The 68,739-nt window shown below is 37.8% G+C and overlaps 9 protein-coding genes and 2 long non-coding RNA genes across 18 annotated transcripts in view; 5 read left to right on the top strand and 6 right to left on the bottom strand.

The window, feature by feature from the left end:
• The window catches only part of PSY (PHYTOENE SYNTHASE), a 4,476-nt gene extending 1,085 nt beyond the window's left edge, over positions 1–3,391 (bottom strand). The window contains exons 1-5 of the mRNA XM_021968140.2: positions 3,178–3,391; positions 2,270–2,790; positions 2,104–2,154; positions 985–1,157; positions 293–528 (exon numbers count right to left, since the gene is read on the bottom strand). Coding sequence (XP_021823832.1) covers positions 293–528; positions 985–1,157; positions 2,104–2,154; positions 2,270–2,714 — 905 coding nt within the window. The 5' untranslated portion in view covers positions 2,715–2,790; positions 3,178–3,391. The remainder of the gene's footprint in view (positions 1–292; positions 529–984; positions 1,158–2,103; positions 2,155–2,269; positions 2,791–3,177) is intronic.
• A 4,848-nt stretch (positions 3,392–8,239) lies between these two features.
• Positions 8,240–19,195, bottom strand: LOC110765079 (helicase SEN1-like). The gene is made up of 9 exons (XM_021968131.2): positions 18,193–19,195; positions 17,542–18,108; positions 16,275–17,450; positions 15,854–16,178; positions 15,471–15,729; positions 15,150–15,366; positions 14,434–14,798; positions 14,165–14,299; positions 8,240–8,518 (listed from the first exon to the last, which is right to left on the bottom strand). The coding sequence occupies exons 1-9, from the start codon at positions 18,310–18,312 to the stop codon at positions 8,389–8,391; spliced, it is 3,294 nt and encodes a 1,097-aa protein (XP_021823823.1). The 5' UTR covers positions 18,313–19,195; the 3' UTR covers positions 8,240–8,388.
• A 1,046-nt stretch (positions 19,196–20,241) lies between these two features.
• On the bottom strand, positions 20,242–26,520 carry LOC110765096 (ARM repeat superfamily protein). Its single transcript, XM_021968149.2, has 8 exons — positions 25,337–26,520; positions 24,839–24,923; positions 23,645–23,741; positions 23,433–23,496; positions 23,293–23,349; positions 22,169–22,206; positions 22,000–22,081; positions 20,242–20,658 (listed from the first exon to the last, which is right to left on the bottom strand). Exons 1-8 carry the CDS (start codon positions 26,414–26,416, stop codon positions 20,569–20,571), a joined length of 1,593 nt encoding a protein of 530 aa, XP_021823841.1. The 5' UTR covers positions 26,417–26,520; the 3' UTR covers positions 20,242–20,568.
• Positions 26,521–28,911: 2,391 nt separating this feature from the next.
• LOC148295410 (uncharacterized) lies at positions 28,912–32,505 on the top strand. Of its 7 annotated transcripts, none has more exons than XR_015834699.1 (7): positions 28,912–29,414; positions 29,613–29,871; positions 30,072–30,228; positions 30,677–30,755; positions 30,868–30,922; positions 31,168–31,236; positions 32,189–32,505. XR_015834699.1 is itself a non-coding variant. In XM_088251131.1 (6 exons), the coding sequence occupies exons 1-5, from the start codon at positions 29,176–29,178 to the stop codon at positions 31,211–31,213; spliced, it is 780 nt and encodes a 259-aa protein (XP_088107257.1). In that variant the 5' UTR covers positions 28,912–29,175; the 3' UTR covers positions 31,214–31,236; positions 32,189–32,505. The 7 variants fall into 7 exon arrangements, 3 of the variants coding, with proteins under 3 accessions (XP_088107257.1, XP_088107256.1, XP_088107258.1); XR_015834697.1 differs by having other exon boundaries at positions 30,659–30,755; XR_015834700.1 differs by lacking the exon at positions 30,868–30,922 and having other exon boundaries at positions 30,677–30,759.
• Positions 32,506–33,878: 1,373 nt separating this feature from the next.
• Positions 33,879–36,474, bottom strand: LOC110765077 (uncharacterized). Its single transcript, XR_015834349.1, has 5 exons — positions 36,313–36,474; positions 35,431–35,492; positions 35,234–35,316; positions 35,018–35,115; positions 33,879–34,248 (listed from the first exon to the last, which is right to left on the bottom strand). It is a non-coding gene; the product is annotated as an uncharacterized LOC110765077 (long non-coding RNA).
• Positions 36,475–37,391: 917 nt separating this feature from the next.
• Positions 37,392–41,150, top strand: LOC110765119 (protein DJ-1 homolog D-like). Its single transcript, XM_021968177.2, has 4 exons — positions 37,392–37,707; positions 38,398–38,838; positions 39,833–40,195; positions 40,717–41,150. Exons 1-4 carry the CDS (start codon positions 37,522–37,524, stop codon positions 40,903–40,905), a joined length of 1,179 nt encoding a protein of 392 aa, XP_021823869.1. The 5' UTR covers positions 37,392–37,521; the 3' UTR covers positions 40,906–41,150.
• A 1,906-nt stretch (positions 41,151–43,056) lies between these two features.
• Positions 43,057–47,949, top strand: LOC148295409 (protein DJ-1 homolog D-like). The gene is made up of 4 exons (XM_088250122.1): positions 43,057–43,337; positions 44,141–44,581; positions 45,831–46,193; positions 47,548–47,949. The coding sequence occupies exons 1-4, from the start codon at positions 43,158–43,160 to the stop codon at positions 47,734–47,736; spliced, it is 1,173 nt and encodes a 390-aa protein (XP_088106248.1). The 5' UTR covers positions 43,057–43,157; the 3' UTR covers positions 47,737–47,949.
• Positions 47,950–48,589: 640 nt separating this feature from the next.
• LOC110765120 (protein DJ-1 homolog D) lies at positions 48,590–51,018 on the top strand. Its single transcript, XM_088250119.1, has 4 exons — positions 48,590–48,949; positions 49,116–49,556; positions 49,822–50,184; positions 50,563–51,018. The coding sequence occupies exons 1-4, from the start codon at positions 48,752–48,754 to the stop codon at positions 50,749–50,751; spliced, it is 1,191 nt and encodes a 396-aa protein (XP_088106245.1). The 5' UTR covers positions 48,590–48,751; the 3' UTR covers positions 50,752–51,018.
• A 113-nt stretch (positions 51,019–51,131) lies between these two features.
• On the top strand, positions 51,132–55,471 carry LOC110758115 (protein FAR1-RELATED SEQUENCE 5-like). 2 transcript variants are annotated; one of them, XM_088250121.1, is made up of 3 exons: positions 51,132–51,948; positions 52,495–54,674; positions 54,758–55,471. In XM_088250121.1, exons 2-3 carry the CDS (start codon positions 53,716–53,718, stop codon positions 54,849–54,851), a joined length of 1,053 nt encoding a protein of 350 aa, XP_088106247.1. In that variant the 5' UTR covers positions 51,132–51,948; positions 52,495–53,715; the 3' UTR covers positions 54,852–55,471. The 2 variants fall into 2 exon arrangements, with proteins under 2 accessions (XP_088106247.1, XP_088106246.1); XM_088250120.1 differs by lacking the exon at positions 54,758–55,471 and having other exon boundaries at positions 52,495–53,914.
• A 5,344-nt stretch (positions 55,472–60,815) lies between these two features.
• On the bottom strand, positions 60,816–61,541 carry LOC148295408 (uncharacterized). The gene has a single exon (XM_088250146.1). The coding sequence runs from the start codon at positions 61,539–61,541 to the stop codon at positions 60,816–60,818; it is 726 nt and encodes a 241-aa protein (XP_088106272.1).
• Positions 61,542–65,147: 3,606 nt separating this feature from the next.
• On the bottom strand, positions 65,148–65,605 carry LOC148295407 (uncharacterized). Its single transcript, XR_015834307.1, has 3 exons — positions 65,529–65,605; positions 65,362–65,457; positions 65,148–65,263 (listed from the first exon to the last, which is right to left on the bottom strand). It is a non-coding gene; the product is annotated as an uncharacterized LOC148295407 (long non-coding RNA).
• Between the last annotated feature and the right edge of the window lie 3,134 nt (positions 65,606–68,739).

The following is a 68,739-nucleotide window of genomic DNA, read 5'->3' as shown; positions in this document are numbered from 1 at the left end:
AAAAGATTTCATTAGCAACTTCATCTCTTCTGTTGCTTTTATTCAACTAGAGCTTAGAGAATTGTATCTTGGAGTCTTAAGTGACTTTCAAAAGCAAGAACTGAAAAATCAGACTCAGGGTCAGCTATAATTGGATAGCCTACCAGTGAGTTATAGGCCAGCTAAAATTGGATAGCCTACCATTGAATTATAAGCCAGCTTTACTCTATAGTTTTGGGCACTGCTGTTTCAATAACATTGCTAATATGATTGAAAAAATTCAGCATATAAATCATTAATGCTGTTTACTTACTCCTCCCCAACATCCCTGAGAATGTTTGTGAGCTGATTCGCAATCCCTAACGCCAAGGCAGCATTATATACATTCTCCGTTGTTGCTTGCGATTCAGGTGAAATGCCCATAACTGGAACACTCATTAATCCAACAGTCCCAGCAACATAATAGCAGTAGAGATATAGTTCATCAAAGTTTTGGTATATTGACTTCCTAAGGTCCATTCTCATTCCTTCTATCATATCTTTGAATGGCTACAAAAAGAGCAGAAGATAGGGTCAGAACTCAGAAGTTCATGGGCAAACAAAGCTTTAAAAGAAATACACAAGCTTAATCTTGGTTTTAATTGAATTATCAATCAAATTGCAAAGGGAACTGTCTGATGGATGAAACAGAGATAGTGCATTCTTCCATGTGATGTACCAAATAGTAACTTCAAAACAGAGATAGCTAGTAAAATCCATTTCAGTTAGACATCTATAGCTTGATGCTTGACACTTCTTGGCTGGAAGCATGTATACATCTACAAGCTTAGCTCTGTATTCCTTTTCACATTTCAAGATACAGTTCCCAAAGAAGAAAGATAAAAAGACAAAACTGGTATTATCTAAATAAGAAAGTAGATCTTTAGTCGAAACATGATGCAAAATAGAACATTTTAAAGAGTAGCCTTATTGGACTTCATACAAGACTTTGGCAGTAATTCTAACCTGAATGTCAACGGGAAATTTGTTGACTGTATCTGACAAAGCAGCATCGAGCATATCAAATGGACGACCTTGGAAAAGATCTTCCAACCTCGACTCCCACCTATCTAAAGCTGTTGGTGTTATGTGTGAGGCGTTAGGCCCATCAACAAGCTCATCTGTCCTCCTACACCACACTGTATGTGCAAGAGATCACCATAAGAACAAATGAGGAAATATGTTTTTGCACGTAGGTTGAAGTTAAGAACAAACATCCATAGCAATATATGTTTAACAGAAACATGTACTATAAGAGAAGAACATAAAGAACAAATCTCCTGTCCACCGCTGTCATAAACTACTCAAGCAAATGATCAGGACAGCATCTACAGATATGTCACATACAAGTGGTAATAGCATCTATTAGGATGAGAGATAATGCAGTACCATTTCTGCCACTTCCCATTTCTCCTCTCAATCTCTTTATTTCCCTCTCTATTCACAGAAAGGAACCACATTAACCTCTCTTCACATTGCATACAATTTGATGGTGCTGCGTGGCGTTTGAGAAGTTTGAGAAGAGATTTTCATAGCATTGCAGCAGTTCAAAACTCGCAAGAAAATAATTCGTTTTAAGGAGAAAAGATGAACATTGCCACTTTGCTTTGGATCTTTCAGATAGGACATGTGAAGGCGGATTCTCAATCTTTAGAGGAGGATGAATTTTCAAGACCACATGTCCTTAAATTGAACTTGAATTAGGACAAGTTGATAAGATAACCAAATGGTTCTTCCTAAACAAGATTCTGCCTACAAGTAGAAATTTCTTTCTTTAAAAAAAAAAAGGAAAGAAAGAAAAATATGTACTTCCAAAATGCTAGTGATAAAATGGAAGGAAGCACTTTGTAGATCATTTCTTTTGCACAGAAAATCAAATAATTTATTTGGGACTTATTGCTCTATATGACAAGGGAGCAAATATACTGAGTTGCTAATAGATAATACAGATTTAGTATGCACATCCCAAACTATAGGTAAGCTACCATATGATTTAAAATATATATTTTTTCTAACAAAAGCAAGAAGCCCTTTTCCTAGAATTAGGTCCACAGTTTAAAATGAATAATAGTCATAGTCACTCACCATATATTGCCCAGATGGCCCTTCTTCTTTCAGGGGTCATAAGCAGAGTTCCTGAAACGTGAAAAGCAAAATAGAATTAGGTGAGTGACTGAAAAAGATTACTAATGTTGCAAAGTTCAAGCCAAAATTACTTTGAATAGCAAAAATCATTTAAGAGAAGACCAACCCAGATAAAAAGTCTTGGCATACTCTGCACATACTTCTCCACATCGATCATAAGCATCACTCAACAAGCTCAGATTTCCCGGAAGAACAATATCAGGCTTCACATCAAGATCTCCATTAGACTTCAACTGCTTCTTAACCAAGGCTGCCTGCTTCAGCACCACATCATAAACCTTCTGTTCAGATGAGACAGCTATTTCTCCAACCGGGTTGGCCACCATGCTTGATAAAACCGGAAATTTGGTTTCACTGCCTAAGCCAGAGCTCCCTACAGATGAATACTTCACATCTGTAGTGAGAGAGCATGATTTCCATTTCTGTTTCCTACCCAACTTTGCTCTAATCGAACTTCGATTTCCTAAAGCAAACCTTGATGAATCTAAAATCCCAAAGAAGTTGAACACCTCTGTATTGGGGGAAACCACCCATAGTAATGCTACAGACATGATGTTTGAACTTGAAACCTCAGCCACCAAACTCTACCCAGGTATGCCTTGTCGTCTTACACTTCGCTTCTCAAACCTTAGTTCACACAAAACTCATTTCAGTTTTATCTCCTTTGAAGGAAGGTAGTTCAAACTGCCCAAGTAAAATGATTGGCAAAATTTGCACAAAATATAAAAGTATAGAAGCTTAACCAACTGCCTCCTCCAGTTACCCAAACAGAAAACAAAGGCATTAATAGCATTACCAAGAAGAAACTCACAAGTGGGATCTCAAACTCAAAAAACGAAACAAAACAAAAAAGAATATGTTCAACAACTTGACATGCAAATGTTCACAGAAATGACTGAAACAATTATTTCTAAGCAAAGTTAATTGTGCCCACTTTGTATCATGAAAAGCTCAAAAATCTGGCCAGAGAAATTGCAGGACATAGAATTATGGTGACAGAGAAGCACCACATACCTATTGGGTTGTTGTTGTTGCTGCTGCTTACACCCACTTTCAGCAGCTCCCAATTAATTAAAACCAAGTCCAAGGCATCAACATCATGACCAAAAAAAACTAACAACGGCACTATGACCTTCCCTCAAAACCTGACCCACCTCGACTCTCCACTCTTCCAGACTCTCTCTCTCTCTCTCTCTCTCTCTCTTACTACAATGCGTCTGGCTCTTGACTTCTTTCTTTATTCAGTTTCCTACAAAAATGTCTTCTTCTTTTTCCATTTTATAAATGTCTTTTTCTTCTTCTTCTTCTTTTTGTGTTTTATTTTTATTTTAATTATATATTTTATACTACCTTTGTTTGTCACTTACCTTTGGGATTGAGATTCACTGATTCAGTTGTTTCTTTCACTTCCTCAGTTCTCCCATTTTGGTTCAATAGCAAGTTGCAATTTTATGTCATAACATAAATGCTGCAAATGTTTCATCCATTTTTTATTTCAATTTCAACTCAACCCTTGTGTTAAAATTTTAAAAAAAAAAAATTCAATTCGACCCATGTACAATCTCGGGTTTGACTTGTGACCCGGATGAATGGTATTCTGGGTAGTTAAAACTCTTTGACTATCAATGCATTTCCAATATTAACAAAGCAATATGAATTTCGAAATTTTGAAACTTTCCTCTTAAAATTTACAGATTTGGGTAGTATTTGTCCCCCATAATTGGATTCTTCAATTAAAAATTTAGCATGTTAATTCAAGTAAATAGAAATACTAGAAATTTACGTCACTAGTGGAGTTCAAATCTGAAACTACTTTGAACATTGGAAAAAGAAATTAGACAAAAATATAGTTAAGTAACCTTCAAGAAATATGAATATGAATATTTTTAAGTGGTTCCATTATAAATAAACATGTTGGTTGTTTAACAAGTTTAATACTTTTGTAATCTTCATATTATATCCCTATTTGCATAGTTTATCAATGAAGAAAAGAACTTTGATTGGTATTCCACATAGGAAATAATATGTCAATCAGTTTCAATGCTATTGGTTTTGCTTCCCAATTAAATAATGTTGGTAAAGTCTGGGCCCGACCCGGATCCGAAAAGAAAAGAAATCCGATAGCAAAGTCAGCACTTTTTAGAAAGGGAGATCCAATAAGGATGACAACGCGGAAAAGCCGCCCAATCAGTGGAGGATAACGTTATCAAATGGCTAACAAGAAAGAGGGTAAGGAGGCAAAAGAGGGGGTGGATTTGTACACGAGGCAGATCCTGAGCAAGCCATTGAATTTCAATTTGGTTAGGAGAGAGAAAGAGCGATGATGATGGGTGGACTGTACTGTAGCACTGTGGTGTGTGAAGTGAGAGGTTATTTTTTTTGTTTTCTATTTACATAGGATAATATACGCAAGGATACTTTTACAACGGGCTAGTATATTCATAACAAAAACTGTATTTTATAACGGGCTAGCAACAGTTAGATATCCAACTCATCACAAATATATATAATTATCGTATATGAGATAAACTTGAAATCTGCTTCAATTGAATGAAGAAAAATACCACCAGACGAAAGGCTAGTTGATGCGTGTAAATGGAGTGAGATGGGTGTATTTGGCCAACTAAATAATGAGAGACAAAATGTGTGAGTGTGGGGGTGTGACTGTCGTTTGGCCTAATCTTTGTGCGTTTGCGTATTTGTCTTGGAGTGTAAAAGTGCGTGGGAAAAGACCACATTGGAAGGGAGGGAGGAGAGGGGGGCCTAGGCTTGTCTCCACACGTTTCGATGTAGGGTTTGAGGGTCGGCTATTTGACACGTAGCCCTTCTGCACTTTCTTTGGGCTTCTATTTGTTTTATTCGTTTCATGTCATTAGGTCATTCATCACCATCCATGCATATTTGGTATTCACGTTAATTACAAAGAGGAGGAGAGGATTTGAATTTTCAAGGCTTGGCTAGAAATAGTAATGTCAAAACAAGTCCATCCAAATTGTGTGTCATGTCATAATACCTCATGCTCCAAAATCCACGTCATGAATTTGATTGGAGATTGTCCACGTCATCGTCAACTTGTAGCTTCAAGGCCCCGTTTGGTTCACGGAATGGATTTGAGGGGAAATCAATTCCCATGTCATTTCCCAAGGAATGGGAATGAAAGATTCCTTTCCCACGTTTGGTAATGTTGGGAAAGGAATCAGGAGATTTCACTTTGTTTCCTTTCCCATGTTTGTTTTGAGTAGGAATGGAAAACAAAATTTGTATAATTTTCCAATTATACCCATATTAAATCAAATAAAAAAAGAATGCATTTAATGATACGTTGTAATTATAAATTGTTCATAGGGACAAAATAGTCATGAAAATTGTGCATTGAATGTTGGCACATTTTCCCAAACTTTCCCATGAGGAGGGAAAGCAAAACCCAAGTTAAGAGGGGGGCATCACTTTCCCCCCTACTTTCCCATGTGCCAGGAATCCATTTCCCATTCCCGGACTTACCAAACATGGGAAAGCAATTGAATTCCCATTCCTATGCCTCCTTTCCCATGAACCAAACGGCCCCCAAGAGTTCTCTATTCCGATATCAAATATGCGGTGTTAACATAGAGTATACGAATTAGCTCTTAGTTTAATGGTGTTTTTCTTTTCAATGTTAGAAGATGTTACAACTTCAAATTCATATTCTATATTAAATTTTAAAAAGAAAAACATTGGTAATCTAATCACAACCCCCATTAGTTTCGTGCTTTCATCTTGCATTAGAGAAACTCAGTGGCGGAGCCACCTAAGGACCAGTGTGGGCCCAGGCCCTCTCTCATATTTTTTATTTTATCATATTTTTACTTATATGTGTTGCTATATATGTTGGCTTCTTGGAGTAAAAACTGTAAAAATTCATGTTTTTTCTCCTTCTCTTCCTTTTTTGATTAACTTAAGCTTTGTGAATTCCCCTTTCCCCCATTTTACATGTCTAAGTAGGGCATCTTAATATTGGGATTTATGAACATTTTGTATATTTCTTATCTATGTTGAAGTATAAATTATTAAATTTTGAGTCTTTAATAGTGTAGATGATGAGATTAATATTCAACCATGTTAAAATATGAAATTCAGGACAATTATGATTGTAATAAATGGATAAATTACTAATCAGTATGAAATGATATTATTAACTTATTAACTCGGATAGCGCTTGAGGGCTCCTATTCGAATTATTTGAATTTTTTTTTTGAAGGGCCCCCTCTAATGGGAAATCTTGGCTCCGCCACTGGAGAAACTCCTATGTCGCTTATAAATACCAAGTCATACGAGAAGTAGAATTTATTAGGTTAATCAACAAGTTAATGTAATCGTCTTTCTAATGTTGAAGCATAGTCTTCTGAGAGAGTTAAACCAATTCAAGGAGTTTTGGAATGTGGATCATGCTAATTGGTTAGGATAATGTGTCTCCACCCTCCGGTTGAATTTTTCCTTCCTCCCTATTGATTAGAATAATTTAGAATATCATTTTGTTAAAAAACCACATAGCTTTGCCCCAAATTTACACAAAATATAACTGTGAACTATTTAAGTTGAACCATGGTTTTGCCTCTCTATTTTCAATAATAGAGACTTTGACTTCTTTTTTTTCAAAATTTTCTTTACCCCTAGTCCATATCTTTGGACACTCATTCTTTTTGAACACCCACTACACATTTTTCAACATTTTCTAGACAACAAAATCTTTTAGGACTACCCATTTATTTTACTTTGCACACCCGCAAGACTTGTGCAGCTATGTGGAACCGCATAACTTCAGTCAAACGCGACCCTTCTAGCTGCACAAATCCACAATGTGTGTCTTAAGTTATCGCAACTCTAATCAATTGCACGTACCACGAACCCATAAATTTTTCAAAGCCAAACATAAAATACAAATGTGAAAAGAAAATCATTAAAACAAATCGTACATTTTCTTCCTCATAGATAATCTCCTTTGTGCATTTTCCTCCTCATAAATGTATGTAGTTTTTTCAGGAGAAGGTGATAAAACCTTTAAGAAGAGAGAAACTTGTTTTTAATGGGCTATTTATCAATTTACCGCAAGTTTGCTTTGTGTGCAATTGGACTGCAAGCCCAAACTTAAAATACAAGAACTTCATAGTTTAAAAAGAGAAATCCAATGTTTTCTTTGCGTTTTACAATTCACCCTCTTACAAAATAAATTTGTAGCCAACATTTTCCATTAGCCAACAAACAATTCTGGATATTTAGCCTTGACATTAGACTCCAACTCCCAGGTTGCTTCCTCAATACTATGATACTGCCATATCACCTTCAATAATTGAATGTTCCTGCTACGAAGAACCTGTTCTTTTCGATCCACAATTCTAACTGGCTTCTCCTCGTAAGATTTTTTTTTTTGGTTCAATCACAGTTCATTCATGCCCCAAAGCTATGGGGAGGAAAAATAACAGAGATTACAAGTGCCGAAAAGGCCAATACAAAGGAAACAAAGAACAACAAGCATATGGGAGTTCAAACTAAAAACCATTACAGTCTAGCAAAATGAATCTTCCCCATCACAAAGTCAAAATAAAATACAAAACAAAAGCAAATAAAGCCACCGCCGCAAAGGGAACAGGGATCGCACCAACATAGCCACAAAAGAGGAGATACACTTCCCTCGTGCATATCAGCACAGCTGCACAAAGAGACCCACCAATTTGCCACAGAGAAACAAATTTCCCCAAAGCACAAAAGTACATCCACACAAGAACATCCATCCAAGACTCACAATCTCCGTGAAGGCCAAATCTGCCTTACAACAACCATTCAAACCATGGTATATTCCAAAAGACCAAAACCAAGAGAGTGGAAGGTGGTGGTGCAAACACCAGAGCAGGAGCCACAGTCATAGCAAGGGCTCTATACACTTTCCAGAAAATACGTGAAAATTCGCTTATAGAAGTGGTTGATGTAGCACAATGGAGAGGCTAGATCCAGAATGAGGAGAAGGCAAGAAGAGGAGGGGATGTAGAGGAGGAAGTAAATCTGTGTGTAGGGGGTGTTTCTTTTCGAATGCTCAAATCTTTCCAATCCAAAATATGTGAAAGATCTGGATGCTTCTTGTTCAATGCAGATATATGAAATACACAAACTAGTTCCAAAATCTCAAAAGGACCAATAAAACGTGGAGCAAGTTTTTTGCCTCTGTCAAACCTTTTGAGTCCACAACGAGGTCTAATCGTGAGGAATACATGGTCTCCAAACCTCTGGTTTGGATGATCTCCTTTGATTAGCACGGCTTTTGGAACGACTTTGGGGAGTCGAAAGGCATTGTGTGAGAGGCTTCACTGCTTTGGTGGTCTCCCTAACCAAATCAGAACCCAAAAGTGACAGGAAACTTCAGTAGCTCATACCACAAGAATTAACATGGCCTTAAATATAAAGGCTACCAAATGCAAAATGGTGAGGTTGTATTTCTTTCTCTAATAAGTGGGACGCAAAAATATGAAGATATACAAGTTGGAGTGATGCATCAAACAAAATGTATGTTTGCAAATATACATAATCCACCAGAATAACAAAATGCAGAGTATACAAGTTTGAATGGATTCATCAAGCTGAATGGTCTTTTATCCAAAAAAACTGAAAGTGCAGGATCTGTGTGATAGAAATAGTAACCTAAACTACGACAAGCAAATGTATACGATGCTTCTGGAAAATACCTCTAGCTTTCTGCACGATAGTGTGATTCAACTGTTGTTGACACCATAACTGACCAAGCAATTAGAAGACTAGAAGGAACTCTAAGCAAAGCAAGAGGAGTCCCACATCGGAAAACAACAAGAAGTGAAGGCTCCCTCTCACCTATAAAAGCATACCACTCTCCACTTAAGAGAGGATCCGAAACTGAGCTGGGTTCCCTCTTCAGGACTCTCCTATTAGTCTGGCCTCCGAGTCCTGGGTCTCCAGACCCGGGGACTTGACACCTGGGCTCCAGACTCCTAACTTTGTACCTTAGGCCCTAGGCCTTCTTCCAGTTATCTTTGGGTCTAATCCCCTTGTACAAATGTAAACAATATCATAATGAGAACATCTTCTCTGTGGACGTAGCCCATTCATTAAGGGTGAACCACATATATCTTGTCTTTTGTATACTCATAAATTGGCCAAGTCCTCACATACATGCTGAAGGTCCAAACCTTCACCCATCATTCATCACACCTCATCACTAAGTTGGACTCAATCTTGGCCCAACCATTTTGAGCATCAACAGTTTGGCGCCGTCTGTGGGAATTGACACAAAAGGCTTCTGTCGTTCTTCCCTTCTCCAGTGCTCTTCGGCACCCATACAATCAACATCACCTAGGCTGCCGTTAGGCAAGGCCTTACTGGAGCCACCTTGAATGCCAGGGCAACAAATTGCAGAAGACAATATTTTAAGAAAAAGCCAATCAGTGTGGCTATACTTTGCATGGCTTGCAGGGCCAACCCAACATCTCAGTTCAAAGTACCGACCGACACTTCTTTGAAGAGTAAAAATATGGGGACTTAAGCTTGTCCCACAAGCTCCATCATTCAGCGTGCGCTGCCTTCGGCACCCCACCATACCCTTGCCGAACGGCAAGAGCCGTGCAGAAGGAAAAATGGTCACGATACCCTTGCTTGGCTGACCCAGGTTCTTTACAACAGTACAAGAGACCCCAGCCTTAGCTCCGAAGGTCTATCAGTCGGAGCTTGTCGAACGAACTTGAGTCTTCTCCTCGCAAAAACCCTTGCAGCCATCTATCTATCTTTCAAAAGCTCTTGCCAAAGACACCCCAGCTCTTGCAAAAGCATTTGAAACCTCACGGCACCAATTGAAGCCAAGAGAAATCGCGAACGCCTTGAAGGACCAGCTAAAAACTTTGCCCACACTTCAGAAGGATCGAAAGGCTCCAATCACTTCCTTGCCGTCAGTCAAGGACCCAGACCCTAGACGGTCCTAGATTGGATGAACCCCCATCCACGAACAAATGCTGAACGGCACCACGGACCCAGCTCCAACTCGATGCAAAAACTAGGCACCTAGACCCACTCCTCGCCGAAGACAGATCAGCCCCTCACCAAAATACCTGCGAATATCTCTTGCCGATCGGCACCTCCTCCGAGCTGAACCACGGACCCAGCTCCGAGCTTCCACCAAAATAAATAAATAAATAAATATTTTAGAGCCTAGCTTCCTTGCCGAACGGCAAGGAGCATGCAGAAGGTGAAGGAGTGACTTACCAATTTTTGGATGACCCAGCCCCTCAAGCTAAAAGGTGACTGCAGGTCTTAAGCTAATAGGGGACTAGCACCTCCGCGCCACCTTGGCCTTTCTACTAAACGAACACTCGGACCCCCATGGACCCAGCTCGTAAAGTGCTCCCCAAGACACCCTCGCCAAATCTGGAAGCCCCCAGCCCCCGCTGAAGCCCAGCTCCACAGAGCACAAACCCCAGGCCTTCGCCAAACCCCAGCTCATGAGGCCCACCAACCAAGAACTTGGAAACTTGCGGGATCAAGCCCCTCATTCTTCTCGCCGAAGGACAAGCCCTTGCCGAAGCTTTGAAGGCCCAGCTCCAAGGACATGCCACAAGCTCAAATGTCCACAAGGTACCCAAATTCTTTAAATAATAATAAAAATTGTACATATGCATTCCTTCCCTTCGGCACCCTCGTGCCCAAGCCACATCGCCTTGCGACATGCAAGCTTGGCACCTTCGGCACCCCATGCCCTCTGGCATTATTGCGACATGCAAGTCTTATGCCTTCGGCATCCTCATGCCCAGCCACTTCCTCTTGCGACATGCAAGCTTGGCACCTTCGGCACCCCATGCCCTCTGGCATTATTGCGACATGCAAGTCTTATGCCTTCGGCATCCTCATGCCCAGCTACTTCCTCTTGCGACATGCAAGCTTAGCACCTTCGGCACCCCATGCCCTCCGGCATTATTGCGACAAGCAAGTCTTATGCCTTCGGCACCCTCGTGCCTAGCCACTTCCTCTTGCGACATGCAAGCTTGGCACCTTCGGCACCCCATGCCCTCCGGCATTTTATATTGCGACAAGCAAGTCTCATGCCTTCGGCACCCTCGTGCCTAGCCACTTCCTCTTGCGACATGCAAGCTTGGCACCTTCGGCACCCCATGCCCTTCGGCATTTTATATTGCGACATGCCTAGCTCTTCCCCTTGCCACATGCAAGCTTGTTTCGCCTTCGGCACCCCCGTGCCTAGGCCCACCTTTGGCACCTCCATGCTTTGCAACATCCAAGCTTTGGCATCCCTTTGCCTAAGCTCACCTTCGGCACCCCTTTGCCTAAGCCCACCTTTGGCACCCCTGTGCCTAAGCTCACCCTCGGCGCCCCCATGCCTAAGCTCACCTTCGGCACCCCTTTGCCTAAGCCCACCTTTGGCACCCCTGTGCCTAAGCTCACCCTCGGCGCCCCCATGCCTAAGCTCACCTTCGGCACCCCCGTGCCTAGGCACATTGCCTTGCCACATGCAAGCTTTGTGTCACCTTTGGCATCTCATTTGCCTTCGCCACCCTCGTGCCTAGCTTCACCTTCGGCACCCCTTTGCCTAAGCCCACCTTTGGCACCCCCGTGCCTAAGCCCACCTTTGGCACCCCCGTGCCTAAGCCCACCTTTGGCACCCCCGTGCCTAAGCCCACCTTCGGCACCCCCGTGCCTAAGCTCACCTTCGGCGCCCCCATGCCTAAGCTCACCTTCGGCACCCCCGTGCCTAGGCACAATGCCTTGTGACATGCGAGCTTGTGCGTTTGGCAAACCACTCTGCCTTCGGCACCCTTGTGCCTTTAGCATCCCCTTTGCCTTCGGCACCCCCGTGCCTAAACCCATCTCTTGCAACATGCCTTCAGCACCCCCCATGCCTAAGCCCACATTCGGCACCCCGAGCCTAGGAACATTACCTTGCAACATGCAAAGCTTTGTATCGCCTTCGCCATCCCAACTCCAAAATTATGTCAGTATCCAAGGGACCTAGCCCCCTTCCGAAGGCTCAGCTCCAAAACAAACTCCTAAGGCCAAGCTGAGTACTTAGGCCTAGCCCTTGCCTAGCCCTATCTTGAGCAAAACAGGCTCAATAAAAGCCATAGATGGCCCTTACTGATCGGCACCTTGGTCCCCCGCCTAGCCCAACACTCAGGCCTAGCCAAATCTGCAGCTTAGCTCCTTGCGAAGCCTAGCCTCCTTCCAAATTCCAAAACTCCCAGCCTCTGGACACTCATGCCAGCCCAAACTATAACTAGACTCCTTGCCAAAACCCTTGCGGCCCAGCCCTTGCTAAATGCCCAGGCTAAACCCACATGACCCGGCTCTTCCTAAAATGCCCGGCTCTCCTGTTGAAACATTAAGAGGCCAGCTCTTGATGTTGGCCCCAATTCCATGCCGAAGCCTCAAAAGCCAAGCCCGTGTGGGACTCTATTTTTCTCTCCACGCTCCCTACCGTTCGGCAAGGAAGCTAAACCCTCAAGCTTTGCTCCCTTACCGAAGCAAATGGCTGACCCAGCCACCAAAAAAAAAAAAAAAAAAAAAAAAAAAAAAAAATTGCACCTGCCGAACGGTAGGCAACATGCAGAAGGAATTTGGGAAGTGAAAATGCCCACTTGGCTAGCTACTTGGCTGACCTAGCCACAAAAAAAAAAAAAAAAAAAAAAAAAAAAAAAAAAAAAAAAATTTTGCACCTGCCGAACGGTAGGCAGCATGCAGAAGGAAATTGGGGGGAGGTGCCTACTTGGCTGACCTAGCCACAAAAAAAAAAAAAAAAAAAAAAAAAAAAAAAGAGAAATTTTTTTTTTTTTTGAGACTTGCAAACCACTTCAGTTTTTGTTGCAACTTCTCTCCCTCCAAAGTCCTTCTTACCCGGGGACTTGGGGGACTGGGGATAGTGCACTATACAACTTGGAAGACAAACTACGGTGTTGCTCGGCCAGTGCACTTAAAATTACAAATCCCCAAGCAAGAAGTATCTTCTTACTCGCGAACTTGGGGGACTACTGTTGACACCATAACTGACCAAGCAATTAGAAGACTAGAAGGAACTCTAAGCAAAGCAAGAGGAGTCCCACATCGGAAAACAACAAGAAGTGAAGGCTCCCTCTCACCTATAAAAGCATACCACTCTCCACTTAAGAGAGGATCCGAAACTGAGCTGGGTTCCCTCTTCAGGACTCTCCTATTAGTCTGGCCTCCGAGTCCTGGGTCTCCAGACCCGGGGACTTGACACCTGGGCTCCAGACTCCTAACTTTGTACCTTAGGCCCTAGGCCTTCTTCCAGTTATCTTTGGGTCTAATCCCCTTGTACAAATGTAAACAATATCATAATGAGAACATCTTCTCTGTGGACGTAGCCCATTCATTAAGGGTGAACCACATATATCTTGTCTTTTGTATACTCATAAATTGGCCAAGTCCTCACATACATGCTGAAGGTCCAAACCTTCACCCATCATTCATCACACCTCATCACTAAGTTGGACTCAATCTTGGCCCAACCATTTTGAGCATCAACAACTGTGATCTCGTGTTTTGAGACAGAGAGTAAAGTTGGATGACAACATTGTATCATCAAGTTTACAATAATAAATACATAATTGTTTGGAACTATATGGTCTCCAGAAAGATATGCAAGCTATACAATGGTTTGAATGGATGCATTCCGCAAGACATATAATTCTAGGTAACAGATCAAACACTAAATCAAAGACTACAAACTTCAACATCACTAAATAACTTGAACAAGTTATGCAGCAGAAGTTAATCACTTACAGCAAGACAAGCAAAATGACTCTCCAGACTCCACATAAATTACAGTTTATAGCATCCAGAATTGTCCTCCATATTTATCAAATAAGAGGTGTTTTTTCCGTTTGAAAAGTTAATTACACAGAGGACAATTGCCTTCCCAAATAAAAATTAGAATATAAAGCAATAACAATTCATCTATACGTTGAAGCGGATATACACTCACCCAGATTTTGAAGATGGTGTTTCTGGGATATCTGTTAGACTGAATGAAGATAATGGTTTTGAAAGGAACTCCACAGGATCAGCTTCAAGGCAATTACTCAAATCCTCTGGCCATCTCATGGGAACCAAAGTGCCCCTAGAGAAATTGAGAGATCATGGATGATTTAAGCCAAGTCCATAAATAATTTTCAGTCTTCAAAATTGGTTGGAATGAAAGTTGGAAAGGCACACATATATACACAAGAAATAACTTTGGAAAAGCACACGCACCCTTCTATGCATTTATGCTTGCAGCGATTCATCTTATCCACTGTATAACTCCCAATAATGATATCAAGACGCTTTGCTAGTTTAGGTATATCAGAAAGTGTCACAATATTCCAAACCTTCATAACCTGGACATATTCCGAATTCTGCTGGAGAATGTCTACAGTCCAAATGAGATTCAGCCGCCTGTTGACTTTATACTTCTCTAACAGTTGAGCACAAGTCCCATCATGCACTATAATTCCTTTATCCTTCTGAGCTCGACGCCATCCACTTGAAAGCTTTGTTAAAAGATTAAACACTTCCCGACATATAACAGTGTCTTTAATCATTGCTAAGGACTTCTGAAATTCACGAGTGAAGCAAACCTATATGGCAAAAGAAGACAGAATCATGCTGATAATGATATGCGAAGCAAAGATTGACAAACAATATTGTAACAACCAAACACCATCTTGAATTTTAATCTGTAAAATTAGAGTGAATTCTCTTTAGAGAGGTATGTTCCCATTGATTTCTACATGTTTAATTTACAAATGCTCTTCCTCTGTAGAAATTTACAGAAAATTGGATATTAAAATTCTACACTGAAGTAAGATCCGGCCATTCAATAGCCTTTGATAATGTTAGCTGTAACAAAAAACCTGTTTTAGACTTTGACATTGTTTAGTATAGAACAGAAATACATTAGAATTGAATGGACAAGTAGCAGCATCTACCTTCCATCTTGCATTTTTGAACAGAAAAGAGTCAATATTAAGTAAAGAATGAAGTTGGCCAAGCTCCAGGAGGGCAGCTACAATAGCCTGAGCCAAGTTATTGTCCTCATCAGCATTATGAAAGCATTCCCGTCTCTCGGCATCAAGGACTAGCTTTTTCCAAATAGAGTCACTGTTAACCAAAGTCGATCCATTCCCCAAAATCCAAAGACAATACCTACACAGACACAATCAAAACTACTAAATTCAGAACCACCAGTAACTCAGACATGTCCTAGCTGCATCATGTATAACCGTAATGTAATTATACAAAAGTACTACCTTGCACGTGTGAGCGCCACATTTGCTCTTTGACGGTTAGACAAGAAACCAATTGATCCATTCCCATTACATCTTACAGTGGAGATAATTATTACATCCTCTTCACCACCTTGGAAACCATCAACAGATCGCACACTTACAGAGAAGCCTGCATCAGAATACTTACTGTAATTTTTGACTCTCTCTTGAATCGCATGAACTTGAGCCTTGTATGGTGATATGACCCCAACACTGACCTTCTTCCTTTTGCCAATGAACTCTGTTGCCCAGAAAGAAAATTTCAGAAAACTTGGTTTGTGTTTGTAAATGTATCTAAACCTCCTAATATATTCTTAAAATAATTAGTGCATCGATGATCTTAGATATCAATAGAATAGAACTACCTTTGTAAAGTCTTGCAACTATCTCAGTGACCACAGCAACCTCCACCGTATTTTTTCTACTATGACCATGATCAAATTCATCTTTTCCATTGGCTACATTTATGAAGGAGTAGGATTGGAACATTTTTCCCTGAAGGAAGCACTTCTCATAGCTTCTTTCATTGACATTTGGACCATCTAATATCTGATTGTCGTAAAACTCCCTATTTGGAAATAAGCTGATGGATGGATGCATCCTATATTGGATATTTAGAAGATGCTTTGCGTGTCCCAACCCTGCCAGCCTTTCGAACAAACTTCTTCCAAATTCAGCCTTTGCGGAAACCTAATAATTTGATCCAATTCATTAAAACGTTACAACAATATAAACAGTTCTGGTAGTTTGAGAAAAAGTAAAGAACGCAGAGGATAAAACTAAAACCTTGCTTTTAACCATAGCAGGAAGTTGCCTCTCATCTCCTATGAGAATAGCATGGCGGATACCAGACAGTTGTAAGGGAATTGCTGATTCACATTCTTTAAGCTGAGCACCTTCATCAATGACTAACAATTCGAGTGGTCTCACTGCTGCTGCACCGTCCAATTTGGCAGAAGTTGATGCAGTACAAAATATTAAGCAAGCATTTTGCAGGCAGAATTGTTTTATTAAAAATTCATTAATGGAAAAGGAATCCAGACCAGAAAATTCCCGAGGAAGCAACTTCAGTTTACAAACACACTTTTTTCTCAACTGTGTAAACCAACCACCAATGCTTCCTGGACCTTTGAAATCGTTTAGGAGTAACTTCGAACCTTCATCAGGGACGCCAATGCTATGCAATGAAGATTTAAAAGACTTAAGTAAACGCAAAGCCGCAACCATATCCTTCACCACCTTAAGTGAAATGCAAGAAGTTGGTAAGTGAGTGTAAAAGTTTACCATACAAAACTTCATAGCATCACCAACTGAACCAAATTCTTCCCTCATGAACTCCTCAAATGTCAAAGGATCATCCTTGCTTACACTTTCTGCATTTCCATTAGTATACTTTTCATTTTCTTGACCATTCTCTCTATGCTTTTCCAAATATAAAGAGTACTGTTTATCTGGATCCTCGAGTAGACATATCATTGATTCTAACAAATGCTTCCATCCGGATAAAGGGACCAAACACTTGTACAGAGTTTCAGCGCGATAATCAAGAAATACATCGAGAAGGTCAGCATTACCATCGACCTTCATTCGCTTCTTGTTCCCAAAGAGAATTATATCTCCAAGTCCATACTTACCATACTCAAGTGAATGATTAACCAATCTCCGGAGCCGTGCTGCCACTTCTAAAACCGCAATATTGGTGGGAGCACATGTTAGTGTTCTGCACTTCAACTTAAACAGAGCAAAGAGTGATAGACTGACGGTCTTTGTTTTCCCAGTACCAGGAGGACCCCATATTAATTTGACAGCATTCTGGTGTTGGCATTTGCTCAAACTGATACAGTTTAAAATTGCAGCTTCTTGGGACTCATTTAGACTATGAGAGCTAATTGTGGGCCATATAGTAGAAAGGTCAGGAGAGCATTTTTCTTTGGGAAAACAAACTGTGCAAGAACTTCCATCCTGTAAGAAACAAACATAAAGTTTACTAAGAACTGTGAAATGTACAAACAAATGGACTGCTAAGGAAAAGAATATGAGTCCAGATACATACATCTGAATTGGGTTGCAGAACTTTCTCAATGACATTTGTGTTTCCCCCTTCTGAGTTCAAGGCATTCCATACACGAATGTTTGTTGTCATGTTCATCAGATAAACAGCAAAAAGTGTTTCTCTCTTGCTCTGTTGTGTGTCTTGCTCTCCAAAACCAATAGGCTTCGACGAGAGTATTTTGAATTCAAAATCATCAGGAAACTTCTCAAGATCAGTCACTCCATCAACATAAGCAATAAGATAGAACCTTTGGGGCCTATTCAGATCATCAATGCATTTTGGTTTGACATTAGTCAAGGCAATGAGATCTCCAACCTGTGGCTCATACATTGGCCCTTTGTGATTCTGATCAACTTCTGCATCTTTCTTATATGTTATATCATAAAACAAAGCTTTGGGAGGTTTATGATATTTAGAATAATCTACTGTCAGTATCTCACAAGTAGGTGCGTGCGACAGAGTCATCATGTTTGAGAGTAAATCAGCATAAGTTTCCTCAATGAGTGAAGGAATGAATGATTTCTTGTAGGTCGTCACAGTCGAGAATGTCTCGGGAATCTTGGGAACCTAATGCATGCCATGCCACCATCATCAAATATGTAACTTGTGCTGAAAAACCAATAGTATGTATAAGGGGGAAAAGAGACAAACCTGGTTTTTGTAAAGATGGTTGTTGAGAACATCCCTGAGAGACCAAGAGAATACCAGATCGATCAAGCTACTTCTATCTGTTACTTCTTTCTTGTTGGTGGTCGTGCTAGTCTTCTCCATTGCTTCCTTACTCTTGCTCAATTTCTTCAGTGTAGTAGTATATCATAAATTTCATGCTATATTCAATTACTTAGCACTGAAGGAAGCATCTGCGCTATTTCATTCCCTTTTGCTTTGCAAAACAGAGGGCGTTATAGTTAAAAAAGCATGTCTCTGTCTATTCAAATTCCTTTTCTGTTTTTTCAGAAAATAAATAAATAAATTCAGGGTTAATTGAGAGGACATAACAGGAAGATGAAGAGACCTAAAGTGAATTACTTTTGCGACCTCTCAATATATATTTTTTGTTTTGGTAAAAATAACCTTACTTCACAGTTGCATATTAAGGAGGAAAAAAAAAAGTGAGACAGCTTAGGGAAGAGCAACAGACACTCTGCCTCTCTATTTCAAGTGTTCGCTTTTTAATGGTTGCTAGACTTTTTAGCATTTTCAATTAGAAAAATCAATAAGTCGAAAATTTTGTGAATTTGGAAAGTTTTGAGACTTTCTTAGAACTTTTCGCGCCAATTAGAAGCTTGATTTCCACTACAACTTAAGGAAGGTATGAGATCTTTGATATGCATTTTTTTGGTTGGAAAATATATTTATTGAGAAATATCATAAGAGTTACATGTAGAATAGATAACCAGAGAATAGTCAATCTACAACCCAAACGTGACGATGAGAAACAAGAGTAGAATCTTTGTAGAAACATATGCAATACTAGCAAGCAACCTGCTTCTCAGACGTAGATCTGAGACAAAAAAAACAAAATAAATATAAGTACAGAAAAAAGAGGAAGAACAGAGGGCAATTGGGCTAAAGCCAACATCAAAGCTCATTACACAATTAACCAAATTAAACAAGACTAATAATGAAAAAGGGAGCTGATTTTCCCACTCCTCTTTTGTCTACTTATACTCCCTTTTATGTTATAATAAAAAGTATTAAAAAACAAAAGAGAGTGTAAGTGGACAAAAGGGGAGTGAAAAAATCAGCACCCATAAAAAAAAAAAAAAAAACGACAAGAACAAGAGAAACATAGAAAGAGGAAAGAGAGAAGGAAAAATGAGAGAATAAAAGAGAGGAAAAAAAAGTGGAGAGAAAAACAAAAGGAAAAAGGAAGAGAACAAAAGAGAGATTAAAAAAAAGACGGAAAAGGAAGAGAGATGACGGGAGAAACAGGAAGAAGAAGAGGAGATTTTAAAAATAAAAAAAAGAGAAGGAAAGGAGAGAGAAGAAAAGAGAAAAAGAGGAAGAAAGAGAGAAGTGACGTGAGAAAGAGGAAGAAGAAGAGGAGAGAAAAATAGAGGAAGGAGGGAAAATTGAAGACCACAGGTTGCTCTCATTTGAGGTCTCAAGTTTAGGTTCGACTCTCATGGCAGACTAGAGGTCTCAAGTTCGTACCCTCATGGCATTAGTTGTGTATGTAAGAAACCCTCACTATTGTAACCCTCATGGCATTAGTTGTGTATGTAAGAAACCCTCACTATTGTAGTTTAGACTATTGGTTGTACTCAACAAAAAAATTGAAGATTTTTTTATAATAGTTTCAATGCGTCTATCACCATAATTGTTTCCTCTCAAAACAGCCCTGAAATTTTGATTCCATCTGCTTCGGTCGCATGGTAGTTCTTGATAGATTTTTAGTAAAAATTTAAACGGGCATCTAGTAAAAACACTTCTAACAAAGGCGCTTATGAGCGAAATGGTTTCCTACCGAAGCAATTCCAAACAGGTATTTGGTTTTTGATTCCATCCATTGATTTGCAACGTAGCATAATAGTTCTTGATTATGTTTCTGATACTCCTGAAGTTAAGGATGCTTTTTTGAAGAACATCACCATTGAGTCAAAAAACACAGGAATTGCACCGTAGAAAAAATACCAATATCAGCCAATAAAGACCATGAACAAAAGAGGGCTCAGCCCTAGATGACCTGATAAAAGCTGCATGAACCAAAGTCTTGATTTCCATGTACTTGTAAACACCATATTACAGAATCCTATATGGTTCTTTGAAGGAGATAAAGCAAGTCCCACTTTACCTGAGAGAAATTAAAACAATATTGCCAGTTTTCAACGTACTCTGAGTTAGTCAGCAGATCTCAACTACATGTATGATTTTCTAATGGTTCTAAATTATCAGCACGATACCTTTCTCAAAATGTTGTATACTGCAATACATACAAGATCAGCAGTTCTCAACTACTTCTACATGGCACTCTTAACTTCCACAAAACATAGCTCAATAGGGCCCAACAAATCGTTTAAACAATCACAACGCCGAGATGAACCTTTGAATCTTTGCCTGCGATCGCTCCATTTCTTCAGGTCCATCCACATCACCAATATTGTCGTGATATTCCTGTGGTCCACAAAGAAAGAAAGAGTACTGTATTAGGGTACTTATAAAGTATTCAAATAATTAGCACAAGCTTAATCCACCAAGGGCTTAAAGTCATGCACCAAAAAGTGTAGATTTCACTTTATCAGTTAGAATTATTTCTAAATATAAGTACTTATATTCAGCATATTTAAAGACCTGTTAAGAAATAAGATCTTAGTAATCTGGTTGTAAGAACCCAATTAAGCCTTGTTCCACTTATATTAAACAATGCCTATCCTACATGCTGGCATTACCCTAGCGAAGGTCTAGGTAAGAGATATTAGAGAGCAGGGAAGAAAATAAGCCCATTTGAACTAAGAAACCATGAGGTGCAACAAATCTGAATTCCCAATTGCAGCACAGTGAAGTTAATGTTGAAAAGGTTTTATTTCCCCCTTTTCTATGTTTGGTAGACAGTGAGAAATTATGAATAATTCCAAATCCAACATGTACATGCCCTTGTAAGAATCAATCCTTTCAAAGTTTTATTTTTCTCCTTTTCTCTGTTTGGTAGAGCCCATCTTTGAAACATTGCACACAAAAATACAACACATCATTGGGCCAGGTAATCCAAATACAAAGAAACTTAACATTATAAGAACTAAACAGAAGACCAGGAGGAAAAAGTTGGACAAATGACCAAGTTTATTACACTTCTTCAAAATTTAATTAACACGGGGCTAAACAACCCAACAAGATTATGCACAATTCCAAGAAAACAGTAAACATAAGGAAAATGCACAGTAGCAGTCATGCATTTAAGCATAAGCAATTAAACTGGATATGACCACCAACCACTTTCCCCCAACTTATTGTCAAATGTAGTTTACTACCCTTTCAGACTCTAGATCTATATCTTTATCGATCAACCACAGCTGAAAGTTTCAGTGATGATCCTATCCATGTTGGAGCTTCTTATGGGATATCTAAAGCCAGCAAATTTCAAATTCTAGGCCTGAGCAAATCAATTTACTGAACGACTTTCAAACTATCAATTTGGTGTACTCAAAACACCCCTGATTCTGTTAAAATTCAATCTTTATACAAGGCTACTACCTGTTAATTGTTTCTCCAAAAAAATTACTTTACAAGCATTCCAAGAGACCCCTATTATGCTCAAAATCTTAAAGAAAGCACCAAAAGCTTGCAGAAAATGCTACTATCTAGGGCACCCACAATCAAATTTTAAAGTATTGTACCCTCTGATACTACACATCTGAGATACAGACGACTGAGAATAATTTTTTTAACATGTCAATTAACTGAACTACAATTTCTACTAGAAATTTTGAAGTTCTAGCAGACACCAAGCTTATGTACCTGAAGTATATCCTTAACATCCTTCTTAGTCAGTTTTTGCTGCTTGAGCAGTAGTTCAATTCTTGCTCTCATTTGAGGGTGCCTGCAAAAGAAATTACAGGCTCAAATATAATACAGCTCTTCTATGAAACTGTAAGCAAGAATATATAAATGTGATGTAGAAACTTACTCAGAACACCAAAGATGCCCCAGAATAACAGCAATCAACTGCAGCATGTGAATAAAGAGGTTAAGATCCAAAAGGATAATGAATTTTAAACTAATCAAGCTATGGTATATCTGACAACTACTCATGTAATGGGTGAAGATTGGAACTTGGAAACAATTATGGCAATGTTTAGCATGCAAGATACAGCTGACTGGATTAAAAAGGATTTAACTATTTTCATTTTGGTGCAGTGTAAGACATAAGCTCTACCTTAACTCTGTCTAAACGCATGGTGGAGTCAACATTGTGATCAGATTGGACAGAAATGAATTAAGTTTACATAATTATTCGCTAAAAAATATAAAATTGACAGCAGCCTTAGTAGTAGTGGCAATAGTAGCAGTGATGATGATTATGCTTGTGGTAGTTGTGATGGTTCCGTAATACTCATTAAAACCTTTGTGCCTCCTGGAGAACAGTTACCCTTTTTATATGATTGCAAGGACTAACCAAAAAATTGGGGTACTAACACCAATAAACGCCATTATTTTCCCTAATGCAAGACACTGGTTTATAATGCCTTTATATAAAACATCTGTTCTATTTATTTATGGGAAAAGTGCAAAAATTTGACTACATGTTTCTAAGAAAAATAGACGTGATTGTAACTAACATCTTAACAGTTACTAAATTTGAATCAAATTGCAAATAAAATTAATAGCTTCACCTCAAACAGATTCTATGAATAGAAATTGCTTAGTTTTTCAGCTCCAAAATAATTAAAAACTCAGATACAACTGGATGAACCAAACTGTTTTACAACCTTTTTCATTGCTTGGAGTTTTATAACCTTTGTTGTTATTCATGGTTCTCCTAATAGTTCTGTTTTACACCTTTACTGGATTTGTATCACCTGTTTAGACAACATTTTATTCAATTCCTCTAATTCCTTGGGGTTGAATGGGATAAACATCGGTAGCACTAATTCTATTCCATATCAAAACAAAAAGAAATTTGAATTAAATGATACGTTTTAACCCTTCTCCAAGCTAACATGATCCACCTCAGTCCTGTATAACTTTATAGCAAACCCACATAAAAAGCACACTAAAAATTGCATTATTCCATCCAAAATAAAACCAAACCTGAAGAGTATAAAGTCCAGATTCCAACTTCCGGTTGTACTTTTCCTCTTCATCCATCTGCAAAGTGTAAAACCCCCCTCAGTGAAAGTAATGTAATTTCAAGGATCTGCAGACTACTTAGAACCAAAGAAAGAACTGACCTCTAAATCATCAAGTTCAAGCTGATCCATCCGTTCAGTTTCGGCTTTAACTCTATCTGAATATCTGAAATATAAATAAAAAGAAAAGTTAAAAATATATCATAAATTGAGAAGAAAAGCTTGCCTTCAAATGATATTGACTTCCATGCTTCTGTCATTTTCTCTTTTCATATGTTTCCATAGAAATAAAGAAACAAATAAGCAAAACCCACCTCATATAAAGTTCCATAAGCCGGTCTATCTTTTCACACTCATTTTCGACAAACTTGCTTAACAATCTCTCCCTTCTAGAACCCCTCAGAATTCCACCTGAGATGGGAATTTTGGGTAGCTCAGTCGACAGTATCATTTTAATGAGTAAAAATCTGGGAGACAATCTAGTGAAATGATGTTTATGGATGAAACCCTTATAGATACACATATTTCAGTAGCGTAATGCATTGTAAAATATAAGATACTTGTCAGTGTTCTAGTGCACTCAACCGTGCCCAACAGAGCCTTTGCGGAGAAAATAAATAACTAGGATGAAACCATCAGGCAAGGATGGGCTTAAGCACAGATAACCACATTGCAAGAGCATACATGATTGGGCCACTAATTTAGGCTAACACAGTATCAGTATGCCAGCTACATCTTCTAGGGAACTCGCGTTGTTCCATCACTCATTTACAAGAAGCAAGATATTTACTGCTGATTGTATTTTCGTTCACCCACTTAGCTATTCACTTATCGTTAGATTTGATCCTTAAAGTGTATCTGTGATATATGCTTAGTTAAGGACTTACATTCAACTAAATCCTGTCCTCAACAACAACTTCCTATCCAGATTATGTTGGAGGTTCCAACAATTCCAGAATGGAAATTGTAAACAGGAAATGTTAAATAGAGAGAACTGTTCAAGAAGTTCAACATCAAAGCTCAGATTCAGAAGTATCCAAAACTGAGCATCCAGAGTTGCACTTTACAAAATGCACTACAATAACAAATTGATACTTAATTCAATAAACCATGAATCAATACATATGCACTATCTTTCTTAAAAGTTGCTTTTATACCCTTAAGGGGCAACGACTGTCCTAGACAACCAACAAGCTAACGCACTTACCAGTTATCGATTGTATTATTGTTTCATTACTAATGAGGGACCTAAAAAGTTTTATATGAGCAGCGAGCTAAACATAAAGATTGTACATCATCTTCTTTCCTTAACTATTGATAACAAGGGTCCAGAAGAAGTTAAAGGTAAGAAAAGAGGTACAAGAAATCACTCAAGTTGTAAAAAAAATACTATAAAAACAGATTAAATAGAGTAACCAATAATCTTAGGACTACAAAAGGTGAAAACAAAAAAATCATAAAAATACAAAACATTCACATAACCACTACAATTTCACTTGCCTGCTTACCAAATAAAGATGCAATTAGAGACACAATGCGCTCCTCCAACTCCTCGTGATAACGCTCCTTCTTGTTCTTCTTCTTAATGGGAATCTACACAAAATCAAATACAAATTATTACCCTCTTCTAATTAGACAAAACAAGTACTAAGTTAATCATTTTTATTTAATTGTAGCTCTTCCGCGTGAAATTCAATGCCAAGCAGAGTTTTATTTCTGTCTCTCTCTCTCTCTAGTATTCATCTATGGACACAGTGTAAATAAGTATACATGACATTTGCAAAATGAAAGTCAACTTCTTTCTTAAGCAAAATCAGAAGCCACATATAGTAGACAATATCCTTCTTCATCCCAAATAGCCATCAAAGTTCACAGTTATTAGAAGCATAACAAATGCTTCTTGGACACAATCTAACTACAGAAAGACATTAGTAGGGTTTTGCTATGGATAGTCTCAAGAAAAATAATAAATTACTTGGAAAAGAAAAAGGGAATGCAGCACTTGCCTTACCCATAAAAGCTGCAAAGGCCGTCTTCAACCCCAAAACATCAATGAAACGTTCGCAGGCTGGCGGGTACTTGGTCATGGCAAAGTCAAGCGCTCTAATGGCCGACCCATAAGCAGACTTCTTCTGCTTGATGATAATGATCATCAACTCCACCCCTTCAGCCTTCACAAACCTCTCCTTGTTCTCCAATGGCATCAACAAGCAGCACAAACAATCAAACAAATTCTCCAACATCTCGGCCTCATCGGAGCTCTTGGGGTCCTTAGACTTGTACATAGCCACCGCCTGAAGCAACACATCGACACCGTTCATCTGCCCCAACTTCTTCTGATTCGCTACGCTACTCTGCAACAGTATAGCCAATATTTCCGAAGCATATTGCTTGTTTCCATCGAACTCTCTCACCTTAATCTTCCCCATCAACCATTTGAAAAGCTTGGTCCTTTCGCACACCAATTCCGCCACCGCCGGCTTTACCTCGATCAAATTCTCGATCGTAGCTAGAGTCCCGTACACAGCGGCACTCTCGTCCGGGTCCGAATCGTTCAACCGCTGCAGATTCTGAACCAGCAGCTCGAGGACATTGTTGTCTACTAGGGCATCGACGAGAACCCCAACGGCCTCGTCGTTCTCATCGAAAACCTCGTCGTCCGTGAGTTCCTGGAGCAACTGAACCACGTCGATTGCAATGTCGGTGTTGTCGTGGCCAAGGAGGTTGAGAATGGAAGGGACGGTGTTGAGGGAGACGAGGTCCGGGTAGAGATCCGGAGCTCCGGCGAGGACCTTGAGCTTCTGGAGGTCTTCGTGGAGCTCGACTTCGGAGTCGGCGAAGCGGTCGGGTTGATCCGCGTACTTGAGTCGGGCTCCGATATTGTCCTTGAGACGACGCTCGAAGGAGAGCACTAGCTTCTTTAGGGTTCGGAGGTCGGGCGCTTCGACGGCGTTTTGGGATTTCTCTACTGCCTCCAAGAGGGACAAGTCGATGTCGTTGTTACTGTTACTGTTACTGTTGCCGTTCGGGACGACGTCGTCTCGTTTGCGTTTCGTGTTGGAGTTTCGACCGTCGACAACTTCCATAACGTTTCCGTCGGATTCGGCGGGTTTCTTCAAAAACCTACTGGGCGCTGCTCTGGTATACTCACTGAATCGGGGTCTTCAAAGTAAATATCCACTGCCTGTTGCAATTTGCCACTTAAACTGGTCAGAAAAAAATAAATAAATAAATAAATAATTTACCCTTCAAAATTGATCCCAAAAAAAAGTTTCCACTTGAAAAAATAAATAAATATCAAATGGGTTGGCAGTGGAAAAGTATACCAAATTCAGGAGCATTTTTGCTCACTACTTTAATTTAAGGTGTACTCTCTCAACATTTCACACCTGTTTATTGATATAACTATAGTTGCATAAATACAAAGTAAAAAGTTAATTATGGTTATATCAAGAGACAAGTATCAAGTATTGAGAAGGGTGGTGAGAATACACATTGGGTTAAAGTGGTGAGCAAAAATATACCCTACCAAATTCTCCCCTCTCCAAATGCACCCGGTTCGATTTAAAAGGTAATCTGGAGATAATTTAATATATTACTCCTTCCTAACCAATAATAAAAAATATATATATTATTAATTAATTAATTAAGTTTTAATCAAATCACCCCACTCACATGAGATGCGCATGTCTATTTCAACATCTATTTAACAGATAATCTTGTATTGGCTAACATATGTATGTAAAATCACTCTCATTGAATTAAATTTTGTTGTATTCTTCGTATTAGTCACGATTGATTTTGTTATTTTTTTCGTAAAGAAACATTACGTTACTTGCTTGTTGAAAAAAAGGTTTGTAACTCAAGTGGCTAAGAGCATTTTATCCCACCACTCAAGGTTTTAAGTTCAATTCTCTCCTCTCTCAATATCTCTTCAAGAGGTGGCCCAGGGCGACTAGGGCTACAGCCGAGGGCCCAAAATTGAGAGGGGCACACAAATTTTTTATAGCCCATATATGATATATGTGTATATTAAAAATTTTAAAAAAGAACCAAATCTTGAAGGAGCCGTTCCTGATATGGTGGCATGTCAGCACAAATTACTTTTTGATACTCTCAAGGAAACTTCCTTACTTGAAAAACAAAGTCAAATATATATTATATCTATATATATAAAGCAAAAGGCAGAGAATGGTGAAACATTCAAAATATCAGAAAATACCCTTAGTTAATGCAAACATTAAGAATTGAAATTATTAATTAAATGAGGATAATATGGTAAATTCACACTTTTTTCATATTTAAAAAATTAGAATTAAAAAAAAAATCAGATAATGGCCTATTTTTATGGAACATAACTACCATTATCTTTTTTAATTCTAAAATAAATTTTAATTTTTTTTTAAAAAGCCTCTAGCAAGCGCGGAAGCGCATGCGGAGAGGCTAGTATTATATAATATAACAAAAGAAAAACAAAACATAGGGAAATTAAATAAAGATAAACCAGTATGCCTTTTTTATATATATTTTTTATAATTATAATCAAAAAGCCAAAAGGCTCTCAAATGCAAGCAAATTTTTATTTTTATTTTTTGTGATTCTTCTCCAACACTGAGTTGGAAAACAATACTTCATAAGACCAGACCAGTGCCTTTCTTTCAAGGTTTTTATTTATTTATCAGATCTTTCAAGGTTCTTCCTTTTTTATAGATAGATATAGATGTATAAATTTTATGATACATTATACACATCTTTATTAACTTCTTTTTCTTTATTATTTGATTCAACAAAAAACTTGGCAAAGATTCTTGTTCTCTAAATTTGGGAGTTTCAAGTTAAAGAAAAGATGCTAAAAATCCAGGGTTTGTTGTTATTTGTTAATTAGTTATTTGTTATTGTGTTGTGTTTATTATAAAAATTAAAAAAATGCTTCCTAATAAACAACTTTATGGAAATCTCAAAAGACAAAAAAGAAAAAGAAGAAGAAATTTTTCCAAGTGTAAGAGGATCTTTGAATAAAATTTTTGTTAAAAAGATCAATGCTTCACTTGAAAATTTACCAAATGCATATGAGCAGTGTTTAATTTTGATAAATTTTTTAATTTTAGTGTTTAATTTGTCTAAAAGGGCACACTTTCAAAATTTTCCTAGGGCCTTAGAAAACCCTGGACCAGCTCTGATCTCTTGTAAAAAATATATATATATTGTGTAGTGCCATTGAAATAATTTTATGTGCGTGTAACTTTATAGAATATATTGCCTAGCTCGGATTGAAATAATTGCCCTTCTCATGTTTTCCCCGACTAGAAGGCCTACGTTATTACAGGGGGAGCCCATTATGTTGGAGTGTGTCGGTGGTGGTGGCTGGGTGGAGTACAAGCGATAGTCTAAACTATAGGACAGAAGGATTTCTAGTATGCAAATTAAGACCTTTTTTAACTGGGCTAGATTCCATTGGCAATAAAAAAAATTTAGGGAAATAGCGGTATATGCCACCAAAATTATAATCTTAAGTGAAAATACCACCCATTTTCAAAAATTGTAAAACTATCACCTATAAATATATATTTATTGTCCACTTATTGCACAGATATCACTGTTACAGAAATTTTGGTCTCTCAGCTCCATATTCACTCTCTCTGCGTTCGCTTGCTCTCTCTCTCTCAGCTCTCTCTCACAGTTCTCTCTTCCTCTCTCAGCGCTTTCTCTCTCCATCGACCACCACCACTCTCTTTCTCCCTTTGTCGCGAAAACCTAAACAGCACTCTCTCTTTCTCTCTCTGCAGTCAATGTTAGGTTTTGTTGAGGGGGTTCTTGAAGATGAAAGAGAGGGTTTCTTCGTTAAATGCTCTCTCCCTTCAACAATCTCTCAGTTCCCTATCTTTTCATGTCTTCAATCGACGTCTTTCTCTTCTCCTCTGCTCCTTCAGGGCCTCAAAAAACCCTAATTCTTGGTTTCGATTCTGACTTTTTTCACATACTTCCTCCTCATTCTCAATCCTCTCACAGACAAAATTCGTGCTTTTCTTTAGGTGTTTCTGGGATTTCCAATTTGGTTATGTGCGCAAAACGAGTGATTCTAAGGTAGGTTTTGTATTTGTTATTGACTAGTTTGTCTTTTTGTATGGTTTTCATTTGAGAAGGATAATTTCACTAACCTGTGACTGATTTTGTGAAGTTTAGTAATTACAGAGATTGGAAATTTATGTATTTGAACTGTGAATTACTTCATGCTTGGATGAAACTTCTATTGGTCTGATTGATTTTGCTTTATTGATGTAGCCTCTCCAATCAATTTCCAAGTCTGGAATTGCATAACAGAGAGCAGAATGGTCGGGTTGATGATTTATCAGCTTCTAAGGTAAAGGGGGAACTACATAAGTGTTTGAATGGGCCTGTTACAGTTGCTACGGTCTTGTTGCCTCGTGGTTTAATCAATTCAGGGAATCTGTGCTTTCTCAACGCAACGCTACAGGCTCTTCTATCCTGTTCTCCTTTTGTTCAGCTTCTGCAGGAATTGAGAACTCGCAAAGTGCCTAAGGTTTCTTTTGTTTATTCGATTACTTTGTATTTACGTGGTTTTAGTAGAATTGCTATTTGCAAAAAACAAAATTTATATAGATTGCTGATATCAGAAAATAGGAAGCTACCTTGCCTATGCTTGTTCTTTTTCTGGCTAATCACTTAACTAATATGTTGTCCATTTGAATTTGATTTTATATATATTGGGTGCATTTGCAGAGTTCGTCTCTGAATTTGACATGCCTAGTGGTTCAAGTTCAAAGAACAAAGATGCAGGTGTTCTTGAGACTGGTAGGCCTTTTAGCCCTGCCATGTTTGAAGGCGTTCTTTAAATTTTTACTCCAGATGTACGAACTAGGATCTTGGGCAGGCCAAGGTGTGTATCTGATCTGGGTGAATAATTTTCTGTTCTAGGTTTTGTCTTTTTGTATTTTTTTATTTCTATGTTGAGCCTTCTTATTGCAAATTTAATCCTTGATGGTATTGCTGGCTGAAATTGTAAGGCATGATCATTGCAAAAAGATTTAGACACATGCATCTATTTGTGGTCACAAAAGTTGTCCTTCCCTGCCACTTTTTTTCTTTTAAATCCCTTATGGATTCTTATTTTGCCATTAATTTCAGTTATTTCTATGAACCATATGATTTTCATTTTTGAGACCTTGAGTAGGACAGTTTCTGGTTTGGTTTGCCTTTGTATCTCTCACACTAGATGCTGATAAAGCCTCCTTCCAAGGAAAATTCCATTGAGATTTAGTTAGGATTTTATTACTTTTTATTTTTATTCTGATAACTCGGTACTCTAGTTTTTTCACTGGTTTTAGATAACAAGGATGATGAAGTGCGAGTCAGCAGAACAAGTGTGACCTTATTGTCAATCTTAAAACTTCAGCAAACCAAAAAGTAGGTAAACTTAGTTTTCATCCCTTTCAAGCTTGTTCTGGTGCTTTGGATTTTGGATTGCCATATACAATTTAATAAGTTAAGTTCTTTACTTTCCTTTTGGTCTTGGCAGTTGTTGTGGTGGGATAGTGTAAATTTTAAATCCAAAGCTTTTGACTTTGATGATGGTAATAAATTTGCTCATTTTATTAAAATAATCATGAATCATCATTTACAACATAGGTCAGATTACAAATGTTGGTACTACTATATCTGCTTGTTTTTGTAATTAGTGGGGCTAATGCTGATGGAAATCAGTTTGGTCCTGCATAAGTCCTTCATCCTGATGATGTCCTTTTTTTTCCTCATTATTGATACCTTAGAATGTATAATGCTTTTGTCTAATATATGTACGCATTAAATTTTTTTGCAGGTTACGAGTATCAGTCTTCGTAGAGAAGGTGCTGACATTCATGTAGATGTTGGTTTGTGTACCACTCAGGTATTGCTTAAATATTTTACTTCTTTGAAGTTCTTTATATGCTTTAATACGAGAAACTCTTGAAGATTGAGTATATGAGATGGAGAAATAGAATAATCTCTTTTAACTTTGGCAATATCTAATTGTTTTTAGGTCACCAACAAACTCAAGTGTAAGAACTCAAATGGGTTTCATTGGTTTTGTGTATTTGGATCATTTTTCTGATTGGATATTTTGGGCTCTGTTTTAGGTTGCTTGTTTGCAATTAATTTTGGCTATTTCTATGAACCCTATAATTTCGTACAAGAAATTCAAAAGGGAAAGAAGGTTTGACTAAATTTTCATATGGCCCTTGAAAGAATGCATGTCCTACTTGAACAAGAAAAGTATATGATCGTTTTTGAGTCTTTACACTCTTTGGCTGACCTTGTCCAAGCAAGTATTGGATGTTTTATAGGAACAACAAATTAGTGAAGTACTCATCCTAGCTTCAAATCCCATTGGGAGGTAAAAATGATAACTAGGATTTTAGTTTAATAGAAGAAGTCACTATTTTGTGCAGTGTATATATTGCTGGAATTTATCTGTGACGCACTATGTAAAGTAAAGTGGGTTTTATACCAATATTAGTCCTATCACGGTTCTTGAATATTCATGTTAATGACTTTTCTTGAGAAATCTTGTACTTGATAATGTCTAATTTTCTGTTTACATGTTAAAAGAAGATATTTTGTCTATTTATATATTCTTCCTTCTGGATGGTGCTTAGGACTTATAAGTTTTGGGAAGTACTCATAATTGTACTTTCGCCTGAGTAGGAATTTTTTTCCCAGTTTGCAAGAATTGTTCATCAAATTTATATAAGTTTGTAGATAGCACAAGCATGCACCTTTGAAGAAGCACATATGCGATTCTCATCCAACCAATTTCGTTGTAACAAATTATGTATCTTTGACTCTGTTTTTTCCCTCAGGCTGGATTAGCTCTTGGAGAGTTGCGAAAGGAAAATAATTCCTAAGAAGCCTTTGGCCAGTAACTAATCCACCTTCAAGTCAAGAACATCTTTTACATCCTCAACTTTTACAGAAGCCTCTCCGCCCATTCCTTGCTCGAGGGTATTTTGACGATGTAGGAGTGTAAAATGTGATTCCATTAAGGACGTCGTGTCCTTTTTGTAATATGTTGTAGATTATGAATATATAATGGGAATGTGGAGTTTTTGTATTGCCTTTGTATTGCTCCCCTATTGTATTTGTATTGTCATCGTATTGCCATTGTAGTGTTGTGTTATTGCCTGGTTATTGCACTTATATTTCTATCTTATCACCTGTTTTTCAAGTCTATCTTGTGAAGGAACTTATAAGGATATTTTGTAAAAGAAAACGCTTGATTGTATTAGTTTATTTTGTAAAGGAAAATGTTAGATCATTATTCTTTATCATATAAATAAGGTATAACAAGCACCGTAGATGTATCTCTTCAAAGTGATTGATTCGTGTTCAGCTATTGGTGTAAGAATGTGATTCCATTATTGCTTTTTTATTGATTATTTATTATTGTAAGAATGTGATTCCATTAAGGACGTCACGTCCTTTTTATAAATCAAACTCATAGTTGCTTTCCCTGCAACAAATTATGTTAATTAAGAAAATCAACCAAAAAACAAAAAATTCGTTAATAAAGCATTATAATTGGTTTTCTAGTTAAAATCGTTGTATAGAATCACAGGAAACAAAAACCTAAATGTAACAGCTTGGGAACGTATTAGACGACAGCTTTAAAGATAATAAAATGTAGTCTGAATTGTTAGGGTTCGGTGGCGATTTATTTTGCATGTCTAAATTGTAGTCTGTAATGGATGTGTGTGTATTGCATGTAGATTGACTTAATATTGCTGTCCTATTGCATGCGTATTGTACTAATATTGCCTTTGTATTGCGTACATATTGTATTCATATTGCCACACTATTGCATGTATATTGTGATGTTATTGCTGTTGTAGTGCCGTTATATTGCCCTAATATTGCCTCTCTAGTGTATGTATATTGGCCTAATATTGCTATTATATTGTATGTATATTGACTACGGCTCATCAATGGGTTTACGGTTTAGGCCCTACTTCATTAAAAAAGAAGACGACGACGAGAAAGAAACAACGTGCCTTTCAAAAACAGGCGTTCAGGTGCATTATAATTGCACCGTAAGACATTGTAAGAAATTATTTTAAAAAATAATAACAACTAAAAAATAATTTACAAAAAAAGGAAGGTATGAATAAATATGCAAATGCTTCGTGATGGGTTGAAGAAAAGGATGATTACATTTGGTGATTTGATTATGTTTGGTGATACGATATATTATTCGTCTTAATCTTCATATATGTAATTGTTGTATTAATACTTGACACAAATTCATCTCGTACTCATCCAATTATTAAAGCTAAGTAAATGAAATGAAACAAAAGAAGAAGCCCAAAATAAACAGAAACAACAATTTCTAGCACCCTTTTATCACTTCTGTATTGCCACTGTATCACCAACGTATCGCCAGCTTATTGCGTTGATCACCATTAGTTCAAACATTATGTGATCTAATAGGGATAACTAATTTTTGGAACAACTAATGAATCTTCAAAAAGATAAAGAACAACTAGTAAACTAATGTATGCAGTTTAATTTTGCACGGGTCATAGTGCTCATCAACATGATATATGGAGGTGTACGAAATAGTTCAACTTCAAAATGGAAACAGTTTATGTGCCATGTAAGGGAATGAACATATAACAAGGTAAGTCTTCAACAAATTAAAAGTGGGCAATTATTTTCAAACAATTTGACAGCTGCCCGAGAGAACTGAGGGAGTTAAGGCATGAGATGCAAACATGATAAACACCGTTAAGCACTCGGACGAACCCATGCTATAATACAAGCCAACAGACAACCACCACCAAATTGCTCTTCAATATGTTGGTCAAGGGTGCAAATCTGTTGATGCTTCTCCAACTTTTGTTACTAAGTGGTTGTTCTTCAGACCCTAATCATTAAGCACAACAATTTAAATTCATGCCATTGAAAAGGAACCACAAGAATCTAACTTCCTAATACAAGCGCAAAACCCATATGTATGCATAATCGGTACATCTATAAATTCCCACATGCCTAAATATTAGATATCAAATCATTAGATGACTAAACAGTAAATGCATAACCTATTGCTAATCTGTATGCAAAACTAGAAATAACTACAAGCATCAGCGTGAAACATGAAAAGAAAGTTAAAAGATGAAACATGCAGATGCAAGGTAACACTTCACATTCAACCTCATAAGGTTTGTCGGCTCAACGGAACTGAGGAAGTCTTCCAGAACAAGGAAGTATGCAGTCAATAAACCCTGTAACGAAATAGGGCGCCCCCCCCCCCCACCAACAACAAAAATGATGTAGGGAAGTCTGTCCAACGTTGTAAATAATCAGAATCATTTATAGAAAATGAAAGAAAACAAAATGAATCTCCCACAAGCCTAACAGGCTAATACCATTAACAAGGTCTGAAATTGACTCTATATCATGTATATATATAAACTCCATCTTTACATATTGGAACTACATCAATGTAAACCAACTAGATCGACCGTGCATCCTGAACCCCAAAAAAAAAAAAAAAATGACCGAGAAAAAAAAAACTACAACTGAAAAAAGGGAAATTAGATAAATTTTCTCCTTTTTTCCTCTTATATATTTTTGTTTTGCCTTCTATAGGGTAATTCCAATTCTTCTTTTGTAAAAAATTCAGGGCATAATACCTCCGAATTGAGGGTTCCAAGCCGCAGGGGCAGCTGCCTTTTCCATTTACGAACTTTCAAAAAAGTCACAATCTTCTGGGCACAAAACAACTCTACCTCTGCAACAAAGACCCAATTACAATTAGCAAAAGAAATCTAAAAAAAAGTAACCAAAAAAAAAACTTAGAATTTGTAGAAACAGAGAGAAAGAGAGACCTTAGAAGGAGAATCAGCAACCTTGTAAGCATCCGCAATAACACCCACCAACCACAACCCAGGAAAAGTAGTCTGTCAGCGACGGCAACAACAACATCACCTTCCTATCAAACAAATAACAAAAATGCCATCAAAGACAGTAAAGTTCATTGTGCATGTGTGTGTCCAAAAGTAAAGTTCATGACCAGAAAAGCTCCTCTGATCAACTATCTGTTTACAAGTTGCAAGACACGCTGTAGCCTTCATTTGAGTTCCTGATATCCTGCATAATCAATAAATCCTTCAAAAACAACAGAAAAGGAAACAAGAGAACAAAATGGCCATCATGCAAGAAAAATGTAAATATGCAGGCAGTAATTTCCCTGATAGTTTTTGACAAACCACACAATTAAAAACTTCCTCAGCCAGATTATTCTAATGTAAGTCAGAAATTTTACACCAAAGAACAGAAAGAGACAAACCACATAAACTTTGATTAGTAGTTTTTATTCAAGCTTTGTATTAAAATTTTGACATCACACTAAATGAAATTCAAAGTAAACAAGTATGAAAGCAAAATATCATCTAGTTTCCAATACTAGAAATTAGCATCTTTCAAGTGTTTCATATACCCTTCTAATTTTCGCTATCTAGGGGTGTGGTAAATGACCAATAGAGGTTGACGCAATATATTTTCATTTTAACAACTTCGGCAATACTTTAACATCACTAGATGAAAATGATACCTACGGCATTTGTGGTCTGATAAAGTTTTTTTTTTTCCTTCCTATTTTAGAGGGAGAAATGAGAGATGTTGGGGGGTGACTAGATAGCTAAAATTTAAAAACCAAAAAGCATATGATATTGATTTTAGTTTATATTTTAAAAACTATTTGATGTCCTCTCTCCCTCAGCAATTCCAAACCCTAGACTCTAGAGAAACCGCTAAACCAATTTCATACAAACCCATAAACCCTAAACCAATTTCAAAGCAACCTCTAAACCCTAAAACCCTAAACCAATTTGGAAGAAACCCCTAAACCAATTTCATACAAATCCATACACCATAAACCAAATTCACAAAAACCCCAAATTTCTAAGAAAAGGAACGTGAACAGTACCTCGTGGATGTGAACTGTGGAGTTAAGCTTGGATGGCTGAGGGAGGAAGATGACTGCGTCGGAGAGAGAGAGAGTTACACGACGGAGAGAGCTGAGAGAGAGAGAGAGACGGGCTGGAGAGAGACAGAGCCAAGAGAGAATAAAATTTCTGAACTTGTGAAAATTCAGCAATAAGTGGACAATAATTTTATATTTATAGGTGATAGTTGTACAAATATTGGGGATGAGGTGGTATTTTTAGTTAAGATTATAAAATTGAGGGTATATACCGCTATTTCCCAAAAATTTATTAACTTCTCTATAAATGATGCTTTTTTATTTAGTTAGAAATTAATAATGAAGTAAGAGTAATCCATGGAAATGATTACTAGGAGGAGAGTTCTGGGGATATCAATGATGGTAATTACAACCATTCTACTTATCTTATAAATATCAATGGTTGTGGAAGCTGATGATAACAATTTTCATTTCTCTATGCATCCCCCTGCAGTCACTTCCAACTCTTCTAGTGAAGACTCGAAAATTACATATATCCCTCCAAACAATCATGAAAGTCGGCAGTAAAATCCTTCATTGGATAAAGGAAAAAGGATGAACGACTAGGTTCCAATTCCAACCAAAAAAAGAAAGTTGGATTAGGTCATGAAGGTTCAATATGAACCGATATTTCTACCAAAGACGAAGGATCGTCTTCTACAAATATTTATGGTTCTGGAAAAGGAGAAAACAGAAAAATTATGAAGTTTCGTCATACCTACAGTCTCATCTATTTAATAATATCTTGGCAGAGCCTAATTTCTGGACAGAAGCTAATAATGCCGTGAAGAGAGGATATCTTAAGACAAATACTAGGAATTTGTAAGATTTCGATGATTAATGAGCGTAAGATTTTGGTGTATGATCAATGCGTTATTGTTTTCCAGGAATTTGTTCTCTCATCTTTGATTCAACTTTCAAAATATATGCGTTATTCTTTACACACAGACAACACAGAAATAACGAGTAGAGAGAAAGGAAGAGAGGGGGGGGGGGGGGGGGGGGGGGGAGTGGGAAGTTGGCAACCCGGCGGGGACGTAATTTTCCATGCGATGATATTCAGGCCAACAAGCGAATAAAAAGGCATGGGAGTTTAGTCTGCTCAGATTCAATTCATCACTCTCTCTCTCTCTCTCTCTCTCTCTCTCTCTGTGTGCAAAAGAAAAATAAGAAATGGCGAATCCAAAAGCTGAACGCAGAGTGTTGTTACTATGCGGAGACTACATGGAAGACTACGAAGCGATGGTTCCATTTCAAGCATTTCAGGCTTATGGAGTCTCTGTTGATGCCGTCTGTCCTGGCAAGAAATCTGGTGAGATCTGCCCCACCGCCATTCATCAATATTCTCCTGCTCACCAGGTGAACCTCTGCCTTTGCTAATGATTAAATTGATACATTAATTCAAAAGTTTGCTTTAGAAATTGTGCATATTTTGACCATTGTCAATTAGTGTGTGTGGTTGTATGGAGTATTTTAAAATGCCGAAGAATTATCAAAGTTATGGGATTTGTAAACTTGACTTATCAAAGTTGATGGAATTTAGTCTCTTCATTGTTTTCTTTCTTTTGGTAATCTAATATTGAATGTAAGGTAATCAATCTGGATTGAGCCCTTCATCCCTTATTATGAGCTTCCTAGATCTCACAAACAGAAGTTCTATACTTTGTAATTGACCACAATCAGTTAGAAGATAGTTATAACCGAAAAGATGGGATGCTAACTTGAATGGTTTTACTCCTAACAGGTAACAAGAAATTATTCCAAAAGTATGAATTGCTTACAATTCTCACATATGGGGTCATGTGGCCTTTTCTGAAATCTGTTCTCTGTTTCGGGGCTGGGAATCGCTAATCAACATTTAAGAGTACCCTCATTGACAATATTCTAATAATGGGCAAGCTAGGTTTGCTGAATCACGATTTGTGTTTCATTTGTACTGTATGCATTGTTACAAATCTTGAATGCTATATTTATGTTCTAATCTATAAGCTGTATTCATTTGTTTTAATCTGTGTTTTTCTTTTGGTATTTGTATATGCTTGGTTGCAGACTTATTCTGAATCACGTGGTCACAATTTTACGCTCAATGCAACATTTGATGACGTTGAGTTTGACAAATATGATGGACTAATAATACCAGGAGGACGGGCTCCTGAATATCTTGCCATGGATGCATCGGTTGTAGGGTTGGTGAGAAAATTTTCCGATTCTAGAAAGCCAATTGCTGCTATTTGCCATGGGCAGTTGGTCTTAGCAGCTGCTGGAGCTGTTAAAGGTCGAAAGTGTACCGCGTTCCCAACTCTGGGACCTGTACTCGCTGCTGCAGGCGCTTACTGGGTAGAACCTAAGACCATGTCGGGTTGTGCCGTTGATGATAATCTAGTTACTGGGGCTACATTTGAAGGTCATCCTGAGTTCATTGGGCTTTTTGTGAACGCACTGGGGGGTAACATAACTGGTTCAGATAAGAGGATCCTGTTTCTCTGTGGAGTAAGTTATATTTAAAGTGTTTCTCTTTGTCTATCTACATGCATGAATGGGCATAAAAATAAACTTAAAAGAACTGATGTTGACATATACTGTTGAAAGAGAGAGGGAGGAAAGCCTCAGTATGCTTTACCAGATTTGCCACAAATTGTGATGTGGTATTATTATTCATCCCTATGTATGTGTGCAATGTGTTGGCGGTATGCTTCATTGGTTTGCTTATTTGGGTTGTGTTTCACATTGGAATACTTGTTTTTCAGGTCATTTGTGTGAAATGTGAAGGTAAATCCAAACATTCATACTGCCCATTTTCAGGTCATTTGTGTGAATTCTGGATTTGGAACGATACATAGACAAGTAGCTCCCTTACGAATTTTAAAGGACCACTTTACATTTAGTATCATGATTCCAAGGGAAGCAGACTACTCAAGAATTTCAAATCTAAAGTTTTATGTTGAAATTGAATAAAGAACTAAAAATGCTTGCTTATTTCTTTACAGTTCAATTCTGCCCTTCCTTCCCCCAACTAAATCCCTAAAACCCTAAAGATTGCCCATATTACCAATTATTAGCTCTCCGAAGTCCAAACGCAGCCCCAAATCCATAACTTAGTTGCTTTCGGATTTCATGCAACCTATTTTCTTGAACCAGCCCTTTTTCCCCCTTTAAAATCTAATCCTTTGAATCCTACTGAAACTTGTCTCTCTACAATGCCAAAAGTTAAAAATACAATTTGAAAAACCTTAAAGCCCACCATATATGCAGTTGTAGGCTGATTATTTAAGCTGTCCTACATCAAAATATTCTTTTACTTGTTATTCTGGATCAAACTTGTACTTGTTCAACAGTGATAAGATTGTTAATAAATCAAGATTGGCTGCTTGTTTTAATTTAGTGTGATTCAAGTAACCCCTTAAAGGGGTTTGTCGTTTGTTAATGAACTAATTCTTATACAGTTACTGATCATCATTCACTTTCTCTCCCTCAATATTTGTAGGATTTCATGGAAGGTTATGAGATAACTGTGCCTTTTCAATCCCTTCAAGCTCTAGGATGCCATGTTGATGGAGTTTGCCCCAAGAAAAAAGCTGGTGATATCTGCGCGACTGCTGTCCATGATTTTGAAGGTGATCAAACCTACAGTGAGAAGCCAGGCCACAATTTCACTTTAACAGCTGATTTTGATACTATTGATGTCTCAAGTTACGATGCTCTTGTAATCCCTGGAGGTCGAGCTCCAGAATATTTGGCATTGGATGAGAAAGTTATTGAAATAGTGAAGCAAATCGTGGAAGCTGGGAAACCAATTGCATCCATCTGCCATGGGCAGCAGATTTTAGCTGCTGCTGGTGTTCTGCAGGTAAGGTTATCAACATAATCATTTAAGATTAGTTCCCCAATTAGTACTTTTTTTTTTTCGGCCAGACTACACATTTGTTTCCTGAAACTTGATGCAAAGTCCTTATCCTTTAAGTTTATCAATCAAGTCGAATTATAAAGTTTACTAATTCAATTCTGTGCTTTTGTCAACCACAATAATGATTTTGTTACGAATTTTACTGATTTTCTATCTGTTACCACAAAGACTAGGCTAAGATAGGGAATCACTTAGCAAGGTTAGGGTAAGCCAGGCAGTTTCAGTGTCTTATAATGTGTTAGGTGGAGTGTGGTGTATCGTCAGACTTGTTAGTTCTTAGTTGGACAGTAGCTATTTTCTATGTACCTAAAGTGATATCAGAGTGAAGATTTTATTGCAAAGTCCAAAAGCAACCACCTTGAAGTTCTGCTCTGTTTGTTTCTGATTCTTCTGATTGAAGGTGAATTTACTTATTATGAAGTTTTTAGCATGCCCTAATTGTTATCCACTGCCTACATTTATAGGGAAAGAAATGCACTGCATACCCAGCAGTGAAGCTTAATGTGGTTTTGTCGGGAGCAACCTGGCTGGAACCTGATCCAATAGATCGTTGCTTCACTGATGGAAATTTGGTTACTGGAGCAGCGTGGCCGGGCCACCCGGAGTTCATTTCGCAACTGATGGCATTGCTTGATGTTCGAGTATCATTCTAGTGGCTGTTTACCTGGTCAGCCGCTTGCATGTGATATACTTAATTCATGAAAGATTAAGACAAGGATGATATGCTGCCTTTTGTATCAATGAGGGACCAAGTAATAATCTGTTTTTGATCTGTATATGCCATGTTCCATGCAAGTAAGTTCTGTCTTGCATGCGAATCCCTATCCTGATCTGAGATTGCATGCTATTCCTAACATAGGCGACGAATATTGTGACTATTACTTGTGCTTTATATTGAAATTTGATTTATCACTCACCGAAGTGTCCTTTTCGTTTGTTGCTGCATCTAGAGTGTATTTTTCACATGATATTATATTTTCATTTCTGTGAATTAACAATTTATTTATTTTAAAAAAACATAGCAGTGAAGGGAAAAATAGAAGCAAGAAGGCCTATTCATCACATCACTCCTTATCTTCTCAAATGTTTGATCTTCAGAATTGAAGGCCTAACAATGCTATTTGATGTTCCTGTGACCAATTATATGTATATAAAAAGTCCAAAATTGTTCTGTCCAGCATAAGTAATGGTCCAAGTCTCAAGTGGTATATCACATTCTAGGTTTATCCTATGTTTTTTTTTTTGTGACAGGACCCTTGCATTGCAACTCAATCAGACTAGAGACTTACCTCTCAATGCATCGAATTTTGATCCAAATCTATTTCGAATATGAAAATAAATTATTTAACAAATTCAATTGATAATAATTTAGTTCTATTTAAAATAACATAAATTAATTTAGAGTAAATTGAGGTACATGACCCTGAACTAGGACCCCAATTGAACTAAAATCCCTGAACTAAAAAATTAGCTAATTTAACTACCGAATTAATTAAATGGTAAATTTGGCCCTTACTGTTAAGTTGTGTGAATTTCATCAAATTTTCTGTTAATTATAAGAGCATTCACAGTGGGGGGTGTATATGGGGGTGTATGTTAAATATACACCCCGAGTCACCGGAATCGTCTCCAATGGTGAGATGTAAATGGATGTAAATATACATCACCACCATGGGGATATAAAATAAAATGTATATTTACATCCCTTGCAGGCGGAACCCACCCGAGAAAAGAGAAGAAAAATGAAGAAAAGTCAACATAAAAGGCTGGAACCCACGGCTACACCCCCGAATTTACACCCCCCACTGTGGATGCTCTAAGGGTAAACTTATAATTTCGAGTAAAATAAATAATAAAGAAATCAAGCAAAGAGAAAATAAATAATAATTAATAAGAAAACTAGAATAACATTTAAAGAAATAAAAAAAGAAAAAACAGCCCCATCCAGCAAAAAGCCCGAAACAATCATCGTCAATGGAGGTGTGTCTCTGAGAGGGAGCTAGATTGAAGCTTTGTCTGTAACGTATACCTTGGCTGCCTTCCCACACCCTCCAAATGAAAATGAAAATGAACCAAAATATTCCACCCCTGTTATATTTTTTGCAGACCAGGTTTTTTCAATGAAATTTCAAAAGGTTTCGAACAAAAAACAAAATAATGATAGCTGGATTCTTGGTTTTGGTGGTGGTGGGCTTGATGGATCTGTGCATGAATGTTGGTTGGGAGTGGATTTTATTATATTATGGTATGCGTGTGTTTAGAAATTTAGAGAGAGAAGAAAAGAAAAGGGTGTGTAAGTGAAAGAAAAAAGCAAGAATGATCATCAATGGTGAAAAAGTTGAAACGCGGTGTATTGATAGGGAAAATAGGAGGGCTTTGTAGCACGCCACCGCCAATTTGGAGAATTGACGAGTTTTACTATCAGCAAAACAACAACAACAAACCGAGCTCTGAATTTCTCCCACAACTCTTCGGAATTTCATCCAGTTTTGGGATCAGACGATAATTCTTCGGAATTTTACGACGATGGTGACAATGAAGAAGAAGATGGTGATGGCGATGATGGATCTGGGTAGGGGGGTGTTGGCCGGGAGCGTGGTACGGTTTAAAATATTCTATTTATATAGTATAGCCGAGCGGCTATACTTTTAACATATTCTATTTGTAGGGTATAGCCGCTCGGCTATACATTTAGAATATTCTATTCATATACATTTAGAATATTCTATTTATATTGTATAGCCGCGCGGCTATACCGTTAACATGTTCTATTTAGGGTATAGCCGAAAGCCATGAGATTCTATTTCTTCATCCATCTCAGAGTTTAGTCCACCCAAATTCTCTCTCACCCCCTCCTCTCTCTCTCTCTCTCTCTCTGAAATTCCAAGAAATTAAACACAAGAAAATGGCGAAAGGTGAACGCAGGGTGTTGTTGGTATTGGGGGACTACGTGGAAGACTACGAGGCGATGGTTCCATTTCAAGCACTGCAGGCATATGGAGTTTCCGTTGATGCCGTCTGTCCTGGCAAGAAAGCTGGTTATATCTGCCGCACAGCCATTCATCAACTTTCTCCTGCTCACCAGGTCACCCACCTCTGCTTCTTTTGCCTTTTCCTTTGTTTATTTTTAATGAAAAACGTTTTCTTTAGCCTCATTACATCACTTGAGCACTGTCAATTGGTATTTTCCTTGTTCTGTAATCAAGCACACTCAATTATATTGAAGATTGAATGCTTACTTCACTTGAATTTGTAAACCCAAAACAAGAAATTTGTCTCAAAGATTGAAGTGCTTACAATTCTCACATATGGGATTATGTTGCCTCCTCTAAAATTTGGAATCTGTTGGGACTGGAAATTAGTTTGTCAAGTTTAAGAACGAACATCACGCTTTCAAGTATAGTTTTTTGCATCGGCCAATCGTTGGTAGCCTTAATTATAGACAAAATGAATAAGTTTTATTGTTGATTAGAGCCACTCTATTAGATTGACAAATAGCAATCCGTAGGTTATCGTTCTAGGTTGTGTGGACAGCGAGACTAAAGTAAGCTCAAACAAGAACACACGTTAGGAGTTTTGTTAGAGTGCTTGCAGCTTGCTCATTCATGAGCTAGAGAACCGACCTGTATTGAGCTTGAGTTCTGGGGACAAGACAAGACAGCGTGAACAAATTCTTGGCTCCAACGTCACTGCGTACACCATATTCAATAAACAAAATTGCATTCGTGCCCTCGTCTCTAAGTGAAAATAATCTGATAATGGGCTACCTAGGTTTGCTGAATCGTGATCTGTGTTTAATTTACAAATCTTCAAATGCTATACGTCTTTCTGGTCCCCCTTTGTTTTAATATGTTTTTTGGTTTTCTGTATTTTTTTCTTTGGTTGCAGACTTATTCTGAATCACGTGGTCACAATTTCGCACTCAATGCAACATTTGATGACATTGAATTTAACAAATATGATGGATTAATAATACCAGGAGGACGGGCACCTGAATATCTTGCTTTGGATGCGTCGGTTTTAGAATTGGTGAGAAAGTTTTCTGACTCCGGAAAGCCAATTGCTTCGATTTGCCATGGGCAACTTGTCCTAGCAGCTGCAGGCTTGGTTAAAGGTAGGAAGTGTACGGCCTTCCCAGCTGTCAGACCTGTACTTGTTGCTGCAGGTGCTTATTGGGTGGAACCCGAGACCATGTTGGAGTGTGTTGTTGATGGTAATATAATTACTGGGGCTACATATGAAGGCCATCCTGAGTTCATTAGGCTTTTTGTGAAGGCACTAGGAGGTAACATAACTGGTTCAGATAGGAGGATCCTGTTTCTCTGTGGGGTAAGTTTTATTTTCCTTCGTAGTGCAATGAGAAATATGAAATTGTGATGCCGATCAATTTTGAATATATATAGTATCGTGATTATCACTGTCCAGTATTTGTTTTTTAATGTGCATTGTTCATGGCAAAATATTCTGCTGAAGTTAAAATCTTTAATATTATGATTCAAATTGCAGTAACCCAGAATAAACAAAAATGAATGAATAAGGTGAAAATGGTGTATATGCTCTTGAACCTGTCTTCATGAAGCGTATACATTTGACACACAATACATGCCATATGTCAAAAACTTCTTCGTATAATATATACATGCATGAATGGGCATAAAGATAAACTGAAAAGAAGAGAATTGATGGAGATTTGCCCTTTTACAGATACTTCTGAAAGATAGTGAAAATAACCTGAATAGGCTTTACCAGATTTGCCACATTTCTGGTGTGATAGGGTTCCATCATTCATTCCTATGTGTTTTTTCAATGTTTTGGTGGTATGCTTCATTGGCCTGCCTACCTGGGTCCGTTGCCCATTGGAATTCTTGTTTGTCAGGTCATTTGTGTGAGTTGTGAACTTTTGAAAGTAAATCCAAACATGCATACTGGTCATTTTTCAAGTTGTTTGAATTATTGATTCTAAACATGATACATAGACAACTACATCCTTTATGAATTTTAAAAGACTCCTTTACTTTAATTTTCCGGAAAGTTAACTACTGAAGAATTTCAATTCCCCCCTTCCCCAAAACTGAATACCTCCAATACCCAAGCCAATTAGGTCTCCAAATTCGAAATGCTACTACTGCCCTAGACCCATAAATTAGTTGCTGTCAGATTTCATAAGAACCTATTTTCATGAAACCAGTTGTTTGTTTTCCCTTTAAAACCAAATCCTTTGAAGCATACCTAAACTTCTCTACCTACAATGCCAAAAGTTATACAGCTTGACAAGCCTTAAAGCCCACCACGTTTTGTAAGCTGGTTATTTAACAGTGATAAGATGGTCCATAAATCAAGATTGGCTACTTGACAAACCTTAAAGCCCCGTCAATAACAACAGTGATAATGGTCCATAAATGAAGTTTGGCTATGTGTCACTGTAAATCTAGTAAACCCCTTGACAAGAACGTTAAAGCTGCATGTCGTTTGTTTATGAACTAATTGTTATCTATGTATTATTCTAGTCAATGATCAAAATTTTATATTTCTCACAGTTACTAAGCATCATTCACTTTCTCTCCCTCAACACTTGTAGGACTTCATGGAAGATTATGAAGTAATTGTGCCTTTTCAGTCTCTTCAAGCTCTAGGATGCCATGTTGATGCAGTGTGCCCCAAGAAGAAAGCTGGTGAAATCTGTGCAACTGCTGTCCATGATTTTGAAGGTGACCAAACCTACAGTGAGAAGCCTGGCCATAATTTCACTTTAACAGCTGACTTTGAAGCTCTAGATGTCTCAAGTTATGATGCTCTTGTAATCCCTGGAGGTCGAGCCCCAGAATATTTGGCATTGGATGAGAAAGTTATTGCATTAGTGAAGCAAATTGTGGAAGCCAGGAAACCAATTGCATCCATCTGCCACGGGCAGCAGATTTTAGCTGCTGCTGGTGTTCTACAGGTAAGGTTACTTCATTTCAGCCAGGCTACGCCTTTGTTTCCATAAATTTGATCCGAATTTCAATTTGGTCTATATTCTTTAAGTTTCTCAATCAAATCCGACTATTTCCATATCGTTTCAATTCGGTGCGTCGTCAAACATAGTATTGATATTGTTAAAAATATTACTGACTTTCTATAATTCCATGTGATGCCACCAAAGGAATTGCTCCAATAATTGGGTTCAACTGAAACAAAGTGAAGCTGTAATCCCTGTTTAGGTGGCAGTGTACTTTTATTGTATCTATAGCTCATCTTTTAATAGGGATGGGTCCCATGTTGTTGGGATCAGTCCCATGCTGTCCAGAATTTCAATCTAAAGTCCAAGTTGATTTCTGAAACTAAATGAGTTGAAAGTATACAAAATGCAGAAACAATAATATAAGTTAATTTGTTAGGTACACAAACAAGGACGCAAAATCCTCATCAACAATCCAAAGTCATATAACAAAATTGAGATTATAAATTTTGGAATTTTAAAGTCCAAGCATGATATGGTAGATATGGGAGATGCTACAATAAGGGGGATCTGAGTGGGGGCTTTGAGTGAGGGGTTCAATCCAACCATCCAACCATCCAATCATAAAAAAATGTTTTTAGTTCAAAATTTCCTTTATATTATTGGATAGTGGTATTGAACCCCTCACCCACAACCCCTCATTATAGCATTTCCATGGTAGATATACATATATAATGTAGATTACATAAAATTTTAACTTCTTACGCTTTTTAACATCAACTAAAATGCTAGAGTAAAATTAATTTTTTGTGTGGGAAGTTAAACATGTTTAACCAAAAAGACAATACAGATAATCTGTGGATTTACTTGTTCTTTTACTCACTATCTATGTAGTTGATCGTAAATTTAAATGTTTGTTCTATTGTGGGTGTTGATGAGCATGCTTGCCAGTTGGTGCATGAACATTTGTGCTGTAATATAGAAGTCAGGAGGTGTGTACTGTAATGCAGAATTCTCTGAAGGAATATATGAAGCAGTAAAAATCTATGCTAGATGGAATGGTTTAAGAATGGAGTAAAACAAGAAATTACCTAGTAAGGAAAACCAAAAGGCTTGGCTGAGCTAGGCAGTTTCAGTTTTTCAGAAGGTGTTAGGAAGAGTTGGGAGTATCATCAATTTTGTAAGAGGGTTGATTTACTGAGTGAGTATTTAATGACAAGGTAAAAAAGAAACCACCTTGAAGTTGTAATATGTTTGCCTTTTGCTGATTCTTCTGATTGAGGGTTGATTTACTTATTTTCACATTATTAACTTTTTTTAATCATGTCCTAATTGTTGTTAACTGGCTAAATTTTAGGGAAAGAAATGTACTGCGTATCCAGCGGTGAAGCTTAATGTGGTTTTGTCGGGAGCAACTTGGCTGGAACCCGATCCAATAGATCGTTGCTTCACGGATGGAAATTTGGTTACTGGAGCAGCATGGCCGGGCCACCCAGAGTTCATTTCTCAGTTGATGACATTGCTTGATATTCGAGTATCATTCTAGTTGCTGTTTACCGGGTCAGCTGCTTGCATGTACTATATGTAATTCATGAAAGAATAAGGCATGCATGTTGTGTTATGTTAAGGTGACGTTTGTATATATGAGGGAACAAGGACACTCTGGTTTTGATAAGTATATGCCATGTTCCATGCAAGTTTGGTTGTGGATGAAGCTTGTATTATACTACTTATGCTTTAGAAGGACACTGATTTATTAGTCGTCGGTTCCCTTGGTCTCAATCTCTCACACCGTACACCTTGAAGGTTTACCTGAATGAATATCATGTTGTCCAGAGTTGGCTTGTATTTTCACAATCATCCTCCTGCAACTGAGAAATGAGGATTGACATGATATTGCATTTTCTTTTGGGTCAAGCAATATAGTTTGTTGACAAAACCAGACCTCATAACAGAAAGCAGAGCAGCTGGTGAAAAATCAACATGGCAGTCACGATAAATCAACGCGAATGCTATTCAAAACGAAATCAACCGTCTTTTTGGGAGAAGCAAGATATCAAACTCTATGATTTTGGCATGACCTGTTAGAGATAAACATTACATTATACGTCTCTCTTTCGGGACATTAGCTCGGAAGCATTGACTTTGCACTCGGTTTGAATCTTTCCTTAAATAATTTAGACTTATCACTTGGTCGGTGCCGGTGAAGACGACAAAAAGCATATCAAACTTGGATATTGTTGGTGATGGCTAGAAACTGAAAAGAAGAGAGGAACGAATAGGGAGATGCTACGATAATTGAGTACGACGTGTTGCTCAAATTGAGTGCGACGTGTCTAGCTGACTCTCCAGAAACCTCCGGAAACGCTTTTGTGAGTATTACTATTACTATTAAGCAAGCAAAGCAGAGCAGCTCAAGCTATGACCTACCTTGTATTCAGACTCTCAGACTCTCATACTTTCCGACTCTCTCTCTCTCTCTGAAAAACTCTCTCTGAAAAAGAAGAAAGAAGAAAGAAGAAAGAAAAAGCAAGAAACAAAAGAAGGAAATAAGAAAAGAAATGGGGAATCCGAAAGGCGAGGAGCGGAGGAGGAGGGTGTTGTTACTGTGCGGGGACTACATGGAAGATTACGAGGCAATGGTCCCATTTCAAGCACTGCAGGCATTTGGAGTCTCTGTTGATGCAGTTTCTCCTGGTAAGAAAGCTGGTGATATCTGCGCCACTGCCATAACCATTCAAGTAGAGTCCACTGATCAGGTCACACTCTGTCTTTCCTGTTAATTAATTTATTTTGAACAACCTCTGATGAGTTTGAGTTTGAGTTTGAGAGACAAGACAAGGAAAGAAGCTTGAATTCACCTAACCCTTACTCTTGTTTTCATGTGTGTGTTGTGTTTGGTTTTCTGTACCTTTTTGGTTACAGGCTAATACCGAATCTCGTGGTCACAATTTCACACTGAATGCAACATTTGATGAGATTGAATTTGACGAATATGATGGTCTAGTTATACCAGGAGGACGATCTCCTGAACATCTTGCTATGAATGCATCGGTTGTAGAATTGGTGAGAAAATTTTCTGACTCCAGAAAGCCAATTGCTGCTATTTGCCATGGGCAGTTGGTCTTAGCAGCCGCAGGCGCTGTTAAAGGTCGCAAGTGCACAGCGGTTCCAACTTTGAGACCTGGATTGGTTGCTGCTGGTGCTCACTGGGTAGAACCAGATACATTGTCAGTGTGTGTTGTTGATGATAATATAATTACTGGGGTCACTTATTATGGCAATCCTGAGTTCATTAGGCTTTTTCTCAAGGCACTAGGAGGCAACATATCTGGTTCTGAGAGAAGGGTCCTCATCATCTGTGGAGTAAGTTTTCTTTTCTTTTTCTTTTATATTGCAATGACAAATATAGGACAAAAAGTATGCTCAAGTTCAAGTGACAACCAACCTTATTATTATCAAAAGAGAAAGGGGAGAAAGCCCGAATTGGCTTTACCAGTTTCGCCACAACTAGTTCATCGATGAACTATTTTTATCTACATTACATCATGGTTTTAGGCTTTTAGCCAATGATTAAACAGTTAGATACTAATCATCATCATTTAATTGCTCCCCTCCCCAATATTTGTAGAACTACGCGGAAGATTATGAGTTAACTGTGCCTTATCAGACCCTTAAAGTTCTAGGATGCCATGTTGATGTGGTTTGCCCCAAGAAGAAAGCCGGTGATACCTGCCCAACTGCTATCCGTGATCTTGAAGGGGGCCAAACCTACAGTGAGACACGGGGACATAATTTTGTTTTAACAGCTGACTTTGAATCCATAGATGCCTCAAGTTATGATGCCCTTGTACTCCCTGGAGGTAAAGCTCCAGAGTTTTTGGCACTAAAGGAGGATGTTATTGTACTAGTGAAACAATTTATGGAAGCCAGGAAACCAGTTGCATCCATCTGCCATGGCCTGGAAATTTTAGTTGCTGCTGGTGTTCTGCAGGTATGGTTCTTAAAGAAAAAACATATTTCCTACCTGCATTTAGTGGTTAAACGTTTGTCACTAAAACATAAATATAATGCTTCGAGTTTTAATGCTACTTATTAAAGAAAAAGTAAAACAGATTGAAATACTTTATCGATTGTACTTGAAAAGGAAGAAAAAAAGGTTACATCTAGTGCCTTGTATTTTGGTTCTGTTGAGCTGATCTGTTGTGACCTATTAACCTCTCAATTGTAAATAACTATTGGGAAGAGGGAGGTGAGTGCTCTTTAAAATCGCAAACGAGATGATATTTTTTCTGTTTCTTTTGATTAGTGGTTAATGTAGTTATTTTCTGATTATTCGCTTTTTAGCATGTCATAATTGGGTATATTTCAGGGGAAGAAATGTACTGGATACCCAGGGATTAAGGCTCGTGTGGTTTTATTAGGGGGGACGTTTGTGGAAGCGGATCCAATAGATCGTTGTGTCTCTGATGGAAATCTGGTTACCGCAGCAGCGTGGCATGGCCAACCAGAGCTTATTTCTCAGTTGATGACATTGCTTGATATTCGAGTGTCATTCTAGGCACCCTTTACCAGGTCAGCTGCTCCAAGTAATATATGTAACTCCATAAACGAATAAGAGAATAAAAGAGAAAGAAACATAGTCAGACACTCCGTGTAATTCAATAAAAGAATAAGAGCATATGTTAAGGTGATGTGTGTATCTGTGAGGGAGCAATGTTGCTCTGGTTCTTCTCTTTATGTACCAGTTGTGGATGGAACTTTTATGTTTGTAACTACGTAAGGTTCTTGATTATGATTTTTATGGAAATCCTTGAATCTGCTTTCAGATCTAGCGTTTACATTCCTAGTTTAATGATTAAAATCTATCCTTATTTCGAAAAAGAAAGGCTCCGGAGGATGCAAATGATCCCACCATAATAAGATGCCTTCACTGTTGAAAATTGGCCCAAATTGTATTGTTAATTGTGTAAGGGCCACTTTATTATTGTTGTTTGCTAGCTTTCTTCATTTGTCATGCCGCGGGCTTTTCAAATGGGGAAATGACGGCACATGCCATCTTTGTTAAAAGGCTGGAGACAAAGAGATGGAGTGGGTTCCAGCACTTGAGTGATCTACACCTACATCAATTGGAATCCATCTTGGTGGGCATCTGTGGCTAACTTTGTGTAAAAGCTTTGGGCATTTCCTTTGGGGAGCTTCTATAGTGAGGGGAAAGTTATAAGGGTTTTTTTTTAGGGGTATGTTAGAGCCGTTGGATTTCATCCAACGGTGAGTTTTTAAAAGAGGGTGCATGTAGAACCGGGTTGAAATCTGACCCGTTGGAAACCCAACTTCAGTTGAAGATATTTCCCTCTCTGAAAAATTCAAGAACACAATCCTCTGTTTTTGAATGTAACGCAAACCCAGAATTAGAAAGATCCAAAGCTCCCAAACCCTATAGTCGCTACATTGTCATCAGCTCCTTGGGAGGCCTGCGATCTATGGCATCCTCGGTATGACGATTAATGGCTCTTATCTAGCTATTGCCCTGTTTTGATTCTATGGCTGAAGTGAAAACCCCTTCTCTTTTTCGTTCAGCACACGAGATTCCAGATGAAAGCAAAGTAGCATATCTGGTTCTGTAGCTAGACGCCGCAGCAGCATTTGTTCCTCGATTGTGGTAGAGATGGAGTCTCCACTACCAAAGAGTCTTCTCTAATGTCCACCACATTCTCTTAAGCTGATTGACTTCGGAGCTCCCGCTTGAGTTTGAGAGGTAAGTTTACTGTTGCTGGATTGATTTTATTGGGTTTGGTTTGTTTTTTGTGAGGGTGAGAAATTCGTCATTTGTGGCATCAATAATGCGTCATTTCTGCGGTCAATAATGTGTTATTCTGCCGTCAATAATGCGTCAGTTTTCTGTCAATAATGCGTAATTTCCTTATGAATATTCAATATATTTAGTTGATTGTTTTTGGTGGGGGTGGAAAATTATAAAATGTAGGTAAAAGATCCTAAACTTAGGCTTAATGGCATTAGGAGTAAGCATTTGGAGAGGATATTGGGAGAAGTTCTGTAATTGCTGGTTTGAATTACATTTGTGTTCTTAGTTGAACATGTTGGTTCTAATGTCATTTTTTCCAGATTATTGCACAAGAGATGACGTAACTATTATTAAATTTTGTGTAATAATGGCTCTTACAAACAAGCTAGGCTATGCGTCTTTTTTGTGTCAATTTGGGCAATGTTTTGTGTAAGTGGAATGCATTGATATGTTGTAATGCAGTAATGATTGATTAATGAATTAATATTTGCTATGCAGTGATATAGAAGTAGTTCAAAAATATATGTGGGTAAAATGTCTGGGGGCTCAGAGAGTGATGACTGTGTAACAGCTAATGGGATGGTTTACATTCCTGAAGTAAGAAATGAGGAAACACCAACGGTTGGGATGAAGTTCGACTCGCTTGACCTCGCTTATAATTTCTATAACAGATATGCATTCTTGGCTGGCTTTGGTATTCGACTTCATTCCAGCTTTCGGGGGACAAATAAGAAAGAGATTCTGAGGAAAGAATTTGTTTGTTGCAAAAAAGGTGCATACAGGAAAGATGAAACTCGGGAGAGAAAAAGACAGCGGGGAATAAGTAGATGCAATTGCAAAGCTAAGATTGTGGTTGTGAAGACAAATGGGAGCAAGAAGTATGCCATCTCTCTTTTTGCAGAGGGACACAATCATAAGATGACAGCCTCAGAAAGAGTGCATTTATTGAGATCACACCGTCGTATTTCGGATTCTACAAAAGTACTTACAAAACAGTTGGGTTCGGTTAATATCCCCATTCATCAGAAGGTAAGTATTTTCGAGGTGCAATCCGGAGGAATGGATAAAATCGGTTTTATCAAAAAGGATATTTACAATCTTGAATGTAGTGTGAATGGGAAGCTGAGGAACCACGATGTTGAACTAGTGACCGAGTATTTTATGGCTGAACAGAAAAAAAATGAGGCTTTTTATTTCAAGATTGAGGGAGATGGCGAAGACAGGTTTAGTCGATGTTTTTGGGCAGATGCAACTTCTAGACGGGCATACCGGTTGTATGGAGATGTTGTATTCGATACCACATTCAACACGAATCGATACGACTTGACATTTGCACCAATATTGGGAGTTAATAACCATGGTCAGACAATTGTCTTAGCATGCACATTTTTGAGCAAGGAAACGACTGAGTCGTTTATTTGGATGTTTGAGGAGTTTAAGAAAGCCATGCAAGGTGGCGAACCTAAAACGATCATTACAGATCAAGATGCGGCCATCACCAGAGCGATTTCAATAGCCTTCCCGACTACATTTCATCGGCTTTGCATATGGCACATCACATCAAAGTTCCATGTTAAGTTACCACATTCTGCTTATAAAGAGTATTGGCGTGAATTTCAGAAAGCCATATGGGATACTGACAATAAGGATGAGTTTGATGCAAAGTGGAATATTGTGGTTACAAAGGCTGGTTTGACTGACCATCAATGACTAAGTTCAATGTTTGATTTAAGGGAATCTTGGGTTACAGCCTACGCACGGGACTTTTTTGCCGCTGGAATGTCAAGCAGCCAAAGAGCGGAAGGTTCTCATGCTTTCTTCAAGCAATACATATCAAGGAGAAATTCGTTGATGGATTTCATAATACGATTTGAGAGGGCACTTTCCCATCAACGTCAAAAAGAGTTAGCTGCTGATCACGTAGATGCATTTGAAGTGGCTCAATGTATTCTACCAATGCCAATGAACAAACAAATGGCTACCTTGTACACAAGGGCAATGTTTCAAAAGTTTGAGAAAGAACTAATACAAAGTACAACATGTTTCCTAGAGCTCAAAACAGAGGATGCTTCAAAAGTTGTCTTTAATGTGAGCGAAAGGAAAAATTGGCAAACAAGAGTGGCAGAAGTCGTATATGTCAAAGATTCTGACCACGCATCGTGTAGCTGCAAAAAATTTGAATTTGTTGGGATTATTTGCAAGCACATCCTAGCATTGTTCAGAAGGGACCAGATTGAATATATGCCCGATAAATATATTTTGAAAAGGTGGAAGAAAACTGCGAAAGCTGGATTGGTGTCAAATGCAAATGGCAACGAAATTAAAGACTCTGCAGATCCTGGTCTTTTAATAAAGCGGAGTACAATGTCCCGACTTGCTTCAGATGTGGTTGAGGATGCATTAATGTGTGAAGAAGGATGTGAGCTAGTGTCAGAGACTCTAAAAAGTTTGCGGGTGAAGTTGAAGTTGTTGAAGGATGGACCAAGTAATAACGAAGTTGGAGGGTCTAGCTCTCAAACACAATATATGAAAGACCCTAAGAGAGTAAGGTGCAAAGGAAGGTGGAAACAAGTAACGGGAGCAAAGGAAAAGTCAATGAAGCGAGGGATTCGACACTGTCGGGAGTGTGGAGACATTGGTCATGATAGAAGACAATGCCCAAGAAATTTGAACACACCGTAAGATGTTAAAACTATTTATAATAACACCTAAAATTTGAATAGTTAAATTTTTTATGTGCTTGTGTTTGGTGTTTATGCAGGACATCACCGTCAAACAATGAGGAATCAACTCCAATAGATCTCAGTGACCCATTATTCGACGAATTTTACAGGATGCACGGACCTACCGAATGATTTATGTTTGTATTATACAAAGGCTGGTTGTTATGAAGGCTAATGATCAGGTTAAGTTTTCTATATGCAGTTTATTTTATTTGTTTGTTCATGTCCACTGATAAGCTTTTACTTTGTCCACTGCTAATTGAAATGGAAATTTGGTTGGTTTACTTCTTGCATGAAATTTGGACACATGTTAATTTTACATGTCTTCTCCCTATTTGAAAATTTTCATAGACATTTGATAAAGTATCAAATTTTGAGTTTTGTGAAGAAGCAATGACTTTTACCATGTACAATGGGTAGTTTATGCTGAATTATGAACGAGTGACACAGATTCATTGATTATATGACAGGGTAATGTAGCATTTCCAGCATGGAGCTGTTGTTTCCATCAGCAGTAATGATTTCCAGCACGAATCATTTCTAGCAACACTAATCATTTACAGCAGCAACCAATTTTTCCTAATGTTATGTTCTAGTGCTTGACTGGTTATTAAGATCTGACCTTGACTATGAAGAAATATTGGTGCACGAGTTTGTAAACATTCGTACCTGAAGGATACTTGAAATTTGCACTATGTTGGAACACAATGATTAGAAATCAGCGTGTAAAATACAAACTACAATACAACATCTTCTATGCATGATAAGTACATTGCAGCTAATCACATTTCGAATGCTTGAAGAATATTAAAGTGTACACCAACATTTCAACTACTCGTAATTTCGCACACACAAGAAAATTACATTGCAAAGCATTTTATGTGCTCCCTCTTAGCAATATCACGATCACCCCAACCAACTGAACAATGGTAGCCATATTCACTCGGTCGTATGGGTCAGCTTTTTCCGAGCAGCTTGCAAGTGCTTATGGTCACTCGTGTCCCCACTCATATAGACGAAATAAATATTCAGCAATATTTGTAATATTTTGTTATATAAATAACCCATAAATCATTCACCATAGAATGTATAGCACATTGGCATGTAAAGTGAATAAGGAGAGTGTTACTTATGACTGACGTGTCAATTTTTTGAAAAAAGTACGCCATCTGTTTAATGTGAAGGGACATGATAATGCGACTTTACTGATTCCCAACGCGTGGTGATATTGACAACTTATTGAATAATATTTCAGTTTTTGCAAAATACAATTTTAGACACAAGGAATTGCAATACATAGTCCCAATAATTATATATGAAGCAAATGAAAGTAATACTTGTGTTATTATAAATTAGATAATGAACATTAAGGAAATATACTTCTAATTTGTCCTAGTTATATGTTGTTGTTTGTACTGTTTCATGTCACACTTTTTCTATCTTTCTTTATATTATATGTTTAGGGAATCCCTCAAAGCAACATATACTGTGAAAAATAAAATATTGTGTGAAGTTCTAATCACTCATATAGACTAGGACAAATATTCAGTACTATTTCAAAATTGCTTGACTGGTGTCAGGCCATCGAACGATGTGATTTGACATGATAGAGATATTTACTACGAACCCAAGACGGAGCCATATTGACAACTTATTGAATAGCGTTGACATGTTCAAAGATCTAGATGCACGCACCCATGATGGCTTCAGAGCATTGTCCAATTATTATATATGTGGATTATTATAACAAAACAGATACGTTTACAGCCTTTTATATGAAAGGAAACTAATTATTGTATTATTAAAACTTAGATAATTAATATTAGGGAAATATACTTGTGATGTTGGTTGTTGCAAAATATATAGCTAGGGTTAAGAGGAAAGTGAGTTATCTAAAGGCATTCAAATTTTTTCTTTATGAAATTGATGATTTCTAGCTTCCCCTAGTTGTATAACGTCACAAGGAGGCCGGAGTAATTTTCGGGGCATTTTTCCAATTTTCCTACAATTTATTTAACTTTTTTCAAGATTTTTGCACTAAAAAAAGCCAAAATAATCGCAAGATGACACCTGGCGCGATTTGAGCGCATCACCTTTCACCACTTGCACAAGTGTACGTCAATACACATGGCCACATCCTTGGTTTTTACCCTAAATTCTTATTTTATTGTTTTTTCTTATGAAATTCATAACTAAATACACAAAAATGATAAAAATATTCCGAAAATTGATACGAACTCATTGACACTTCATCTTCCTTACTGAATTCCATGTTTCATGGTTACACTATATTAGTATTTTATTATTATTTACCCTACATTATTATTATATTACTTTTTAGCCTCTACATTTGTTAATTATATTTACTCGAAATTATTATTTATATTGTTATTTTGAGTGAGAATAGACCATTTCTGGTGTTAATCAGTTTCTCTCTTCTTCAATTTGTTAATTTTTTTTTCCTTTATTAGGGTGAAGGGATGTTTTGAAAAATAAAAAGAACAAATTACATTCCAAGTATTGTATAACATCAGAAAAAAGTCCATGAATAACCCATTATTTGTATAGCTTAATTTACTGCATCCAAACATTTCATTCATTCATACAAAATTGACGAATTACTGACGACTGACATAATGGTCCCATAAGATAGTTTTACATTGCAAAGCATATTATTTGGTCCCTGTTAGCAATACCACGATCACCCCAACCAACTGAACAGCCGTAGCCGCAATTAGTCAGTCGTATTGGTCGGCTTCTTCCGAGCAGCTTTGACGTGCTTATGCTCACTCATGTCACCACCATCGTCTAGTATCTCTCTCACAGCATTAGGGGATACATAGTCCCAATTATAACTTGTATGAGTAGTTGCCGCAAATGCTCGGAAATTTTCGAATCCTTCGTTGAATGCCATCTCCAGTTCACTATGGTGCTCTTCGCATCGCATATGGTCCATCAAACAATCTTTAATTTCATCATTCATTACTGTATCCAACTCCTCTGCTTTCAACTTCCTTGTATGACTCAACTTCAAGTACTTGTTCTTTTGGGAGAACGCTTTGTTAACTCTAATGTTAAGATCAGCCAGAATGGCCTCGTCTTCAACACATTTCTCGTGCCACGAATTGATCAGTCTGGAATTATAATCTAGCTTGCTACTGACTGCATGTATTGCCTCTAATGGATCATCGGAGTCCCCCTCACTCCCAAATGATGTTGAAAATGGAAGGGGTCGGCGAGTACAACGTGGAAATGGAGCCTGCAACTCCAATTTTTCATATTCGACTGTGTTGTTAGCGCCTGAAGAGGATGACATGCTTGAATAATCCTATTTGTTTTTAGAGGATGAGGATTGCATATGCAATTTCGTTTGAGGAAGGGGACATAGCTTTATAGACCAACATACTAAAGCTTGCGTGTAGTCAACATATGTACTTTATTTCAATTTTTAAAAAGAGGTGTCAGGTTTTGCTTTTCAAGCATGTCAACCTCATTACACCACTGTTAGTGGTTGAAAGAAACTCAATGGAAGTGACATCTAGTTAGTGAACCCAACCACAGTGGTTAGGATTAAACTTAGATTGTATCAGACAAAAAATTAATTTATACATTGTCAACCAAATATTTTTTGGCGGGAACCTTTTTATTTGTATTACTATCACATCCTTCATAGAAACTCTCCCTCCATGAAAAACTGACTCCTCCACCGAATCTCTCTCCATCGACTGAAACTCTCTCCTCCACAGAAACTCTCTCCCTCCATAGAATGGATTTACTAACCAAGTTTGATGTAAGCATAATAAACACCCCTCCAAACAAAGACCGCCTTCGACACGCAAGTGAGTCACCAGATAAGCAGTGTCACATTCCTAGACAGAATGACCATTTTGTTGGAAGTTTTGAGTCTGAAAGGGTTCTTGGATTCTGGAAGGAGAGGCATCTTCAACTTGGTGATGAAATCCAAAGGGCAAGGGCACGTTTGGAATTTGTTGAAGGCCAAATTGAAGATGACGAAAGGCAGGCCAATCTGGATAGGGCGAAGTTGCAGCGCGTGAAGCGTAGACACAAACGACTTCGGAGTGTAGTTGTTCAAAAATACAAGAACTCATCTAATGCAGTGGAGTCAAAGAAGCGTGTGATGCAAGCTGGATTCGACTACTTTCGGTCCTATGCAAAACTCGTCGTACCCGGGTTTGATTGGTCATCTATTACCTTTTCCGACGTTAACAAATATACTCACCAAAGGAAGTAACCATTTTGGTTATCGTGTTTGAGCAGAGGCAAATCAGTGGAATTGGAATTTTCGTTCAACTCTGCTTCAAACCTATTTTGATTCTTACTATTATGGAAGATTTCAACCTTCATATTTTGATGTCTTTAATGATGAGAACACGTGATGCAACGTGGCCATCTACTTCAGTCATATGTTGCTGCCATGTCCATTTTTGTGTGATCACGTATCAGATTTGGACATGGTTGCATCATATGCAATGTTGCCTTTATTTATTATATGTTAGGGCAAGGTTTATGGAAAAGCATTTGTGAGTGCGTTTGTGACAAGGTTATGTTATTGTTTTTTTGTACTGGTTCATCTCCTACTATTGTTTTCTTCCTTTATATTATATGTTTGTGGAATCCCTCAAAGTTAACATACACTGTGAAAAAAATGCAGAGTGAATATATAATCACTTATATAGACTAGGACAAATATTCACTAATATTTTAAAATTGCTTGAGTGGTGTGAGGTTTTTCAAAAAAGTATGGCATTATTTTATGTGATTGGACATGATGGATATTTTGTACTGATTCCCAATGGACTACTTATTGAATACCTGTGACGGTTCATAACTCTAGACGCAGTTGCATATGGACTACTTATTGAATACCTCTGACGTGTTCAAAGCTCTAGGCGCAGTTGCAATGATGGCTTCAAAGCAGTGTGCAATTATTATATATGTACATTATTATAACAAAACAAAAACAGATTATGTTACATCCTTATATTTGAAAGGAAACTATTTCTTGTCTTATTACAAATTATATAACGAATATTAAGGAAATATACTTGTTAAAGTGAACAAACATATATACTTAGGGTTAAGAGGAAAGTCAGTTCTCTGAAACAATTTGGATTTTTTCATTGCGAAATGGATGCTTTATAGGTTCCTCTAGTTTTATAACGTCACAAGGAGGCCGGAGTAATTTTCGGGGCATTTTTACGATTTTCCGACTATTTATTACAATTTGTTCAAGTTGTTTGCACTAAAAAACCCCAAATAATCGCAAGTTGACATATGGTGCGATCTCAGTGCATACCTTTCACCACTTGCACAAGTGTACGTCAGTTGCAACCAAACATTCTTGCTTTTTACCCTAAATTCTTATTTTATTGTTTTGCCTTACAAAATTCATAACTAAAAACACAAAAATGATAAAAAAAACTTTCGAAAATTGCTACGAATTCATTGAGGCTTCATCTTTCTAACTGAATCCCCCGTTTCGTGGTGACGCTAAATTATTAGGATATTGTTCTTTACCCTAAATTATTATTATATGACTTTTTACCTTCTATATTTATTAATTTTATTGACCATAATTTTTTTTTTTTTGTAATTTTGTTATGCGAAAAGACCATTTCAGGTGCCAATTAGTTTCTCTCTTCTTCAATTTCTTAACTTCTAATTTTTATTAGGGTTAAGGGATGTTTTGAAAAAGTAAATGAAAAAAATACATGTCAACCATTGTATGGCATCAGAAAAAAATTAGTTTAGGATATGATAAGTGGGAAAATGTCTTTTCCAAGCACTGGTGAACAGACAGCTCACTCCATGCACGCCTTTTCGTTTACCAAATATTAAGATTGTAGTTGGGCAAAATATCTATGTCAGTAAAATGTCATATTACCCATCTCTGATGTCAGTAAGCATTCAAGTATACAAATATATATACGTAGATTTATATATAAAACGGTTTATGACTGCACAAACACCAGACAAAATACATTAAAACCCAACATTTGGCCAACGTAGCCAGCCAACGTAGAACTGAAGAGAAGCAAGTCCAGAAAGCATAAAAACCTTAAAAACATACTACAACTAATTATAAGGGTATGGATTCCCTGGCACAACATACACACGCATTACCTTGAACCAAAAAACACTCTCACGGTGCCATTTGCATCGATTGCAACAAGTCCAGAACGAAGGATTTATCTTTGCTTCAGTAGGCCAGCCTTCAATAAAAAAACACCATTCGTTGTTGTTACAAGCGCTGCAATGATTGAACTTAATGTTCCCATAGTAAAACATATCTACGATATGTCTTGCAACATTCCAAACTCGGCTTAATCTTCGTCTCAAAGCATCCCTGGTTCCTTTCATATCAATGTTGTTACGTTGATTCAAAGAACACAAAAATTCTAATGCATCCTCTTTTGACTGACCAATTCCAGACATGCCAAGAAGTTCAACTATATATGCCGCTTCCATATGGCCTGCCGTGGCTGCGATGCGCATCCCATACAACGCTTCCACGTTACCATGAATGAAAAACACTTCGAACGCCTCTCTAAATATCGACTCAGGGTTCTCGCAAGCTCTGCATTGTTGCAAGAAAAGCTGGACCGCAGGATTAGCATGGTACCAGCTAGGATGATCTGGGTACTTAGCCATTGAAATGGTGTTCCACACTTGTTGAGTGTTTGCCAACGTCCGGAATAATGGGCACATAGATGCCATACGGAAGAGATCTTCTGAAGATTGGGTTGCCACGTATAACATCACTTTAAACCAAGCCAACTCCGGGATGAAGGCTTGGGGCATCTCCAAATGGATATGCTTCCTTCTCTTTCCTCCGACTGTAGTGAAATATTTGGAATTCATGTGTTTCTATTTTTTTGGAATGGAACGATTTGAGGAGTGGAAGAGGGGAGAAATGAGAATAGATGGGGTTTTGGTTCTGTTATAGGGTGTGTTTGTTGTACCGTTTGGAAAATGTGTTTCCACTTGAGGTTTTTCTCACTTGACCCTTTTTAAAGAAACTGAACCAACACCCTAAAACTAGAGAAAAACAGAAGAGAAGGAAAATGTCATCGAAGTGCAAAGTCAGACAATCAAAAAGTAAATTAAGAACCTATATGCATAGCCATTTTTAGAATTTTCCCGCCCCTTTTATGTCAATGAAACAAATGTGACGGATTACTGACTAGTCACAGAACGTCCCATCACATAACTTTTAATTTTCCCACACCGAAATATAGTAGTAATGTTATTAAAATGTGATGGATGTTTATCCAACTAGTTGGTTTAATGAAATATAATGAAAATAATATAGGGTTTATGGCAGTTTTCCCTCAATTTTCATATTGGGTTTTGGTAGTTAAATATTATATTGGTTTATGGGGTAAACGGTGCCCCATATCTGACGGTACATGTGTCGAAAGCATGCCCAACCCACCCACAGACAGAAAAGAGGATATAATCGCATTTGGGCAGAGATGAGAGAGCTCTGAGTCCGAAGAGGTTTGAGTGAGAAGATCTGAGTGAGAAGGTATGAGTCCGAAGAGGTTTCAGTGAGAAGATCTGAGTGAGAAAAGGTACAAGTGAGAAGATTCAACATGTCTTCGTCTTCATCTCCCGCTCAAACAAAGAGGTGTCCGTACTGTGGAGCTGCAATGGTGCTTCGGGTTTCAAAATCAGAAAAAAATCGAGGGAAGCCATTTTGGAAGTGCCTAACCTCCTATGTAAGTTTTCATTTCCAGAATATGTATGTGGGTGAAAAAAACCTTGGTCTAACTCTGACACAATTATTTTGCATATATGATGCCTGCAATTAGGGAGCCACCAGTTGCAATGGATTTGAATGGGTTGATGTAACTTCCGCTCAAGCAGAACAGCCAGATGACACGTATGATGCTACGGTGCTGAATATGCTGAAGTCCATTAAGGATTTGGTATTAGTTTTATTACTTTTATCAATTTTAATATTATTTGTTCTTTTAATGACCAATTAAGTGCACAGTTTCAAGGATTGTAAAAGTTCTCCCCAAAAAGACATGTTGCACGCACCACCAATGAGTTTTCAAACCCATTTTGTAATATTTGTTCTTGAAATAGGTGGATTGGCATTGAGTTTAAATTATTGTTCTTGAAATAGGTAGATTGTTTATTGGCGTATACTAAAGGTTTATTGATTGTTTACTGCATGTATATCACATGTTATAGCGTGGATATTGGATGTTTATTGAAGGTTTATTGATTGTTTACTGTATGTATATCGCATGTTATTGCTCGGATATTGGATGTATATTGAAGGTTTATTGATTGTTTACTGCATGTGTATCGCATGTTATTTATCAGATATTGGATGTTTATTGAAGGTTTATTGATTGTGTACTGCATGTGTATCGCATGTTATTTATCGGATATTGGATGTTTATTGAAGGTTTATTGATTGTTTTCTGCATCTGTATCACATGTTATTTATCGGATATTGGATGTTTATTGAAGGTTTATTGATTGTTTACTGCATGTATTTCGCATGTTATTGTCCGATATTAAATGTTTATTGAAGGTTTATTGATTGTTTATTAGTAGGAAGAACAACTATTCAGTAGAATTTCCTAATCGATACGACTCCCTTATGGATGGTGAAATTAGGGGCTGATGTATATTGCATGTCTATTGCGTATAGATTGCATGTGTATTGCGTGTATATTGCTTGTCTGTTGCCTGTGTATTGTTGTTTATTTCCTTCGTAAGCAATAAACAATCAATACACACGCAATAAATGTACGCTATGCACGCAATAGACAAGCAATATAGACGCAATAGACAAGTAATATAGATGCACCAATATACATTACTTTTATGCTACTGAGCTGCCCAAGACTAATAAAATAAAGAAAATCAACAAATTTATTAACCGATTATAAAGGAAAGAGGGATTCAAACCCGATGGGCGGTACGGAACCAATAGGAAGTTTTTATAGCATTGCAGATGGGAAATGTTTATTGAAGTTTTATTGAGGTTTATTGACGGTTTACTGAATGTTTACTGCATGTATATCGCATGTGTTTCTATAAAGAGGGCATGGTTGAATAAAACATTGGAGGCGAGGGCATAGCCGCCTATTTCCCTTACAGAATTACAATCAATACACACGCAACCCATTGCGATTAAGTTAAGGCATGGTGAACGGCTTAAAGATTGGGATCTGATATTTGGAATGGTGGCTTGGATAAATCATGACATATTACTTTGCAATAATGTAATACACTTTAAAAAGCCATCAGTCATTGTTCACATATGCAGTCTTCCAATCCCAATTCAATGCAGTTTGGTTAAGGTTATGTAAATGTCGTGAAGGAGTTAGGGCAATATTACAGAGATGTTTGTTTCATTAAATCCAAAAAAACTTTACACTCCAGATGCACATTCTATGTATGGGAATGGCATGTGCCTAACTTCAAAAACGCATATGCCTATCCATTTACATTTGCCCACGTGCACTAGATTTACAGATCCATTTACTTTTCTCCTCACTAAGCCTCTGCATCTCCATTTCAGATTCTTCATTTTTCTGTCTATGCTCTGCATCCAGCTACTATATACATTTAGCATAATATGAGAATAAACGTAGCGTAGAATCACACTAATCAAAATGAAAGCATGCATCCGCTATAATAATATTTTGGTTCTAATTGTTGTCCAATAACTTAAACTTAAAATTATGTACAAAAATACACTAAGATTGAGAAAGACGAAGAAGAATTGAGGAGCAGAGGTAGAATTCGAAAAGGAGTCGTGGATCTGTATTGTGTATTTACATGACTTTCAAATTGGAGATTTCCAAAACCAATTTAATCATCACGTACCTGAACCCATTTCAACCACTATCATGGCATGTAAGCATCTCCCCGTAATATCTCTGCACCCAACTTCAACCGGAAAAAGGGCATGTTCTGCGCGGTGCAAGTAGCTAACGGAATCTCAGCGCTCAAAAGCTCAATGTACTTCAACACAAACATGCCACAATCGCCTCTGAAGCAAATCAAGAACTCGATCAATTCAAGTAATGACATTGTAACATAATTGACAATTTCAAGTAATAAAATTAAAGAAAAAGTTGTGCTCACTGATTAGATTGTTGTGGAACATCCACACGTTCTATTGGCCATGGACACCACCAATCTCTGCTGCAGTCGTTTGCGTAAACACCTTCTTCATAAAAGTCGATGGAGTTGAGAAGATTTGGAATCGTAATTGAAAGCGGGGCGAGTTCTTCCTTTAACATCTCATCTGGAATAAGTGAAACCATTGAATCGTACACTTTGATTTCACACTTAACCAGATCAATCATTAGAGCCACCCAATGCTTATGCTTCGTCAACATACAAGGGGCATACACCTTATACACGTTCTGCCAATCCGCCCCACACGCCGGAACCTTGCCATTTACAACGTTCACTAAACTGTTTCTAATTTTCCACCCAGCCTGCTCTTTTTTTCTTTTATTATCCACAAAGCAAGTATGGATGTGATTCTGTGAAATAGAAAACAATCAATGGTTAAACACCTCCACAAAGCAAGTATGGATAATTTGTAATTATTAACTGCACTTGGTCAAGCCCTATGACATACCATGAAAAATACATCGGTCGTTGTCCAGTTCGATATTTCTACAACCTCCAAATCTTGTTGTCGCTTCCGGATGAGATACAACCCCAAATCAATGTGCTGCACATGTTTTTCGGGTCAATCTCATAATCTATGTACATTAAAACAAATGCATAATCAATTAAACTTACATCTCCTGTCAGCCAACCGTCAGCTTTTACGAGGGAAGTGAAGAATTCAATCTCAGCTTCCACGTGGCCAAATTGCATCACTAAACTGTGAATATAACAAAGTTTTAGATCACATCAATTTAAAAATATATTCACTAATGCCTTCTATCTCAAAAAACAAGGGACTTACTTTGGGTTATGGCGCCATTCCCAACAAAGTTTCAGCAATTTCACCATATCATCATGCGGAATCGCCTTCATTGGGTCTAACATCCGAAGTCGGGTTGTCTCTGGCACAGTTTTTTTCACCAATTCACTAGCTTCAATGATCTTCCACATAGGAATAATCCTCTTTCTCTTTCGTAATTGGACCCCTTGTTCCACAGCTTTACCTTTATCATTCAACCAAACGTTCAACTCAGATAGCACAGCTGTAGGTTGATCCAAATCAATATCCCCAAGAGTCAACTCAACAGTTGTCCCCGCCGTGCTCTCACCAATGTCATCACAAACCAAAACAACTTCATCATCCGCTTCCTCACATTCCTTTATTTGCACTTCCTTTTCCTCACTTTTTTTTCTTTTCACTTCCTTGCCCTCCCTTCTTTTTCTTTGCGGATCCTCTCCATCACTACTTTTTCTTTGCAGTTCCCCTCCGTCACTGCTTTTTCTTTGCAGTTCCTCTCCCTCACTGTTTTTTCTTTTCACTTCCTCTCCCTCACAGCTCTTTCTTTGCAGTTCCTCTCCCTCATTGCTTTTTCTTTTCACTTCCTCTCCCCCACTGCTCTTTCTTTGCAGTTCCTCTCCCTCATTGCTTTTTCTTTTCACTTCCTCTCCCTCACTGCTCTTTCTTTGCGCTTCCTCTCCCTTGCTGCTTTTTATTTTCACTTGCTCTCCCTCTCTTCTTTTCCTTTGCGCTTCCTCTACCTCACTTGGTTTTCTTTGCACTTCACCCCCTTCAATCCCCTCCTCGTCCTTTTCCTCTCCCTCATATCTGTTACTTGGCCCTTCATCCCATTCACTATCATCCATTTCGTCAGATCCCTTAAATAGATGTGAGATCGCACAACGATTCGTCCTCTCTTTCAGTAAAGCTAGGTCCCTCCTTACTTCCTGCTCAAACTGAGGACCTAAACAGTGGTCCAAAAGTTTTTCCATCCGTATGACCTTTAACTCAAGGACGTCATTTTCCCGCTTTACTTGAAACAACTCGGACCTCAACAAGCTTACCAGCTTGTTCAACTCATCAAGATCAGCACATGAAGAAGGAATTGACTCTGCCGAGACAACAGCAGGGCGATCCTGTGGCCAACTCCAATATGATTGTCTCATTTCCTCTTCACTCGGACGTAGCGCCCGCAACTGAACTGATTGTTTCAGAATACAGACAATATTCATATTCAATCATTCTACTTAATAATTTCATTGAATCTTATAAACAGTTTCAAGGGCTGCAAACCAAACCTCTTTGCTCTGGAAAAAATAATTATTCAACTTCCTCATCTCGGGCATAGACGTAGTCATTCTCCATCGCAAAATACGCGGGACAGCTGTTGGATCAACAACCTTGCAGTAATTCAGGTCCACCATTCTAGGAATTAATTCATATACCCAAATCTACACAATTCACAGGACAAAAGTCATTATTTAAGTTTTAAAGTTCACAAAGCATAACTGACATGAACATTATTACCATGTACCTGGAAAGCATACGTGAAACCTTTAAAACTCCACCCACCCCTTTGCACTTCACCATGCTTATGCTTCTTGACCTTCTCATTTTTCCGGCTTGTTCCCGTTACCTTACTTTTCCCCTTCTCTCTTCCCTCTTCATTTTCAAAGCTTTTCGTATACTTTGTTGGTGCAGAAAATAGACTGTCTTGGGTTTTGTCAAACGACACCGAACCCCACGGATACCTGTTGAACGCATCCAAGTCCTCTGCAAGGGTCAGGTAATTTACATTGATGTTCAAATGCTTGTCCCTTCCCAAAACCACTAACTCAGCAAAGTAAACAAGAGCTAGCTTGTAGACGTCATCTCTCTCTTTGCACCTCATAAATGCTTCTTCTAAAGCATTGCATGTAATTCCTTCGTCTATAAAATATCTTTTCTGAAGTCTAATTTCAGCACTTTCTCCACTGGAAACTTCAGGCACTTCCCCAAAACGAAGCCCCGAGATCAAACAGAAATCCTGACGAGTAAACTGAGCAACGTCGCACCCTATTAAGAAACTCAGTCCATCCAAGTCTTTCACACCCTGCCCCGCGACTCGACGCAACACAACTCCATGCACAATTTGCCCGCTAAACTGAATCTTGTCTATATTCAGAATATGGCCAAAGCATGATGTCTTGAATTGTTCTAATTGTTCCGCACTCAACTTCGCTCGAATTGCAGCTAGGGTTGAATTTGCATGTGAGCAGTTGTTCACCCGTGACGCATATGCCTCTGACTCTGGCCATACCAGCTGCACGTTGGATCCCATTTCCTAAAATACAAGATGAAATAACGTTAACACATATACTACCACCACGTATTTGCACAATCATATTGGTATTTAGTATTTACATAACTAGTCAACCAGGCACATTACAAATTTTATGAAGTACATGCGCATAGGGATTACTGATCACAGCATTTAACATCATCAAAGCAATATGACAAATTTTGTGCAAATACCTGTTAATGCAATGATTATGTGAATTACAACCAATAGCATGTGTTTTATTTTTGGATACAAACTCCAATCAATGGTTGATGCATGAGTGAGTGTGAGTGCAATCTAGGCAAGTTCTGCACTTCACACACATGACAATTATTGTCATCTCATACACAACACAAAATAAATAAATAAATAAGAAAGATAGTGGAAGGAAGCAAAGCAAAGCATCTGCTCTGCTATCTGCTTGCTAAGCCATTGCCACATCCTTCTTTCTTTCTAGCTTTTTCTTCAGTCAGCCACTATGATCATGGATCAACCTTCATTTCAAATGCTTTGCACTTTTATTCATGACTTTATTATTATATCTTCTCATTTTTCACAGGCAAATTTAGCAACAAGGGAAATAATATTTATTTCAAAAAATATATATATTCTAGCGCCAGAGATATGTTATTGACATGTTATTGACTTGAGGGTCTCCTCCAATTCAACACCATTATCTTATTCATATCATTATTGATTTGTTATTGACATGTTATTAACATGTTGTTGACTTTATTTTCATTCAT

The sequence above is a fragment of the Prunus avium genome, chromosome 3 (assembly GCF_965620075.1).
Source record: "Prunus avium chromosome 3, drPruAviu1.hap1.1, whole genome shotgun sequence".
Classification (NCBI taxonomy): domain Eukaryota; kingdom Viridiplantae; phylum Streptophyta; class Magnoliopsida; order Rosales; family Rosaceae; genus Prunus; species Prunus avium.
This window is presented reverse-complemented; position numbering and strand designations above follow the sequence as displayed.

Bases quoted from the DNA above. Each gene is read 5' to 3' on its own strand.
- LOC110765079 (XM_021968131.2), bottom strand. From the start codon at position 18,312: ATGGAGAAGACTAGCACGACCACCAACAAGAAAGAAGTAACAGATAGA. The intron at 14,799-15,149 runs GTAGATGCTGCT...TTTGCCATATAG, and splicing joins TCAAAAATGCAAGATGGAAG to GTTTGCTTCACTCGTGAATT. The intron at 8,519-14,164 runs GTGAGTGTATAT...TGATTTGGTTAG, and splicing joins ACACCATCTTCAAAATCTGG to GGAGACCACCAAAGCAGTGA.
- LOC110765096 (XM_021968149.2), bottom strand. From the start codon at position 26,416: ATGGAAGTTGTCGACGGTCGAAACTCCAACACGAAACGCAAACGAGAC. The intron at 23,350-23,432 runs GTCAGTTCTTTC...TACACTTTGCAG, and splicing joins TTGAACTTGATGATTTAGAG to ATGGATGAAGAGGAAAAGTA. The intron at 22,082-22,168 runs GTAAGTTTCTAC...TTTCTTTTGCAG, and splicing joins GGGCATCTTTGGTGTTCTGA to GCACCCTCAAATGAGAGCAA.
- LOC148295410 (XM_088251130.1), top strand. From the start codon at position 29,176: ATGCTCTCTCCCTTCAACAATCTCTCAGTTCCCTATCTTTTCATGTCT. The intron at 29,872-30,071 runs GTTTCTTTTGTT...GTGCATTTGCAG, and splicing joins GAACTCGCAAAGTGCCTAAG to AGTTCGTCTCTGAATTTGAC. The intron at 30,756-31,167 runs GTAGGTAAACTT...ATTTTTTTGCAG, and splicing joins AAACTTCAGCAAACCAAAAA to GTTACGAGTATCAGTCTTCG.
- LOC110765119 (XM_021968177.2), top strand. From the start codon at position 37,522: ATGGCGAATCCAAAAGCTGAACGCAGAGTGTTGTTACTATGCGGAGAC. The intron at 37,708-38,397 runs GTGAACCTCTGC...GCTTGGTTGCAG, and splicing joins AATATTCTCCTGCTCACCAG to ACTTATTCTGAATCACGTGG. The intron at 38,839-39,832 runs GTAAGTTATATT...CAATATTTGTAG, and splicing joins GGATCCTGTTTCTCTGTGGA to GATTTCATGGAAGGTTATGA.
- LOC148295409 (XM_088250122.1), top strand. From the start codon at position 43,158: ATGGCGAAAGGTGAACGCAGGGTGTTGTTGGTATTGGGGGACTACGTG. The intron at 43,338-44,140 runs GTCACCCACCTC...CTTTGGTTGCAG, and splicing joins AACTTTCTCCTGCTCACCAG to ACTTATTCTGAATCACGTGG. The intron at 46,194-47,547 runs GTAAGGTTACTT...GCTAAATTTTAG, and splicing joins CTGCTGCTGGTGTTCTACAG to GGAAAGAAATGTACTGCGTA.
- LOC110765120 (XM_088250119.1), top strand. From the start codon at position 48,752: ATGGGGAATCCGAAAGGCGAGGAGCGGAGGAGGAGGGTGTTGTTACTG. The intron at 48,950-49,115 runs GTCACACTCTGT...TTTTGGTTACAG, and splicing joins AAGTAGAGTCCACTGATCAG to GCTAATACCGAATCTCGTGG. The intron at 49,557-49,821 runs GTAAGTTTTCTT...CAATATTTGTAG, and splicing joins GGGTCCTCATCATCTGTGGA to AACTACGCGGAAGATTATGA.
- LOC110758115 (XM_088250120.1), top strand. From the start codon at position 52,531: ATGTCTGGGGGCTCAGAGAGTGATGACTGTGTAACAGCTAATGGGATG.
- LOC148295408 (XM_088250146.1), bottom strand. From the start codon at position 61,541: ATGCCCCAAGCCTTCATCCCGGAGTTGGCTTGGTTTAAAGTGATGTTA.